The sequence below is a fragment of the Panicum virgatum genome, chromosome 6K (assembly GCF_016808335.1).
Source record: "Panicum virgatum strain AP13 chromosome 6K, P.virgatum_v5, whole genome shotgun sequence".
Lineage (NCBI taxonomy): Eukaryota > Viridiplantae > Streptophyta > Magnoliopsida > Poales > Poaceae > Panicum > Panicum virgatum.
Window position 1 is genome coordinate 41,796,100 of NC_053141.1, and position 68,676 is coordinate 41,864,775.

At 46.7% G+C, this 68,676-nt stretch overlaps 8 protein-coding genes across 14 annotated transcripts in view; 4 read left to right on the top strand and 4 right to left on the bottom strand.

The window, feature by feature from the left end:
- Positions 1 to 3,146: 3,146 nt before the first annotated feature.
- On the bottom strand, positions 3,147 to 5,483 carry LOC120713687. Of its 3 annotated transcripts, XM_039999634.1 has the most exons (4): positions 5,110 to 5,479; positions 4,830 to 4,958; positions 3,864 to 4,787; positions 3,147 to 3,383 (listed from the first exon to the last, which is right to left on the bottom strand). In XM_039999634.1, exons 2-3 carry the CDS (start codon positions 4,908 to 4,910, stop codon positions 3,924 to 3,926), a joined length of 945 nt encoding a protein of 314 aa, XP_039855568.1. In that variant the 5' UTR covers positions 4,911 to 4,958; positions 5,110 to 5,479; the 3' UTR covers positions 3,147 to 3,383; positions 3,864 to 3,923. The 3 variants fall into 3 exon arrangements, with proteins under 3 accessions (XP_039855568.1, XP_039855567.1, XP_039855566.1); XM_039999633.1 differs by having other exon boundaries at positions 3,147 to 3,378; positions 3,859 to 4,958; positions 5,110 to 5,483; XM_039999632.1 differs by having other exon boundaries at positions 3,864 to 4,958; positions 5,110 to 5,481.
- Positions 5,484 to 21,457: 15,974 nt separating this feature from the next.
- LOC120713691 lies at positions 21,458 to 25,833 on the top strand. Its single transcript, XM_039999637.1, has 2 exons — positions 21,458 to 22,266; positions 22,504 to 25,833. Exon 2 carries the CDS (start codon positions 22,572 to 22,574, stop codon positions 25,575 to 25,577), a length of 3,006 nt encoding a protein of 1,001 aa, XP_039855571.1. The 5' UTR covers positions 21,458 to 22,266; positions 22,504 to 22,571; the 3' UTR covers positions 25,578 to 25,833.
- Positions 25,834 to 26,772: 939 nt separating this feature from the next.
- On the top strand, positions 26,773 to 32,551 carry LOC120713693 (chloride channel protein CLC-f-like). The gene is made up of 9 exons (XM_039999639.1): positions 26,773 to 27,258; positions 28,202 to 28,604; positions 28,837 to 29,031; positions 29,853 to 30,307; positions 30,381 to 30,485; positions 30,568 to 30,798; positions 30,910 to 31,128; positions 31,224 to 31,456; positions 32,133 to 32,551. The coding sequence occupies exons 1-9, from the start codon at positions 26,929 to 26,931 to the stop codon at positions 32,203 to 32,205; spliced, it is 2,244 nt and encodes a 747-aa protein (XP_039855573.1). The 5' UTR covers positions 26,773 to 26,928; the 3' UTR covers positions 32,206 to 32,551.
- A 419-nt stretch (positions 32,552 to 32,970) lies between these two features.
- Positions 32,971 to 44,833, bottom strand: LOC120713694. The gene is made up of 3 exons (XM_039999640.1): positions 43,518 to 44,833; positions 33,390 to 33,556; positions 32,971 to 33,266 (listed from the first exon to the last, which is right to left on the bottom strand). Exons 1-2 carry the CDS (start codon positions 44,794 to 44,796, stop codon positions 33,438 to 33,440), a joined length of 1,398 nt encoding a protein of 465 aa, XP_039855574.1. The 5' UTR covers positions 44,797 to 44,833; the 3' UTR covers positions 32,971 to 33,266; positions 33,390 to 33,437.
- A 2,153-nt stretch (positions 44,834 to 46,986) lies between these two features.
- LOC120713695 lies at positions 46,987 to 49,410 on the bottom strand. 2 transcript variants are annotated; one of them, XM_039999642.1, is made up of 3 exons: positions 48,609 to 49,410; positions 47,886 to 47,953; positions 46,987 to 47,260 (listed from the first exon to the last, which is right to left on the bottom strand). In XM_039999642.1, the coding sequence occupies exons 1-3, from the start codon at positions 48,818 to 48,820 to the stop codon at positions 47,208 to 47,210; spliced, it is 333 nt and encodes a 110-aa protein (XP_039855576.1). In that variant the 5' UTR covers positions 48,821 to 49,410; the 3' UTR covers positions 46,987 to 47,207. The 2 variants fall into 2 exon arrangements, with proteins under 2 accessions (XP_039855576.1, XP_039855575.1); XM_039999641.1 differs by having other exon boundaries at positions 47,886 to 47,956; positions 48,609 to 49,404.
- LOC120713504 lies at positions 48,834 to 55,176 on the top strand. The gene is made up of 7 exons (XM_039999453.1): positions 48,834 to 48,906; positions 49,722 to 49,786; positions 51,034 to 51,436; positions 51,695 to 52,261; positions 52,393 to 52,620; positions 52,937 to 53,263; positions 55,058 to 55,176. The coding sequence occupies exons 1-7, from the start codon at positions 48,834 to 48,836 to the stop codon at positions 55,174 to 55,176; spliced, it is 1,782 nt and encodes a 593-aa protein (XP_039855387.1).
- Positions 55,177 to 60,535: 5,359 nt separating this feature from the next.
- On the top strand, positions 60,536 to 64,741 carry LOC120713696. Its single transcript, XM_039999643.1, has 3 exons — positions 60,536 to 61,743; positions 64,138 to 64,297; positions 64,435 to 64,741. The coding sequence occupies exons 1-2, from the start codon at positions 60,681 to 60,683 to the stop codon at positions 64,257 to 64,259; spliced, it is 1,185 nt and encodes a 394-aa protein (XP_039855577.1). The 5' UTR covers positions 60,536 to 60,680; the 3' UTR covers positions 64,260 to 64,297; positions 64,435 to 64,741.
- Positions 64,742 to 65,940: 1,199 nt separating this feature from the next.
- Positions 65,941 to 68,676, bottom strand: part of LOC120713697 (probable WRKY transcription factor 2) — a 4,548-nt gene continuing 1,812 nt past the window's right edge. For 3 of the 4 annotated variants that reach the window (XM_039999645.1, XM_039999644.1, XM_039999646.1), the window contains 5 exons: positions 68,621 to 68,676; positions 68,173 to 68,343; positions 67,282 to 68,021; positions 67,013 to 67,198; positions 65,941 to 66,847 (listed from right to left, as the gene is read on the bottom strand). The exon at positions 68,621 to 68,676 is cut by the window's right edge. In XM_039999645.1, the coding sequence (XP_039855579.1) occupies positions 66,334 to 66,847; positions 67,013 to 67,198; positions 67,282 to 68,021; positions 68,173 to 68,343; positions 68,621 to 68,676 (1,667 nt within the window). In that variant the 3' untranslated portion in view covers positions 65,941 to 66,333. The remainder of the gene's footprint in view (positions 66,848 to 67,012; positions 67,199 to 67,281; positions 68,022 to 68,172; positions 68,344 to 68,620) is intronic. The other variant, XM_039999647.1, reaches the window with a different exon arrangement.

Here is a 68,676-nt window from a genome sequence, read left to right on the forward strand (position 1 = left end):
TCAACACATACATGACACTTAGAATTTTTGACAAAAGTGAACTTTGGAATTAAGCTCAAATTAGCTAAGCGCATCATACAACCAAAATTAACGTGACAAAGCCTCGAATGCCAAACATTTGTTTCATCAACGTTAATAATATTGTATTCAATTTTATTACAAACATCTGACAAAGAAAGACGGAACAAGCCTCCGCTTTCATAACCTTTTCCAACAAAAGTACCAAACTTAGACAAGATACATTTATTGGACTCAAAGACTAATTTGAAACCATCTCTACACAGTAGAGAGCCGCTGACTAAATTCTTCTTGATGGTGGGGACATGCTGCACGTTCTTCAGCTGCACGGTCTTCCCCGAAGTAAACTTCAGATTTACCGTACCAACACCAAGAACACGCACATGTGATCCGTTCCCCATCAGCAAGGAGGAAGTCCCGCCGGTCTGGTAAGAAGAGAACAAAGAAGCATCAGCACAAACATGAATATTAGCACCAGTGTCAACCCACCACTCGGGTGAACCAAAGACTGAAAGAACAGTAGGTAATAAATTACCGTACCCCGAAGTTCCTCCAGGCTCGCTAATAACCATGTTGGCGGAGTCGTTGTCTTTGCGGTTCGGACACTTTGCAGCAAAGTGATCCGTACTAGCGCACACATAGCAAGCTCCCGTCTTCTTCTTCTTCTTAAAAGTGGTTGTCTTCTTAGTCTTTGGTTGGTTCTGCGGTGGCTTTTTCTTATTCTTGTGGGAGTTGTTCTTCTGAACAAGATTGGCACTTGAAGCACCAACAACTCCTTTCCCACGTATGTCCTTTGCTCTCGCCTTCTCCTCAACATCAAGAGTCCCTATGAGTCCATCTATTGTGAACTCCTGTCTCTTGTGTTTTAGAGAAGTAGCAAAGTCCCTCCAAGAAGGTGGCAGCTTAGAGATTATACCTCCGGCCACAAACTTATTGGGTAACACACATGGGGACTCTTTGCTGTAATTTTTGAGATCTTTTGCCAGAGTATGTATTTCATGAGCCTGTTCCACTACAGAACGGTCTTCGACCATCCTGTACTCAAGGAACTGCTCCATGATATACAACTCACTCCCGGCGTCAGATACTCCATATTGAGCCTCAAGAGCATCCCACAATGCTTTGCCAGTTGGCAGCCGGATATAAAAATCCACCAGGTTATCACCGAGAACACTAATGATCAAGCCTCGAAAGAGGATATCAGCCTCATCGAACGCACTCTCTTCCTCTGGAGAGAATTGTTCAGGCTTACCCTCTTTCACATAGATCACTCTCGATAGTGTTAACCACAGTATAAGCCGCTCTTGCCAACGTTTGTAATTTGAACCATCAAAAGGTGGTGGTTTGATTGATGCAGCAAAGCTAGATACCGAAAAGCTATTTACACAATTTAGGTTTTTGGATTGTTAGATATCTAGGCAATTTTCGGTATATTTTAATTCCAAATATTAATATCAATTTTATGATATAGATGAGTGATAATGTGTGTACAAGATATGTGCATGTGTTCATGTTATTCTCACTAATAAGCATGAACAAAGAATTAAACCAGAGTAGGTTTAGTAAGTACCCCAAGGCGGGACTAGTGCCGGAGGCACCGGTTGCGTCGTTACCAGCTGGAATAGACATGCTATTCGACTGGTCTTGCTCGAAGTAGCCGAACTATGTCGATACAGGAAGATGTTCGCAGTGCAGTCCCACGAACGGTTACGCCGGGAAGTAGACGAAGTAGTCGTTCGCACGAGCGGTTACGCCGGGAAGTAGACGAAGGAGTCGTTCAGGGAGCGAGCAGTCGCGTCAAGACGCTCCCCAAAAACCTAATTGCCCGCGTCCCGTGCAGGACCTTCCGCGCGCAGTGCTAGCGGTGGGGAAGGCAGAAAGCAGCTGAGGGAGAAGGGAGAGGTCTTGAGATGAGTTAGGATGAGAGGAGAGGGTGCTGGTTTATATAGGCACCGAAGTAGTCGTTCGCACGAGCGGTTACGCCGGGAAGTAGACGAAGGAGTCGTTCAGGGAGCGAGCAGTCGCGTCAAGACGCTCCCCAAAAACCTAATTGCCCGCGTCCCGTGCAGGACCTTCCGCGCGCAGTGCTAGCGGTGGGGAAGGCAGAAAGCAGCTGAGGGAGAAGGGAGAGGTCTTGAGATGAGTTAGGATGAGAGGAGAGGGTGCTGGTTTATATAGGCACGATATGCCTCAGCTGAGGGAGAAGGTAGAGGTCTTGAGATGAGTTAGGATGAGAGGAGAGAGTGCTGGTTTATATAGGCACGATATGCCTCAGGTTCAACGAATCTGGACGTCATGAATGGCTTTGATGAGCGGCAGTTAATGTGCCTCAGGTTCAACGAACCTGGACGTCGTAAAGAGCCTTCAATGTCCGGTCATTAGTGACGACATTAACCCTCTGTTTTAATACTCTTTACTGCAAAACATCCTTCTCATCTCAGCACATCGCGTCGCACCGCACCGTCCGGCCGCGCCACGGCCCGGCGAGGCGAGCGAGCGCGCGCGCGCGTGGTTCACCGTCCTCCTGTTACCGGCTTCACAAGTGGTGTACACGAAGTCCACCTTTTAAGTCGGTTGAGATCCTCCTCAATTCCCGGTACGGAATTAAGCATTGATTCCCTAGTATTAATAGTGGGCTTTAAATTCTTTTAATGCTTTAGAAGTAATGGGTCAAGCCCATTACTCCAACATATCTTTAGTCCCCTTTCTTCGATCTCTTCCTGCTACACGAGGCTCCTGGTCAAGTGCTGTTGATCTAAAAATCGAATGCATGGTGGTGCCAGTTGCCCGCGGCGGCGGACCCTCCGGCGCCGTGGAAGAGGACAAGGCCTACATCGTCGGCCGCCCTCTGTTCAAGGTTCCGCCGAGCAGCCCTTGCCGTGCCAAGGCCTCGCGCTGCTGAGAAAACTTCTGAGCTCGAGCTGCTGTTACTCGCATCCTTATTCCTTGCTGATGAACGGTTGTGTATTTAACCAATAAACAAATGGAGTTATGGTATGTGTGCAGTGTGTGTGTGCAGATGCTGCCACTTTTATCAGGGAACCTTTTTTTTTTGTGATATACCCAGACCAGTGAGATGAGCAACTTGTCTGAGTAGAGTTTGGGATTTGAGAGTTGAGAGTTGGTAATTGCTCAAAGAACTATTATTATTCTCCATGAAGGCCTGGCAGATTGTTTTTCAACAAATGAAGCATTGCTGATGAACGGTTATGTCATCTTCTGCACACATTTGCTGCTAAGCAAGACTCAAGTTCACTAACTCTAAACAAATCAACAAAGCAAATGCTCACATGTAAACAATTAGGAAAAAAGAACTAGTCAAGCCAGTGCTGTACACCTCGTAATTACAGTTTCACAGTCGCATCATAGTCACAAGATTCGGGGTCGATGCCTCGTCCCTCAACCCGGAAACGTCGTTCCGATTCGAGGGTCGGGGTCGAAGAGAGTCAGTGTCCCATTCAAGGTTGGATCGTGTCCCGGTTTGAAAGAGGTCGCAGCCCCATTGCTAGCAGATTTAATTGGGATAAGGAGGTTAAGGACAGTGGATTGGTGTGTTTTTTGTTAGACAATGAGCTGAGTACGTGTAGCATGGTCTAAATGTACTCTTTTATATGTTCTTTATATGCTTGTGCAGATTAGTTTCTTCATTAGTAGCACATATATATTTTTTGTCTTTATCGACCTGAAGATATCGACCCCGATGAATTAGGGTCGCGTCCCACATAATAATTTATCGTTCCATAGATATATATCTCATTCGTACCACAATTTTATAAAATGACGATCCTCGACCCTCGACCCCGTTCTTCGACCCGGTCGACACAGGAACTTTGTGACTATGCATCCGATTATCCGAAGAACCCAAAAACCTCTGACAACAGCTCACGCGTCACCGGCTAGACCAGCTACGCAGCAACGACGGGCGCCGGCTGATCGTTGTTCACTGACCCGAACGCCGCCGCCGTGCCGTCCTTCTCCCCGGCTTCCAGCTCCAGCGCCCCCAGAATCTCGTCGACGACGCGGCCCTCGTCCTCGAACAGCTGCTCCATGGGGCGCTCGAACTGCGCGACCAGCTCCGGGTCGAACAGCGCGTGTTCCTGATGCTGCTGCAGCTGCGGCGGCGGCGGTGGCGGCTCGTCGCCGGCATTCCCGCCTCCTCCGTGCTCGGCGGGTGCCGCCGGCGCCGCTCCGAACTTGGGCGTGATGTAGGAGCCCAGCGAGAAGGTCTGCCCGCTCTGGCGCAGCCAGTCCCGCAGGCTGCCGGACTTGGAGAAGTCGAACGCCGCCGGCACCTTCAGGTCGCCCAGCTGCCGCGCCCTCGCTCTCCTCCTCGCGCCGGCGGCCTCTGCCTCTTCGCCCGGACCCTCGGGGTCGTCTCGCCGGGACCCGCCGCTGCTGCTCTCCGGGGTCTCGGCCGTCGCTGCCGCCGCGGTTCTCGGCTCCTCTCGCTCGGCCGCCGCGCGCTCCGACTCGCCGCCCTGCTTCACCAGCGCGTCGAAGTCTTCCACCGTCCGGAAGCTCCTCGCCCTCCCGGCGCCGCTGCCATCCGTAACGCACCGAGCCGGTGGCCTGTCGCCGTCCTCACGATCGCCCTGCTCCTCGGCGTTCTCCTCCTCCAGGCCGGCGAGCAGTTCGGACACGTTGATCGTCTCGATCTTGGCAGCCGGCTCGCTGGCCGCCGCCCCCGCCGCCGGGCTCTGCTCCGGCTCATTGGCCTTCCTACCCGTCGAGTTGGACGCGCAGAGGAGAGCCACGAACTGGTCGCCGTTGCTCTTGGAGCTGGACAGGATGATCTCCTCGATCACGTTGCTCCTCTGGAAGCTGTGGCCCAGGCTCCCCTTCTCCTGGAAGCTCGCTGATTTCGCCAGGACCTTGGAAGAGATGCACCCCATCTCTGATCCCCTTCCTGTTAGCTCCCTCGCCCCAATTTCCAAAAGTATCTGAAACAGAGGACAAGCTTGTTAAAAATCAGGCCTCTACATGATCACAAACTCTGCATCTTCTAGCTAAGAAGCAACTGAGATTCTGAAATCATCTGAACTAAACAAAAACAGAAATAGGAGAGAAGGAAGAAAGTAGTCAGAAGCTTGCCTGATGATACGGCTGTCAGAAGTGAGAAGCTCGGTGCCTTCCTCCTCGGTTCTTGAACTGACACCGGGCAGTGTGCAATTCGTACAAGAAGCAGCACCGGGTGGATGGCAATTAGACCATCGATTAGCAGCAAGACTAACACAACAACACATGCAGAGATCCAATCATGGGTGGCCAATGGTTAGAATACTCGAGGTGCCAATGTGGGATGGAGAATTCTAAACGGAAGAGGGTCGTGGGCTCCGAGTCAACAAGTGATTTTTCTATTTGGATAAAAAAGAATGGTGGCCTTCTTACCAGGTGCACCCACCAACCCCGTGTTTGAACGCCTGGAAATTAAATTGTTTAGTGGGCGATGGAGATTAGCCTCGGCGTTTGATGGTTATTGCATCGCTGCCATGGAAATTTGTGGCTCCTGCAGTTTGAGATCGCATTTGCGTCCATTTTTTGAATAATTAAGACGGCACGGTCCATTTGTAGGAAATGGATGCAGTCAATGGTCCTCGTTCTAGATTGTCAGCGTCTTTGATGTATCAGTTATTGGGCCCAAATTGGTTGGAATTCACTGCCAGCAAGCTCAGGGTTCCTTTGGAACAAAGGAATGTTGAAGACAAAAAACAAATAGAGTAATAAAAATCCTATGATTGCCTAAATGGATTCCATATGATAGGATTAGCTCTTACCTAATGTTTGGGTGAGTCACAACATGAGATTTGACATCATGTTTTCAATTTCTTTTCTTGGCAAGCTGTTCCTCTGATCCTCTCCTTTCTCTCCGCCGTTCACGAATATGTGAATGTATAAGACGCTAAAACTCATTTACCTATGAAACTTGCAGACACTTAACCTAAGTAATTCGTGGGTTTGAGAAGTCATGCAACTACATTCCCTTTTTTGTTGATCATGCATTTGGAGAACCCTACGCTTCAAGGAAAATCTAAAATTTGTTCATGGAAGCCCGTATGATTAAAAGCGGCTACTCAAGCGTGATGCGATTGTTTCGTTAGGTGACCTGTCGGTACAAACTCATCCGGTCTCGGGGCGTAGTTCCGGAGAAAAATTTGCTCAGCCGGATCTCTTTCAGGTGCTAAAAGCCTCCACCTTACACATACCTCTCTCTATCTTAACAGTTGACATCACACTTTTCTTGGTAAAAATGTAAATGGGTTTGAAAAGGACAATGTGTCATACTAATTCTTCAGAACATGTTCAGGTAAGGTACCCCAATGGCCAATGCAGTATGCAGTGCGACGAAGCACGGTAATCTCTATTTGACTGGACGGATTACCATGTCAGAAGATCTGTCCGCCGTGTTTGACTGGTAGACATCACTCTCCGCCGCTAGACATCACTCTCCCATCATATTCATATAGGATTTAGAGTTGTTTTGGATAAGATTTGAGTCAAACATTGAAAATATAAATCATGAAAAAATTTTAAATTATTGAGTTTGAAAAAGTAAAAATTATATGAATAGATTTGTCTTAAAAAACACTTTTATAAAAATATACATATATCACTTTTCAACAAATAATTTTATAAAAATAAGCAGTCAAAATTATGCTTTGAAGACCGTGCCGCTGTCCTAAACGTCATCTATTTCCTATATAGAGGGAGTACTCATCCCATCGAATTTTTGAACATATGCATGAAGCATTAAATATAATTAAAAAAATAATTCATTACATAGTTTAACTGTAAACGACGAGACAAATTTTTTAAACCTAATTAGTTCATAATTGAACATTAATTGATAAATAATAACAAAATTTTACATTATCAAATTTTAAAAATTCGCGCGAACTAAACAAACTCTATCAAACTGATCGCCAGTACAAATGAGTGTCATTCTTGGGGTTTCCGCCTGAAACGCGGGTGGTGTGCATCTGTTGCACGTGCCGCCGTGCCGGCAGGTGCGGCCGGCGCCGAGTCACCCCACCCGTGGCCGTGGCCCGTGGGCTCCGCCAGAAGAAAAGCAAGGCGGGCCGCAGGAGCACGGGAAAAGGTCCGCCGCGTGGCGGGAGGCTCCCTTGGCCCCGTTGACGTGGCAGTATCCGCGTCCATCCACCGTCCGTCACCGCTCCAACGGCCAAGGATCTCCCGAGGTTGTTGGAAGTCGCACCCTCCCACGTGGAAAACCTTCGAGACTGCTTTTAGTTTTATTCTATCGCCGACGCAACGAGCCAAAATTTTTGTCGTGCGTAGCATTTTTCAACGCTCCTGCAAAATTCCTTTCGTGAATCCTACGAAATTTGGCGCGGGAGCTTAACAAGAACCTACCAAAAAATCGATCGAGTAAACGGATTTTGTATTCGAAATTGGAGCTGGTAATTCAAAGATTAATTGTTATATTTTTTTTAAAAAACTATTCAAATACGATACAGCACATCGAACCAATCGCGAAAAGGGGATCTGGATTTGCTCGCGCGGAAGCTGACAAATCCCGCGGCCCACGAGACGCAGGCACCAAGAGATTTCGAAAACGCGAGGCGAGCAGGCGACGAGCACGCGAGGATTGGAGAATGTTTTTGAGGAAGAGGATTGGAGAATGTTAGGTTAAGATTATTAATCATTGGCTTTAGGCTAATGAACCATAGGGTAGCCACGTATGGACGAGCAGAAGCAACCTCCCAGACGGAGCCGTAGCGAGCGCAGCAGAGTCCTCGAATGTGGCGACCCCTTTTCGCGCGCATTCCGAGGCGAGGCGCGAGCTTTTGCTGTTCGAGGCGATTCCTAATCCACCTTGGGTTCCCTAATCATGGCTCTCAAAGGTTCCAAATGTTTGTAGCGTAGTGTGCTTTGTTCAAGGAGTTTTTTTCTTTTTTTTTGTGAATATGATTTGTTCAAGGAGTTTCTTTTTTCGAGAATATGGTTTGTTCAAGGAGAATGCGCCATTTTTCTGTTTGGCGGGAGTGGACCGGATGAATTACCCCTGGTCCGGTATGGTAAAGCCAGCCCATCATCTACTCGTTTCCATGGACTTTTGAGCCCATCTGTGATATCCATGGCGGATCAGCGAGCCCGTGAGGCCTAGCCAGGTCCAGCACCCGGCTGCAGTCGTTTGAGGCCCATGGACTGGATGCGCATGGGAAACAGCCACCGCCGCTGCCAACGACGGGCGGCGGCGGGAGGAAGGCAGCCGCGGCGAAACGTTGGGCGGAATTCCGGGTGCTTTCTGCGACTAGACGCGATTCAATCAATCACAGGTATTTTTCTTCTTCCTCTGCCGCCTGTCTCTCTCCCTGCTTCCCCACCTACTTCCACCCCCAGGCGCCTCCGCCGCCACGCTAATCAAACTCGCCGCCGCGCCACCCAGCCGCCACGCGTGGGTTTTTCCTCGCCCCCGCCGCCGCCCACCGCCCACCGGTTCTCCGGCCTCGGCCGGCCGGCGGCGCTCCCGCGCCGCCGCGCCCTCCGCCGGGCCCTCCTCTAGATCCGGTGGCCATGGAGCCCCCCATCCTCAGCAATCCAGAATCATAAGTTCTGCCGCCTCCCGCCACCACCCCGACCGCCGGCGTCCTCGCCGGCGGCCGCCCCGCCCACCTCCCACCACTCGCCGGCCACCCCGTACCCCTCCCCCTTCCCCTAGCTCGCCGGTGGGCGCTCCTCTCTCTCGTGACTGGAGGTAGAAGATGAACAAGAGCTTCTGCGACAGCTCTGCATGCAGTAGCGCGCGATAAATAGACACGGGAATTCCTGCATCCATTGAATCCGCAACAGTGCCGATTGATGACCTGATCCGTAGAAAACCTGACCGCGTAATAAGCCGGAGGAATCCAAACTTCAAACTTTCAAGTTCGCGGCCGCCGGCGCGCTGCGTCAGGCAACGGATCCTTCTCGTACAGCTCGGCTCCTTAACTCGCGGCAACGCACCCTACTGTACCTTTTTTTTTTTTTGAGGAGCAGGTGAAGGCAGTGGGTATCAGAGTGCTCACGCGCCATGAGAAGATGCACGGGAGCTAGGCCTTTGCTGCTGTTGCGAAACTACGGGGATTGCCTGGTGCGATGAGGCACGGAGCGCTGCTGCCCTGGTGCCGCACCTGCAGGCCGCAGCCGCCACAGGCAGCCTGGTAGATAGGGGGGGCGCAGGGCCGCAGGGATGGCACGGGGCACCAGCAAGAGGACACCCCGCCGTCGGCCATCCGGCATGGTCCCCAGACCACAGGCGACCAGGCGGCCAGGCCCCAGCGCTCGGCTGCTCGCCGGATCCTGCCCGCCCCGTCCTCCCTGGCCCCGTGACCCCGTCCGTGCGTTCCCAGCCTGAGCGCAGCGGCGGCGACATTGATGCGCAGAAGGCAGCCGCGGCCGGTTCCTTGTTCTCCGGCGGCGCCGCGCCCGTACAGCCCCGGGCATCGCGAAAAGAGGTCCGTGCGGATGCGGCCGACGGTGTGCCCTGGTCCAGCGAATTAGCGATCTGGTTGGTTGGTTTGGTTGGCACGTCGGCAGCTCGACCGGCAGGCTGCTGCTACTCTAACGGTGCCGCGCTGAATGATCTCTCGTGAACTTGATTGAGATGGTGGCGAAAGCGATCGACCGGGAGTTGAGAACCAAACCCATCCGGCCGCGGCCGGCATCCGCGTGGAGTAGCTGGACGACTTGCAAAGGGGGCGTGTGTCTGACTGTGACTGTGTGTGTAGCTGACAGGCCGTGGCCCTCTCCTCTCATGTGTGCTTTTGGTTGCCTTGTCTAGTCCCAAAACAATTGAAAGCGTTTTTCACCAAAATTAATATGGTTGTATCTCTCACGGCGTCCCCATCTGTCAGGCCTCCAATCTTGAGGACTCATGGTTGACCTATAAAAATTAAAAGATGCAAAATAAATCTGCCCCTAACAAAATTATTTTGTCACCAGGCGCCAGCTTACCCGCCCACCCATACCCACTTTATTCAGGTTTAGGCAGGTTACATTTGTTTCCTTGATTGTAGCGTCAATTCCGTTAGGCAGGGTACTTTTGTTTCCTTGTTTGTATAACGTCAACTCCGTTTGGTCCATCACGCGGCTTTCCCTCTGATCGTGGGCTACGCCAGGCCCCGAACGTGAACTGCGCCTGGTCCATCACGACGACCACGCGGCCGCGCTCGCCCGTCCCGACGCATTCCCTCGCCGTTCGTCGTCCGCTCGGCGTCCTGGCCGCGGCCGCCTGGTCCACCGCGACGACGACGCTGCCGCGCTCGCGTGTCCCGCCGCATTCCCTCGTCGTTCGGCCTCCGCTCAGCGTCCCGGGCGCGGCCGCCTGGTCCATCACGCCGACGACGCTGCCGCGCTCGCGTGTCCCGCCGCATTTCCTCGTCGTTCGGCCTCCGCTCGGCGTCCCGGGCGCGGCCGCCTGGTCCATCACGCCGACGACGCGGCCGCGCTCGCCCACGCGTCCGACGACCACGCGGCCACGCTCGCCTATCCCGCCCCCTTCTCTCTCTGTGGCGGCCTCTGCTCGGCGTCCCGTCCGCGGCGCCGAACGAGCACACGGAACCCCCTTGGCGGCGACAATGCAGGGGACAGCGCGGCCCATCGCCGTTGCGCTGCACCTCCCGGCGCTCCAAAACCCGGACCTCGTCAGCAGATTCGCTCCGGTCTTGCTGCCGCCTGGATCATCATGCAGAACATCGCACAGTCCGCCTGATCCCGGCGAGGTGAAGCAAGGAGGCGGGCGACTGGGGCACGGCGCCAAGCCCTAGCTACACAGAGGAGCTGCCACGGCCTGGAGCCCATTGAGCGGTCGTCGACCGTACTCATCTTCTGGCATCAATGGAGGGAGGGGGCTATCGCGGTGGTAAGCGATCAACTTCTCCAAAAATTCTGTAAATTGTCGTAGAATCATTTTATGGATGTATAAACTTTCCATAAAAAACTTATATAGTTTTGGTAAAGTTGGACCATACATTGTTCACCGAAAAATACATCTCTCACATAGTTTCTTGTAATTCAAGTCCAAACTTTGAGATTTGAATACCTCATAACATGTTCAAACTCGTATGCATGTCAATTTTGGACACCACCTTATGTTGACCATAGCATTGATAAATACCAAGTTACATTAGCAATTGTTATGCAAAAACATGTTTTTCAGTGCTCTATTTTGTTGGAATAAAACATGTCATATGAAAATAATCAAGATGTAGCAATTAACATATAAACAAAAGCTCCAGTACAACCACAAAAAACCACAATTAACGTGGAGATGACGGTGTGGTTGTCCTAGAGCTTTTATAACGTGGAGAATAAACTTTTCCTTTATAACTAGATGTACATGAGGTATGCGATGTAAGCCATAACACGGGTTTATGAGGCCGGAGCTATCCGGACCTCCGGGCCCCCAGTCTTAGGTACTACGGTACTCGCCCTACGGAGGTAGAGCATGCAGGCTTAGGGTACGGAACCAGGCTAAGCGGCTACACGGCTCCGGACCTCCCCGGAGGGTGAGTACGCTTCCCTGAACCTGGTTCGTAGAGGTCCGGACCCCTCCACGGGGGAGGCTCACCGGACTGGTCCACACGGAAGTACTACCTAGTTACAAAAGAAAATGTTTTATTCCCTGCTGGGCCTCTAAGGTTAGGACTTACAGAGATGTAGAGTCGGGGGTGCGACCGGAGTCGGCTTTCTGCCGGAGAGAGCCACCGGAGTCGGCTTTCTGCCGGAGAGAGCCACCAGAGTCGGCTTAGTGCGACCGGAGTGGGCTTTCCGCCGAAGCGGGCTTGGTGCGACCGGAGTCGAATTTCCGCCGGAGCGGGCTTGGTGCGACTGGAGTCGGCTTTCCGCCAGAGTAGGCTTGGTGCGACTGGAGTCGGCTTTCCGCCAGAGTAGGCTTGGTGCGACCGGAGTCGGCTTTCCGCCGGAGTGGGCTTCCTCACATGAGTGAGGTATGCTGCGAGATGGGATTTGTCGCTCCGCCGCTCGCAGCTTGTGAGGGGCCCTTGACGGGCGCCCTGACTCTTGCCGACGTGCAGCGCGCGCCGCTGTCGACGGTGGCTGCTCCACGGGCACGGTTGCCCCTGGCGCAGGAAGGCGAGAGGCGTGTGGCGCGGATGACGCCACACCCTCCGTCATCTCCACGTCGTCGTCGTGGTGGGAGTGCTCAACCACCCGAGCCATGGAGATGGACAAGAGATGAGCTTAAACTAGCTAAAGCGCCCCTACCTGGCGCGCCAAATGTCGTGGTGTGCAAACCCACAGCCGGGTGGCGTAGTGCACCCGCATAAACCCAGAGGGTGAGTACTCGGGGGTTAGCTAGGATTAGCCCAATCTCAGAGGAAGAACACGATGAACACAACTGGTTTAGAGTGGTTCGGGCCGCCGGAGCGTAATACTCTACGTCCACTGTGTGTTATATTGCTTGCGCTCTCCAGCTGAGTCTCGAGAGAGTCTGAGGATCTGTGTGTATATGTGTTCTAGCGGGCGTGCTCTCCCTTTTATATGTCTAAGGGGAGCACGTACACTGAGCGGGCCCCCGACATGTGGACCCGGCGATGTATTATAAACTACACTTTGGCCTTCAATGCCTCAGATCCGGAGATCTTGTCGTCGGCTTTCGTGCATAGCTTCTGACCAGGGATGGTCTTGAGCTGTCCTGTCGGAGTGAGTCTAGCCTCTGGAGCCGCGCGTTGAGGTCATGATGAAGCGCCGAACTACTGACTCAGTCCGCTGTAGCAGCGTGCACTGTTGCTCCAGTTAGTAGCTGGTCATCATGACTCGTTGCCCATCCGCGAGGCGCTGAGTCTTTAATGCTTGCCTTGGTAACTGACGAGCCGCCTCGGTAACTGGCGATCCATAGTGTGGACTGACAAAAGCTGCCCCGTGCCCAGATGCAGCAGAGCCCGCCTCAACCACTCGCACTTAATGCGTGTGGGTGAGGGAGCTTCCAGCGGAAGGCTTGCGCCCGCGCCCGCGTCTGCGTGACACGTCGCGGCTCCGGACCCCTCCCGAGCAGCTAGATGAGCCGAGAGCTCACGGGGGTCCGGATAGGCACGTGGAGGTCCCGGACCCATCTGTGGGAGTTCGAGTCCTTGGTCACAGGTGCTTAGCATTTCCACCTCTGGGACATGTGGTGACACCGGACCCGTCCCCGAGCGGAAAGCGGGTCCGGGACCGTTGGTCCGGTGAGATGGAGTCGGACCCTAGGGGTCCGGCTGCTCAGCTCCTTAGGGCGTAGTTACGGATAACTATGCGAGTCTTGGCATAGTAGGAGTGGGTACCCCAGCTGCAGGGTACCGACAGACATCTACATGTCCTCCTCACCTATTAATTATTGGTTAAATTATTTTATATTTTTCTTTCAGTATATGGTAATGGATATTTATATCTATACTAAACAGATGGTCATATAGTGAGTTCTCAAGCGACAAACAAATCGGGTGTTAAACAAAAGCATGTACAAGCAATCAATAAGATGATACAGTCAGGTTGTAATAAGCCCACAAGACTACACCTTTAGTTGCTTTTCATTGGTTTTAATCATATTTGATGGACTTTAAACATCGACATGACTCTTATTATAAACTCCTAAATTTGCAGGTCATGATCTTTGTGAAGACGAAGGCGACTATGACGACAACATGGATGAAGACGGTGAAGGAGACAAACCATATATTAACATAAATTTTTTGAATTTTTTATTTTGATTAACTATAATGATTAATTATTTATTATTGTTCATGTTCTAAAAAATAGATGGTGGGGGTTCACGTTTGCATGTCAGCGCAGAGAGTATTAATGCTATATTATGCAGATCCGCAATGGTGTTTTTAATATATTGTTTTATGGTGGAAGGCTTTTCCAACAATAGATAGTGGATATGTATTTCAAAATAGAAAGTATGCGACTAGATTGGTACTCCAATTCAGAACACCAGAAGATTATTAGGGCAGACCTTTATCAGGTACATTTAAATATATTAGCATCATTTAACACGTTTTTTGTTTATGTGCTGTTGGATTCAAGTGGGTTTTATTTTCATTGACAGGGTATAATGGACACCCTTGCTGCCGGTGAACACATGGGTTTGAAGGCTGGTAAATTGGTTGTTTTGTCTAAGAATTTTCCCGAAAGTGATAGAGATGTGCAATGCAGGTTCATAGATGCAATGTCATTAGTTGCTAGATATGGAAGGCTGGATTACTTTGTAACTATGACTTGCAACCCTTATTGGCCGGAGATAACTGAACTTTTGTTGCCGGGGCAGACACCTCAAGATAGACCAGATATTGTGGCAAGGGTTTACCATGCCAAACTGATTGATCTTCATGACTTTCTCATTAAGAAGGGTCACTTTGGAAAGGTGGCAGTCTGGGCACACGTTACTGAGTTTCAGAAAAGAGGTTTGCCGCATGAACATTTCTTGCTTGTGATGGAGAGCAGTTCAAAGCTTAATGGGCCTGATGATTTTGATAAATATATTTCAGTAGAACTTCCCGATGAAAAAAATACCCTCTGCTCCATGAACTTGTCTGTAAACACATGATGCATGGTCCTTGTGGAGTTCTTAATAAAAAATTGTGCTTGCATGCAAGATGGTGGATGCCGTTTCAAGTATCCTAAAGACCATAGATCAAGGAAAGGATGCATACTCTATATATAGAAGAAGGAATGATGGTCACAAGGTTTTTGTGCGTAAGAAATGGCTGGATAATAGATGAGTTGTACCATAGAATCCAACACTCCTGATGAGATATAACTGCCACATCAATATTGAAGTTTGCACTAGTATCAAGTGCTGCAAGTATCTCTATAAATATGTATACAAGGGCACTGATTGTGCACCATTTGCAGTTGGGAATCATAATCAGAATGAAGAGATAGAGATCAATGAAATTAAACAGTACAGCAAGGCACGATGTATTACATCTATTGAAGCTGTATATCGACTCTATAGATTCTCATTATATTCCCTGAATCCCCCTGTGCTTCAAATGCAAGTTGATCTTCCTGGGATGCACATGGTTCCATTCAATGATCACGACAACCTTGAGGATGTGCTAGAGCGCGTTAGGAACCAGAGATCAATGCTTACAGAGTTTTTTAGAATGAATATCGAAGATCCAAATGCTAGAGATACTTATACAGGGAATTTTCAGAACATTATACATGGAACAAGTCCAAAAAAATTTGGAAACCTAGAAAGAGAAGGTTCCAGATTGAAAGGTTGGTGTATGCATACCCATCTGAAGGCGAAAGGTTTTATCTTCGTGTGCTTCTAAACCATGTTCGAGGTCCAACATCATTCACATCAATCAGAACAGTCTGTGGTGTGGTCAGTCCTACATTTAGATAATGATGTGATCATGTGAGAAACTTGGACTTGTTGAATCAGATAGCTCACTTGATGCCGCACTTAACGAAGCAGTAACTTTTCAGATGCCATAAGCTCTTAGAAGAATGTTTGCCACTATTATGGTTTTTTGCGAGTACACGAACATCCGTGCCCTTTGTAAAAAGCATTTTGATTTAATGGCTGAGGACTACCGTTATGTCATGGAAATTCTTCAAATGTTCAGCAGTTTATGCTTCGAGACATTGCTGATATTGTTTCATTGATGGGTAAAGACATTAGAAATTATGGTCTGCCAATCCTACATCAATCTGGTAAGATAATTTACATATTTTGTTTCATGCCTTCCATTCTCATTAACATTATTTATACTATTAAATTCATTTTGAACTGAACTTTGACTGATATTTAAAATTTTACTTGAACAGATGATATGAGCAGAGACTATTATAGGAAACTAACTGAGGAGAAGAAAATTGTCGTTTCTAATGAAGACTTAAGATTATCTGAGTCGCTTAATGCTGAGCAAATGGAAGGTTTTGATGAAATTTTGGATCATGTTATCAACAATAAAGGGAAAGTTTTTTTTGTAGATGGTCCTGATGGTACCGGAAAGACATATCTTTATAGGGCCCTTTTGACCAGAATTCGATCCATGGATCGCATCGCAATAGCTACGGCTACATCTGGAATTGCAGCATCCATCATGCCTGGTGGTCGTACAGCTCATTCGAGGTTCAAAATTCCCATAAAAATTGAGGATAATTCTATGTGCAACTTTACCAAACAAAGTGGTACTGCAGCACTCTTGCATGAGGCATATCTGATTATATGGGATGAGGTTGCCATGACACGAAGACAGGCAGTAGAGACACTTGATAAATCTTTACAAGATATTACAGAATGTGATTTATCATTTGGGGGTAAAGTAATAGTGTTTGGTGGGGATTTTAGACAAGTTCTTCCTGTTGTTGCTAGAGGTACTAGAGCACAAATTTGTGACGCCACTTTACTTCGATCATAGATATGAGATGATATCAAGATAATACAGTTGAAGTAGAACATGAGAGCCCAGAATGATGTATGGTTCTCGGAATTTCTATAAAGAATTGGTGAGGGAATAGAAAAGACCTTTCAAAATAATTATGTGCAATTGCCGGATGACATTATGCTTGAGTATACTAATGAGCAATCAATTGACACTCTCATTGATTATGTGTTTCCTGATCTAGCTGCGAACTATATCTCCGTCAGTTACATGCGCGAGCGTGCTATCCTATCAACAAGAAATGAGCATGTTGATAATCTCAACGCTAGGATGATTGGAAAGTTTCCTGGAAATGAAAAGATTTACTACAGTCATAATTCCGTAGATAATGATTCAACTAATAACTATCCTCTTGATTTTTTTAACTCAATTACTCCAAATGGACTTCCTCCGCATGAGCTTAAGATTAAGAAGAACTGTCATGTCATACTCCTTCAAAATTTGGATCCTCATAATGGACTGTGCAATGGAACTCGACTTATAGTGAAGGCTTTTGAGGACAATGCAATTGATTGTGAAATTGTAAATGGACAGTATGCTGGAAATCGAGTTTTTATACCAAGGATTCCAATAAGACTCAGTTTTCCAATGACAATAAAGCTCAGGGTTAAACTATACCGAATGTTGGGATCTATCTTCCAGAGCCTGTTTTCTCTCATGAATAGTTATATGTTGCCTTATCAAGAGGTGTTTCACGTTCAACTACATGGATGTTGGCCAAACCTAACAAAGACGTGGATCCCACCGGTAGAAGTACCAAAAATATTGTTTTCAGAGACATTTTACATACTTGAAAAGTAGAACCACTCATACTTGAATACAGGAATTTTACTTGATATATACTGTTTTCTTTGAAGTATCAATGCTATTGGTTTTTCTTGACATGCTTTCATGGTGCCATGACAGTGGAGATGGACACATCGTACAATCATTATTGGGATCGGAGATAGACGTCAAATCCTGATGACAAGTGGTGAATCTCCTTCATCATTTGAGTTGATTCTCATGTTATTTGGCGGAGCAGTTGAGGCATGCATATTTCGGATATTGTACAGACTTGCTGTACATCCAACTAAGAAGCATGTAAACATTGCATCGACAAGTTGATATAGATAATTTGTCCGTCCTTCAGAATTTCTAAAATCACGATTGTTCATTAGGTTTTCATTTCCATATATTGAAATCACGATTTTTTATTAGGCCCATAATCGAGACCACGTCGCCACGAAAATATATACGTTTTCACCAAAACTGAGTTTTCGTTGCTCGTGGCCCCTAAAATTTAATTTGATCATTTTTTTTGCAACATCACTCTTCGAACATGTGCGTGCCACACGTGCACCCTACTAGTCACTTGTTAGGAGGCATGGATATTGGAGGGGCTGCTTCGTTTTTGGTTTGGCGGCCTAGCTGACTAGTGACTAGTAGCTCCTGCGAGTCGTTTAGCTGGGTGCGTCGCATGATTCTGTGGAGAACGTATCAGGTGCAAAACAACCTCTCCGTGCAAACTATGAAAACTCCAATCTGAATCATTGGATCAACATCCAAGGAGTATGGAAGATTAGATATTTTTTTAGGGGTAGATTGGATAATTTTACAATCTGGACCCGCCCTTCGATTGGGTAATCACACTTTTGCAAATCCCCCCTCCCATCTCTTTGCGCTCCTCCCCTTGGATGTTGATCTGATGGTCCAGATTGAAGTTTTCATAGTTTGTAGGTTTGGTTTGCATCTGATATGTTCCCTTTTCTATGCACTGATTGGACTTCTTATGGAACGAAAGCTGCGAGCTTAACTAGTAATATCAGCAGAGATTTCTAGATTTTTTTTTTGTCATAGACAAAAAGAAAACAAGAAGAAAAACACTAGACACCTTTTTTAAACGAATAGAAGAAAAATATTAGATACTAGTACTTCAGAGCTGAGTAATGCGTACTAGCAGTACAGATCGGTAGTAGAGCACCGGCTAGCTGCTCATCCAGTGCCTACTCTCTTGGACTGGACAAATTATTGGGCTCGTCTGCTAGATTCTCCCATATGCTTCTGCGATCGGATGGCAGCGTGGCCACGCACACATGGTGTGCTCCCACGCCGTTCTGCCTCTATCATCATGTACAGGAGCAAGAAGCAGCCATGTCAACCACAACTCCACAACTCCACAAGGTGCAACAGCCAGTGCCCCGTTTCAGAGATGAAGCATGAACCAGCTTTATGATTGTGGAGCTGCAGGTTCCAATCAGTGACGTTGAAATTAATGTCACCATTAAGAGATGATAGCAGATGTATCGTCAGGCAGTATTTACTTCTCACTAAACACATTGCCTTTTTGCCTTTTTCTTTGAAAACATGTCGGCAAAAGCCTTTTATGGTACTAGCTCGCTGCTGTTTCGATTTACAAGTGCTTGACAGTAATTCAAATTGTTTGATGACTGCTTCTCCGATCAGTCAATAGTATTTTTCTCTCACACCAAATCAGCACCAGCCATCAGTCAACCAATAATAATTTTCTCTCACAATAAACCAGCACCAACCACCAGCCGCAACCAATAAAATATAGAATAGAGTAAATGTAAACATGTCCCACTATCCTTGATTTGTATCCACTCCCTGTCACTGTCACATTTTCTTCAGTGTTCCGACCGGCCTAACCATTTTGTACCGGAAAGCAATTTGTGTGGTAATAAGGTCGGTCTCAATGAGAATGGAGAGTTTTATGACATTAAATACTATTATTTTTGCTGACATGGTAAGGAGATAGAAAGCTAGAGTTTCATGGGATGTGAGAAGAGTTTTATCACAATGAAACTCATCTGGTACAATTATCTAGTTCTCAGTCTAGGTAACTGTGTTCATAAAAGAGACTTGCAAATAATCAAGCCTTATTTTCTTGAGCGGATCGGACAAGACGCAATAGTTGTTTTCACTATTGGTCTGTTGAGTGACTGTATATTTCCATGTGCACTTTGCAGAGTTTTGGCCACCTATTGTATACGCTAAAAATTGTAGAATAGCCCAGCATACTTTAAGGTTGGTCCAATGACCACACCAGATTCTCAAAAAAAAAAAACAATGCATCTGAAAAAAAAATCATAGAGGGCGAACGCAAGAATCAAATGCCACATACGAAGTCCTCTGCAAATAAATGCCATACTCAAGCTTTTGTCTCAAGTTCGAGCTTTGAAGCTCAGTTTAATCCGAGTCCAGCCTGCTAAGGGCGTCCGCAACGGTCCTCGCCAGCGGCTAGCGACGTCGCCGGCTGCATTTACTCTCCGGGCCCGCGCGCGCTCTCCTGTTGCTCAAATCGATCGGCGACGAACTCCTCGCTAGTGGCCACTGTGCGTCAACTGTTTATCGATTAAACAAATCAACTCGCGGCCAAATCGCTCGCCGTTGCGGACGAGCCATGAAATTATCATCTTTGTTTACTCGAGAAAAAGGAAAACCCTAAACTACCCTCTCTCTCATCACTACTTGGTCAACATGTGAATCATCCTCCCAGGAAAGGCCACGAGAGAATCAAATCATCAATGTCCCTGCCACGTCTGCTGTGCAACACGTGCTAGAGAGAGAATACAGTGTTAAGGCGTTGTTCAGTTCTTTACATTACATGTAAACGCAAAGCCGTAAACGCATTAAAGTGAAAAAGAATCTTACTAATTTGAAGTACTAAATGAAGTCTATTTACAAAACTTTTTGCATGGATGGGCTGTAAATCGCGAGACGATTCTAATGAGTCTACTTAATTCATGATTTGCAACAGTGATACTACAGTAACCATCCGCTAATTATTAATTAATCATGGATTAATTAGCATCATTAGATTCGTCTCGCGATTTACAACTCATCTATGCAAAAAGTTTTGCAAATAGACTTCATTTAGTACTTCAAATAACCAAGATTCCTTTGCAAAATTATTTTGCAAAATGAACTAAGGCCATGTTTAGTTCTTTACATGTAAACACAAAAAAACCGTAAACACATTAAAGTGAAAATGAATCTTGCTAATTTGAAGTACTAAATAAAGTCTATTTACAAAACTTTTTGCATGGTTGGGCTGTAAATCGCGAGACGAATCTAATGAGCCTACTTAATCTATGTTTGCAGCAATGATGCTACAGTAACTATCCGCTAATTATTAATTAAACATGGATTAATTAGCATCATTAGATTCGTCTCGCGATTTGCAACCCATCTATGCAAAAAGTTTTGCAAATAGACTTCATTTAATACTTTAAATGACCAAGATTCCTTTGCAAAATGAACTAAACATGCCCTTAGTGTACACCCAGTGTTGTATCACTTGTGTGTGAGGATTCAAGGAGAGTGTATTACGCAGTGCTTGCCGAGAAGGTACACGCCAGGGCAGGCCACCAGGCACCAGCATTGGATTTGAATGCAAGCGCAGGGCCAGTGGCCAGAGAGCAGCATGTAGCGCGCAGGCCGCAGTTGGACGGGTATACCCCAGATGGTCCCGTTTGATTTTCAGTACTAGGGAGTATTAGGAAATTTTGACTGCTAATTACAGTATTAAATAAAATTAATTTACAAAATTAACTCCAGAATTCTGGAGCTAGGAATTTTGAAGAATCTAATGAGGCCTTTGACCGCGTGATTAGAGGATGGTACTGTAGCATCACTGTAGCCAATTATAAATTAATTAATGCCTTTAGATTCGTCGCGAAAAGTTACACTTATTTTTGAAAAAAAATTACAAATAGATTTCATTTAGCACTCATACGAGAGATTATTTTCTTGGATCGTGTGCACTAAGAAGCCCTGGTCATCTCCCCGGGAGCACGGATTTCCAGGCAAAACAAGGCCATGCTCTGGCTCACTGGCTCTGCCCCACTCACCAGCATATTATTACTACTACTGGTAGTAGTATCCCGTGTCCTCTTCTGGTCTACCGCTGCCTGCGACTGCGAGATCTCCTCTCGCGCGTCGCTGCTTGTGTTTGCCCTAGAAAGACCTGCTCGGTGTCCCAATGGTAGTTTAGGGTTTTACTTACCCAACGGCATGGCATTGCAACATTTCATTGCAAGATTTGCATCAGTTGTAGTAGTTTAGTACTGCTCCATTGGCTAAGCTTAGGGCGCCAGGTGGGGAGGCACCACCCCAGAGCACATAAAACAAGAGCCTAAATCGGTCAGATGACGGGCATTATTCAATGGCCCCAACCCCACCTTTCCAAGCACTGTTCCAGATGAGAATCACAGCCCCATCAAGATTCGAAACACACGGACTTGGTCTTGGCAAGGTTTGAGTTGCAAATCGCAAACAGTTTTGATCTTCAGAATTGGACGGACAGGATGGTTCTTCCTGGGGCGTGAAGCCCCAGCTTTGGCCTTGCTGCAAATTTGGGCTCTACTGTTGGTGGGTAGATTTTGGCCTTTCCCTGCTTGCTTTGCCTCCGTCCATTGGGAATGGTGCTGGTCTTCTCGCAGTGGTGTGTGACACTAGCCCTAGCAGCAGGAGTAGTAGTAGCTTCACATTTGCTCTGCACCTTTTGATGCCACATATGGTTTCCAATATTTTTTTCTGATAATATTTTAAGGGCTGGCTGGTGGTCATCTCAAGAGACCTTGAACTAAAGCTGTACTTTGCGTGACATGAATGGGCCTCCACCCTTCATTTGCTCCTAGGACAGGGGAGGGTCACAGTCGCCCGCAGGAGGATAGTTACGCCCATCCCATTCAATGGCTTGAGTGGGAAAGGCAGCGTGCCCGTTTTTAAATCCAAATCCAGCTCCAGCCTCCAAGCTCTCCTGCCATTTTTCTGTTCTTGAAGCATCAGGGAATACACCATCGGCTCTGATGTGGCTGGATTCTTGAAGGCTGCATTTGTCTTGGTAAGTTTCCCCCCTTTGACCTGTTTCTTGAAGGTTCAATTTCTTTGGCGCATTTTTTGATTTCTTAGTCAAGAGCACCAGAGCAGTATCCGCAGATTGCTGCAGATTATTGCTATATTCTTTTGTGGTAGCTTTCTGAATGAGATGCAGTATATTCCTTATTTTTCTTGATTTGATGTTTTTTTGGTTCTAATAAAACTCTGTTATTTTCTTCCCCTTTTGCGCAATCTTTGATAGGGAAATGAGGTGCGCCAGATAGTGCGGCTCTTTCCAGCAAGCTTCCAGAGCTTTGTGATTTGGTTGCCATGGAGGACGAGCAAAAAGCTGCGTGCTTCCTTGATGTGCCCAAGGATATCCCCATTGCCACCAAGTCCCTCACCATCCGGACCAGCGCCGCCGGATGCGGCAGCGGCTCCGACCGGTCCTGCCCCATCTCGCCGGCCATCTCCATCACGCCGCACCTCTACTCGCCGTCACCGCCGTCGTCCGCGTTCGTGTCCGCGCTGCAGTCCCCGTACATCTCGCCTCGAGTTCTCGAGCCGCCGCCGCCGCCGCCGGCGCCTCAGCCGCGCCAAGAAACCAAGGCCGCCGGCGGCAGTGTCGCCACCACCGCGGCGCCGTCACCGGCGTCATGCTCCAACGGGTCCCACTCGGAGGATATCGACGCGCCCAGCGCGCCCAGCGCGCTGCGCACGCCACCGTCCGAGCGCTACGACTCCAGCAGGATCGACGCGGCCAAGATTTCCGACGGCGGCGGCGGGGCCCTTCCCCCACGCGTATCGTTCTCGTTCCCCGTGCCGCGGGTGTCCTTCACCAGGGGCTCCGTGGCATCGCCGTCCTCCAACGCCAAGCTCCGGAGCTGCGACGTGTACATTGGCTACCACGGCAACGGCGGTCTTGGCAGGTTCTGCAAGTGGCTCAAATCAGAGCTTGAGCTGCAGGGCATTGCCTCTTTCGTTGCTGACCGTGCAAAGTACTCGGACTCGCAGAACCATGAGGTTGCAGACCGGATTATTTGCTCGGTTGCATTTGGTGTTGTGGTTGTCACCATGTCAAGTTTCCTCAATCCATTTAGCCTTGAGGAGATCAGATTCTTTGCTCAGAAGAAGAACCTGGTGCCTATATTGTTCGATACTGAACTGTCAGAGATTGCGGGGCTTTTTTATGGTAAATTGGAGGATAAGGAGGGGAAGGAAGCATTTGAAGGTCTGATGCGGTGCCATGAATTCAAACTTGAGGCGAATGAGGGCAATTCAAGAAGCTGCGTGTTGAGGACAGTTACTCTGCTGCGGTCCAAGCTTGGCCGGAAGAATATAGCTGAAAAGGAGAATGAAGCATCTGAAGGCCTGCCTTTTCCACGCAACCGGCATTTTGTTGGAAGGGAGAAGGAGCTGAGTGAAATCGAAGGCATGCTCTTTGGGTCGACTGTGGATATCCAAGAAGATTGCCCAAGGGCTTCCAGTACAAATGAGAGATCAAGTGGTGTATCTGATGGATTTGCTGACGAGGATAGTGATACTGCGAGGAAATCTAATGCCAGGTACATCAGCCTGGAAATGCGCAAGTGCAAGGAACCGACATTGGAGGCTTGGATTGACCCAGTGATTGAGTTGTCATCAGGTAAAAACAGAAGCCTCCAAAAGCAAAGGTCAAAGCACAGGAGGTCAAGGTTTCGGTGCAACAGCAAGGGCTATAACAGTTCCAATGTAATCTGCATCAATGGTTCTTCAGGCATTGGCAAGACTGAACTGGCGTTGGAGTTTGCTTACAGGTACTCACAGCGGTACAAGATGGTATTGTGGATTGGAGGTGAAGCTCGGTATTTGAGGCAGAATATACTCAATTTATCCATGAATTTGGGATTGGATATCAGTGCTGAGGCTGAGAAGGATAGGGGTAGGATCAGGAGCTTTGAGGAGCAAGAATTTGATGCTTTCCAGCGGGTGAAGCGGGAGCTTTTCCGTGATGTGCCCTATTTGCTTGTAATCGACAACCTTGAGAGTGAGAGGGATTGGTGGGAAGGCAAAGATCTACATGATTTCATCCTAAGGAATACTGGAGCAACGCATGTGATTGTGACCACACGTTTGCCACGTGTGATGAACCTTGAGCCAATGCAGCTACCACAGCTATCATACATTGATGCAATGGCCTTGATACAGGGGAAGAGGAAGAAAGACTACCCACCTGAGGAAACTGAAGTTCTCAGGAAGTTTGATGAGCGTTTAGGCAGGCTGAGCTTTGGCTTGTGGGTTGTCGGTTCACTGCTCTCTGAGCTTATGATTGCTCCTTCCACTCTATTTGAGGCTGTTGAGAGAATATCGCTCAGCGAGAATTTGTTCCCCATTGGTGCCAATGACGATGGCTTCTGCCGTAATAATTCTTTCTTGATAAAGGTCTTGGTCTTCTGTTTCGCATTGATGGACCGAGCGAAAGGAGGAAGCCTTACCTCAAGGATGGTAATTGCTGGTTCTTGGTTAGCTCCTGCTCCTGTATCATCCACACTATTAGCTGCAACAGCGAGCAAGCTACCAATGAAAGGCAGTGGTATGCACCTGTTTGGGGAGTCCCTCAAGACTGCATTTCTATGTGGCACACACTGCTTCCTAGCTCCAAATGGACGGAAGGCTGAGGTGGAGTCAGCGCTCTTACTTGTTAATCTTGGGTTGGCAAGAAAGGCAAATCGACATCCTGGTTGCTGGATCCAATTCCATCCAATCACACAACTCTTTGGCAAGATCAGGGGAGGTTTGGTGCCTACAACTGCAGCAGTGAATGGAGTGATGAGAGCTGGAAACCCCTCAGTATACTCTGACCACCTGTGGGCTAGTGCATTCCTTGTGTTTGGTTTCAAGTCTGAGCCACCTGCCGTTCAGCTCAAAGCAGTCGACATGGTCCTCTTCATCAAGAAGACAGCACTGCCCCTGGCAATCGACTCCTTCATGTCATTCTCACGGTGTGGTTCAGCTCTAGAGCTGCTCAAGGTGTGCACCAACGTCCTCGAGGAGGTGGAGAAGTCCTATGCTTCGCGGATGCAGGACTGGAACCGCGGGTCGCTGTGCTGGAGGAAGAAGCTGCAGCCGAACCACCGCGTCGACGAGTTTGTCTGGCAGGAGGTAACGCTGCTCAAGGCGACACTGCTGGAGACGAGGGCAAAGCTGCTTCTCCGAGGCGGGCTGTTCGACACCGGCGAGGAGCTGTGCAGGACCTGCATTAGCATCCGGACTGTCATGCTCGGCCACTGCCATGCCCAGACGCTAGCTGCCCAGGAGACACTGGCGAAGCTGGTCAGATACAGGAGTAAGATATGAGATGATGTCCAAGACACTTGTAAGCTCCTTGTAATGTGACATTCCTCTGTTGTATTATAAAGGGTTCAGAATTTTTCACGTCCCAGTATTTCTGAATCTGTGGCACCAGCTACAATTTTGTTAGCCATCGTCAGTACAATAGCAAAGCTCCATGATGCCATGTGCAACTTATTTTAGCGCAGGTGCCATATGTAAGTGGAGGCGTTATGTACAGTACAGTCCATTTGCTATTTAGTAGGACTTCATTTTCATCTTACCATTGAGCTCCCCAGATGAAACTTTCAGAAATGGAGATGGCCTCTTCTTTCTGTCATCTTGAGTACACTTTTGGTGCACAAAGGGCATCGTCATACCATAAAGTTGCTGGAAAGTGAATACTTTCTCCTAAGAACTAGCATTTATGGGCAAATCTGTATGATAAAACAGCGAAATCTCTTGTCTTTCTGCAAGATTTTCTTTGTAACTGCACTATCAGTGGCCAGTGGGCAACTTAGGCCCTGTTTGGTTCCAAATAAGTAACCTGTTGCCTTGACATTGAACCGTCCTGTTGTCTTGTTGCCTGATGCAAGCTTTTTGGGTGTTAACAAGCTCAGCTTTTGAAGCGAGGTTTGTCGGGGAAAATGGCGACGTCTGATCGCGCAACGGCGAGAAGGCATACCCTTCACCCAACAATTCTTTCGCCGAAAGCAAATACGAAGGCGAAAGAGAAAGGCGACGGTCTTGACTGAGAAAGCAGAAGCTCTTAGCAACAGGCAATCCTCTTTTGTTCGTCGTCCAGAGGATCTTTTCATGCCTGCTGCTCTGCGAGCTCCGACTATAGGGACAAGACGACGTGCCTGCTCTTCACGCACTTTGGCAGTGACCACGACAATGGCTTGTTGCCGTATGCTACGTTGATCTGGCGATCCGCCACTGAGATTCTGACATGTCCTGATCCTGAATTCCATTCTGAATCCCAATCGCGTATGCTGTGTGCTAGTGCGTGTCGCTGTATACTCCCAAATCCCAGTGGGCTGTGGTGGAGACCTGCCCAACTCGGGTTAATGGGCCTGGGCGTCTAGTCGGCCCAACCCAACCGGCGACCAGGGGCATTTATTTTGGGAATACGAACAAACACGGGGGCCAATCTGCAAAACACGCGCGCACCCAGCTTCCTACCGCCCGCCCGCCCACCTCCCCCCCCCCCCCCCGCCCGGCTCCGCGTCCCTCCCGCCCATCGCCAACCGCCGACGAGATCCGGCGCGGGGAAATCCCCCCAGATCCGGCGCGAGATCGCGGGCTCGGGAGGCCCCGAACCCAGTCTGATGCGATCCCGTTAGCCCGGCCTCCTCCTCCACCGGGTCCTGCCGCCATGGCGGGGAGCGACCTAGAGCCGCTGCGCGCCGGCGCGGCCGCGCTGCCGTCCTCGTCGGACCCGGACTCGCCCGCCGCGACCCCGCGGCGGAGCCGCATGCGGGACCTCCTGAGGAACCTGGACCGCCGGCTCTCGAACCGGAGCCGCGGCGGCGAGGGCGCCGCGGCCCCGGGGCACAGCGGCGCGGAGGCGGGGGCTTCGCCGAGGAGGGGCGAGGAGGACAGCGACGAGCTCGGGGACGGCGCGCCGCCCGAGTGGGCGCTGCTGCTCGTCGGGTGCCTCCTCGGGCTCGCCACCGGCATCTGCGTCGCGGCGTTCAATCGCGGGGTGAGTACGAGATCCCCGGAATTGCCTTGTTTTTTTTACGAAATCATCTGGTGCCATACGGGAATTGCCTTTTGTTTTTACGGTTATAGTGTCATGTGGTGCCATTTTTCTGTGAGATATATGTATATCTAAGAAATTCTACCGGTACGATATCAGTTTGCCCTCTGGGTTCGTGAGAATTCATTATTTGTGAGACGTTTATGTGCTGTTTAGGGTGCTTTATTATAAACTTCAGTGTAGTTTTGTGTCTTCTGAATGTGAAATTTGATGCTATGGGATGGTAGCGTGCTTTTTCAAAATTTTGACATCTTGTTGAGTGGTGCATTGCTGCATGACCTCTGATGCTAAGAGTTTACAGGCAGACTTGCATTGTATTTTGGTCTGATGGGTGATTGTTTTGAGCTACTGACTACCTAGTGTATTCTTGCTACTGATTTTGGTGAACGGCTTGTGTTTCCTGTGTACTATCCTTTGCTGTGATGGATCAGATAGATCTTAGTTTTACTGGATTGATTAGGTGAATGCCTGGTTGAAATTAAGCTAACCTTATGGAAAGGTGGCTCGTTATGTTGTTTTATTTACTAGTGAGTGCTACCTCTTAGTCAACATGATTCTCATTCTTGGTGATACCATTCCATTTTGTGTTGCTTTATTATTATACAAAAATCAAGGTCGTTCTACTCAGTTGTTTACTCTCTTACTGGGATCTTTGAGCCACTGACAGTCAGCAATTGATTTTCACATCAGCTGCTCTGTGTGTTTTATTTAACTATATCCAACTCAAAAAGGGAAATACTATATATTGCTTTGCAACAACGCAGTCATTATTGAGAGGAATTAAATCTAGTTTGCCCACACATTTTTTAATTAATCCAAAGTTCTTATTTGAACCGTTCTGAATGTTTGCCACTCTGTCTCAGAAGTGCCTGCTTGACCTTTTCAGGTGCATGTTATACATGAATGGGCATGGGCAGGCACACCAACAGAGGGTGCTGCTTGGCTCCGTCTTCAGAGGCTGGCCGATACTTGGCATAGGATTTTGTTGATTCCAGTAACTGGTGGAGTAGTTGTTGGGATGATGCATGGATTATTGGAGATCTTCGAGCAGATAAAGCAATCATTATCATCTCAAAGGGAAGGTATTGATCCTATGGCCGCGATCTTTCCCACAATTAAGGCCATCCAAGCCGCCATTACTTTAGGAACGGGGTGTTCACTGGGGCCAGAAGGGCCTAGTGTTGATATTGGCAAATCTTGTGCAAATGGATGTGCTGAAATGATGGAGAACAACAGGGAACGGAGGATTGCTCTTGTTGCAGCTGGATCGGCTGCTGGAATCGCATCAGGTATTTTATCTATTCAATTTGCAATACAGACTTGATGAATTGAAAATTGAATGGATGTGTTTTCAGTTTTAGCTTGCAAAGATATTGCCCAAATTATTTGACAAGAAACATGAAATATTCTTTATGCTATTGAATCTTTTCTGTAATGCAGAATAGAACCATAATTTTTGTAACCGTCTGAGTTTCCTGTCTTATATCCTCCCCTGACCTCCGTTACTATGACTTCCTTTAGGTTTTAATGCAGCAGTTGCTGGATGCTTTTTTGCTATCGAAACAGTATTGAGGCCCCTTCGAGCAGAGAACTCACCACCATTTACTACTGCCATGATTATATTGGCATCAGTTATATCATCAACTGTGTCCAATGTTTTGCTAGGGGAAAAGGCAGCGTTTATTGTCCCGACGTATGAACTAAAATCTGCTGCTGGTATTTTACCTTATTCTGATCATTTTTTATGTTAATAAGGTAGTTGCTAACTTGCTATTAGTTACTTTCAAATTTTAGGGAAGCGTGCTTTACATTCTGGTTTCACATGACTTTTTGTTATAATTTCCATCTATATTTTTCGTGATGCCCAGCACATACATCTATGTGTCGCTTTTTTGCTATTTTATGAACTCTAATGTGAGTGAATATCTGCATTCAAATCTTTGTTCCAATTTTAAATCATTATACGACCTTTTATTGTTTGTTACTATGTCATCTTATGTTTCCGTTAGCAGATTTATTATATTCTCGCATGTGTAGTCTGCAACTTCTATATTTTCCTCCAGTAGCCTGTTAGAATTCAATGTTCCCTCTTTTTTAAAACCTGGGAACCCAAATAAAGCTTTTACTTCCTCCTCTAGGCCTTACTGCCCCATCCAGCTTTATCCGACTCTTTAATCCTCCTATAGACTTATGGTTTGAACTGGAACAAGTCTTCCTTTTCTTTTCGGTATTAGTTGCTTTCCCAGAAGAAAGACAGATAGATGTAGTGCCCTTATGTAGTCTTTTAATAATAATAAAATGTGACAGGTTCATTGTCATGTAGGTCATCTCCTTAGTCCTTACCACCAAAATGTAGAGCACATGTGGGTCCTTGTAGAACTATCTACGACTCTATTGTTAGGAGCTGCCATTATTTTTACCTTTTAGCGCTTGGTATTTGCAGTACTTTGTGTACAAACTTAGCAATATGTCCAACATTTTTAACTGTTAATTTTCCTTTGTTTATACATAAAGCTGACTAAGACTATATTCTGCAGAGTTGCCACTCTACCTTATTCTAGGCATGCTTTGTGGAGTTGTGAGTGTGGCATTCAGGCAGTTGGTTGTTTGGTTCACCAAGACTTTTGACTTGATAAGGAAAAAGTTTGGCCTTCCTGCTGTAGTATGTCCCGCTTTAGGTGGTCTTGGAGCAGGTTTAATAGCACTAAGGTACCCTGGCATATTGTATTGGGGTTTCACTAATGTTGATGAGATTTTACATACTGGTAAAAGTGCTTCTGCCCCTGGAATCTGGCTTTTAGCTCAATTAGCTGCTGCAAAAGTTGTAGCAACTGCACTTTGCAAAGGTTCTGGTCTTGTTGGTGGCCTTTATGCTCCAAGTTTGATGATTGGTGCTGCTGTTGGTGCTGTTTTTGGAGGCTCAGCAGCAGAATTAATAAACTCTGCCATTCCGGGTAACACTGCTGTCGCACATCCTCAAGCTTATGCGCTAGTAAGTTTCCTATTTGTCAGACACTTTAAAGTTTGTTAATTCCAAGGTTGTACTAACTTTCAACTTGATTTAGGTGGGAATGGCTGCTACGCTGGCTTCAGTCTGTTCTGTCCCATTGACATCTGTGCTACTGCTCTTTGAATTGACCAAGGATTACAGAATTCTACTTCCTCTGATGGTAGTATCCAATGCATTTTCGTTTTTTTATATTGCATATATTTCAATTAACATGTCAATGTAATTGTTGCATTGATTGACAGGGAGCTGTTGGTTTAGCAATATGGGTTCCCTCTGTTGTAAATCAATCTGGTAGCAAAGATAGTGAGGCAACATCTCCTCGACATGGTTACTCTTCACTATTACCTCCTGCTGATAGGAATGAGACAGATTGGAGGCGACAAGATAGGGATGATGTTGAACTTGCAATTCTTGATGTTGATCCCTACAACTATGGTAGTAACAATGAGGAGATGCTTCTAGATGACTTAAAGGTTGATGATAGTTGAAGTTATTTTTTTTCATGAGAGTTGTTTGTAGAAAGTCAAATGATTAATACATCTGTGATACTCGCAATTTGTTTTTACTGACAAACACTCTTCTAGGTATCGCAAGCAATGTCAAAGCATTATGTGAAGGTCACGCCTGCATTCACCATCAAGGAGACAACAAGGCTTATGCAAGAGAAGCAGCAAAGTTGTGTTCTTGTTGTAGATAATGAAGATTTTCTCGAGGGAATTGTAACATTAGGTGATATTCGTCGTAAAGGATATGAACCAAGTGAAAATTCTCATAGTACAGGGGAAAATTCATCTACCTTGGATGTATGTACTCTGCTCATATCAAGTCTACAGTCTGAGTGCTACCCGCTATTACTCTCTAAGTTGGTAATATATGCATTTACTTGGCTACTTTGCAGGAAAATTCTTCTCCTGTCTCAACATGCCTCACACGAGGTTTTCAGTTCCATGGCAACGAAAGAGGACTAGTAACCTGCTTTCCTGATACAGACCTGAGCACTGCTAAGGTTCTAATGGAAGTGAAAGAAATTAAGCAACTTCCAGTGGTCAAACGGGGTGCTGGTCGAAGAAATGATGGAAGGCGCAAGGTCCTTGGTCTTCTTCATTATGATTCAATAGGATGGTGCTTGAGGTGAGCCTTTTCCCTACTAGTCCTGAGTACCTGAGTTGCTTCTGTGATGACATCTTCCTTTGAGATCTTATAAGATCTGATTCTTTGGAGAGTATAGCTAATATAACTGCTTTAGGACAAAAATTCTCACAAGAGTACTGTGAGTCCTTTTTCATCTAATACCATCCAGGAACCCACTTGTTTGTTGCCAATATGAGTGCAACGATTTACTTCTCGATACCTGTTGCACAACATATCGTTATCCATAGAGATATGATATGGGTCCTCGATACTGTTGCATCATGTTCTTTAGGACATTGTATCTATAACGCTAATGTAACCCCTGGTTCACATCACTTATCACTAGACACACCAAAATTCTTAGAAATTCATGCAGTTTGTATTCTTCAAATATGCGAAACTTGAATTGAAACTTGACATGCAGAAGTTTGAGTTGCTCACGCTCAGTTTTCTAGACCCAAAAGTTACTAGAAGTCGAGTGTTGACAATTTTTTTTCTTGAAAGATTAGTGTTGACAGTTATCTCGAACTCTCAAGAGCGGAAGAGCCTAATTGTAGAAACATTTGACTGTAATTGACGGCTTCTGTCAGAGAGATGGAACTGAATTTACTGGCATTCTTCCTACCACTGAAGAAAACAGTCTGATGCAAATGTTTGGGCTGTTATCCATTTTCAGGGAAGAGCTTGAGCGGTGGAAGGCAATATACCAGAGAGAGAATTTCCAGCAGACAACAGTGAATGGGCACTGAGCACGTGGAACTGAAGTTTTGATTGTACCTAGTAGCGAAGAAAATACGAGATACATAAAGTGACATTCCAACAAAACTAGGGTTTAACTTAGAAACACTTCCATTAAGGAGTCCCCTCGCCAAGTGTAAAACCTCATGGAGTCTGCCAAGGACATGCTTCATGTATCAAACACACATATAAGAGGCTGAAAGGCGACTCGACATATATGTAAGAGGTGATGTGTGCGGTCTGCTGTTTTCAGCTTGCTTTGTGTGGTGCTGAAGTTCTGACATGGTAAATGTACGGGAACCGCTTTTGTTGTGTTTGTTTTGGAAGAGAAGAAATAGCAATTTGTTGTGGTTGCACGCCGTTAGCTCGTGAAATCTAAAGCCGAAACAGCAGGAAAGCGTGCTAAAAAGCTGTGCGTTGTGAGACATGCCGAGGACCCAGACAGCAAAGAACATTGGTATTGCCTGTGCAAGTTAGGAAATTAGTTAGGGTTTAGAAAACAAAAGAAAATTCCGAGCGTAAAACTGGCCGAATCAATGTAACAATCGAGCAGTAACTGATGCCCTTAAACTGTCCATTAACCTGCCACATTTATAGAAAAAATATGCATATTTTAATCTGCCACACTAGCAATTGCACAGCACTGAACTGCGAATGGACCTTCATATCACATTCTAGCTAGTTCTATTCATGTCACGATCAATGGAGAACTTCTCGAGCTAACTCGCATTATAGTCGTATATAAAAGCATGAAACGACCATGGTACAATCGCCCAAAAGCATAGTCATAGCATAGCATTGCGGTTTAAGTCACTGAAATTAAGCATAATCAAAGTCACGCCCTGGTGATCGAGTCCAGTGCTCCACCAAAGAACGGACCGATGGTACCATGGAGCTAGTAAACATAATTTAGGGTTGCAACAGCACGCCATGCGATGAACAGAAACGAGGATGCTAAGTTAATCTGCAACAAGGCACCCAAACACATGTCACCAACACAGAGCATGCCACATCCCAGCCAAAACATGCCATCATATTGTGCATAACTCGAGTCCAGCATTGCTACCTAAACCTGGATCAAACGAGAATTTGGCAGATTATATTAGTACACCTGCATGCATGTTCTGGAAAGGGTACAGGGTAGATAGAGCAACTGGAAATCTGGAATCAAGTATGTGTGGAGAGATGGTTTCACCTTAGGAGATTGAACAGCTGCAAAGGGCAATCCTTTGCCCCTCAGCTCTCATCCTATGAATGTCTGTCTGGTGTTACCAACCAAGTGGTAGTCCCCGGGCATTGGCCGGGATGGTGGTGCTTCAGTTGGTTCAGACAAGCTGATGTCAGTCGACCAATTCCCCGGATCTTAAAGGAAAATCAACCGATAATTCTCAGAACACAGCACAAGCCATTTTGCAGATATGAATTTCTAGTGCGTCAATCATAATGCTCAATCATTTTATGAATAGCCATAATTAACTCCACTATGCAAGATATAACTGCTAGCAACAGAAAACAAGCAAAGTTCAGAGTAAGTGCTACACTATGCACTGGCTGTCTAATAAGTGAGAATTAAACTTTACTATACTTATATACAGAACAAAGAGACATTGAGCATATTCTACATTAACCAAGCCTCAACTTGTATGTGACCATGAAATTAGTCTAGATCAAACATGTGTAGGAACAAGCCAAACAAGCATTGGCCGTCCAGCTCTATCAGATAATACATACCACTAAGATATAAAGATTTGCTTCACATAGAAAACACAGTGTGAAAGTATGCATATCCAACAAACAACTAATCTCAGCTTGCCGTAATATCAACAGTTATATGCTACTCTAATAGCACACCTACCTCCAGTGGAGAAAATATACTACACAACATCATCAACAACAACAACAACAACAACAACAACAACAATATAGCTTTTTTTCCCAAGTAAGTTGGGGTAGACTAGAGATGAAACCCGAAAGAAATAAGTTCAAGGTTCAGGCACATTGATAGCTAGTTTCCAAGCGCTCCTATCCAAAGCTATCTCTTTAGAGATATTCCAATCCTTAAGGTCTCTCTTAACCGACTTATCCCACGTCAGTTTAGGTCTACCTCTACCCCTCTTTACATTATCGACCCGCTCAAGAACCCCATTACGCACCGGTGCCTCAGGAGGCCTTCGTTGGACATGTCCAAACCATCTCAGCCGATGCTGGGTAAGTTTCTCAATTGGTGCCACCCCGACCCTATCCCGAATAACTTCGTTCTGGACTCTATCCCTCCTTGTGTGCCCGGACTACACAACATCAAAATTTTCAAAAAGAATATGCCAGCACGGATTATACACACAAACCATACAAGACATACAAATACAATTCCACATATAATTCGTGTCAACGATGATCATGTGCGTCACTTGGACACCCTTTTGCCAAAGTATCAGGGCAGATCAAGAACTTAAGCACATGAATGAGTATTTTGGAGACATTTAAGTATGTAACATGTACAACTGGCGGGGCATCAAGCTCTGCAGTAGAAGAGGCTGTATGCATGTCAGGTTATAAGTGAATGCAGTAGCACACCTTGAGACCCCTGGCCATAATATTAGTGTACATAATGAATGAGACACACATTACACATGAATAGAAAGAGAATTCCTCAGACATGTAGTAAATTGTAACCAAGGAGCACCAACAACAGATGAGATCAAGCTATGAACTTGCTCTAGTGAATGTGGAGGACAGGGCACTAGGGCAGAGGCGATTGGCCAATGAAATGAAAAACATTTCTGCACGCCATCCCATAACAATTCTGAAGCAGGAGAGCTGGAGATGAGATGAGGCATGGTACTGGTACGTACCAGAGAGGAGAGCAAATGTGTGTAGGAAGATGCATTGGCAGTCTAATTAACTAGAATGTTAACTCATAAAAGTAGGTGTCAAACATTATTATATTTACATGCATAGCACAGTGATAGACTATAGTACACGTATTCTACACTAACCTGTTAGATAACTAGGCAATTTTCGGTATATTTTAATTCTAAATATTACCAGCAATTTCATGGCATAAATGAGTGATAATGTGTGAATAAGATATGTGCATGTGTTCATATTATTCTTACTAATAAGTATGAACAAAAAGTTAAATCAGAATAGGTTTAGAGTATACCCCCAAGGCGGGACCAGTGCCGGAGGCACCGGTTGCGCCGTTACCGGCTGGAATAGACATGCTATTCGACTGGCCTTGCCTGAAGTAGCCGAACGATGTCGATGCAGGAAGAGGTTCGCAGTGCAGTCCCACGAACGGTCACCAGGAAGCAGACGAAGTAGTCGTTCGTTCACGCCGGGAAGTAGACGAAGTAGTCGATCAGGGAGCGAGCAGTCGCGTCAAGACGCTCCCCAAAAACCTCATTGCCCGCGTCCCGTGCAGGACCTTCAGCGAGTAGAGGTTCCGGAGGCCTGCTCTCGCTAGAACTATGCGCGCAGCACTAGCGATGGGAAAGGCAGAAAGCAGCAAAGGGAGAAGGGAGAGGTCTCCTAAGCAGGAGTTCCTAGATCAAGTGCTGAAGTGTGTGTAGATGAGAGGAGGAAGGGGTGGTTTATATAGGCGTGGAGATGTCTCAGGTTCAACGAACCTAGACGTCGTAAAGAGCTTTGTGATTCTCCGGTCATTACTGTCAACGTTTATTCTCTGTTTTAATATTCTTAACAGCAAAATGTTCTTCTCATCTCAGCACATCACGTCGCACAGCACCGCACCTGCACGTCACGTCCGCACGCGCACGCGAACGCGCATCGCACCGCCCGTCGGGCCGCGCCGCGCCGCGCCGCGCCTCGCCCACGCCCACGCCCACGGCCCCGCCCGGCGAGGCGAGCGAGCACGCGTGGTTCACCGATCTCCTCTTACCGGCTTCACAAGTGGTGTACACGAAGTCCACCCTTTAAGTCGGTTGAGATCCTCCTCAAATCCCGGTACAGAATTAAACAATTGATTCCCTAGCATTTAATAATAGGCTTTAAATTCTTTTATTGTATTGATTAGAATAAATGGGCCAAGCCCATAATTCCAACAATCCCCACCAAGAAATTCAAGCCACACTAGAAATGCCATCATTCCCTCATTGATATACCAGTATTTGACAGATACTGTTAAGTTGAACTTCCATCTAGGACAAAAGCTACACTTATTCACAACTGTACAATGGACTATGCCTTGAATTGCCAGTCTTGTGCAAACAAGTTTGACCAGAGCCCTACACTGGTACTAGGCTGCAAAAGCATCCCCGCGGTTTGGAGCTTAGAAGTCATACTCCAGGCCCTTCATGAGTTTCTAGAGAATACCCAGTTCTCATAGACCATGACCAGTAGTCAGACTCATATAGGTGTGTTCCTTTCAGATGTTCTGTAGGACAACATCTTTGTTTCAAGAAAACAACTCATTTGTTTTAAAGAAACCACCTGGAACACATTAAGGTATAGACCAACCTGTCATATAGATTAGAAGAGAAATGCACCTTATACACGGAATGAGCCTTTTTCACAAAGGTTCTCTTCTCTCAGTCAGACTTTAGTTTGTTTCACCATCCTAATTCACGGGATCTCCGATCACATAGGACAAGTTTCCACTATAGAATGACTCACGTGGGTCTCAAGCCCAATTCCATAGATGCATTGTCTATCACATTTCGTGAAAGACCCTTTGTAAACTGATCTGCCAGATTTTTAGCCGTCTGAACATAATCCAGGGCTATAACTCCGGAGTTTCTCAATTTTCTGACAGATTTCAACCGCCTTTTCACATGTCTAGATGACTTCATGTTATCCTTTGAACTGTTCACCTTGACAATCACCGTTTGATTGTCACAGTTCATTAGAATTGTCGGTACCGGTTTTTCAACTATCGGCAAGTCCATAAGGAGCTCACGAAGCCACACAGCCTCAACAGTGGCGGTATCTAATGCTGTGAGTTCTGCTTCCATAGTTGACCTCGTTAAGATGGTCTGCTTGCGAGACTTCCAGGAAACAGCTCCACCACCAAGTGTAAACACATATCCATTTGTGGCCTTTATCTCATCAGCATCAGAAATCCAGTTTGAATCACTATACCCTTCTAGTACCCTTGGGTACCTGGTGTAGTGAATTCCATAGTTCATTATCCCCTTTAGATAGCGTATTACTCTTTCAAGAGCCTTCCAATGATCATCTCCCGGGTTTGAAACAAACCGGCTTAGTTTGCTTACAGCAAACGAGATGTCAGGTCTTGTAGCACTAGCTAAATATATCAATGAACCAATGATCTGAGAATATCTCAGCTGATCTCGCATTATCCTTTTCTTCTTCCTAAGAATTAAACTGGCATCATATGGTGTTGAGACAGGTTTATAGTCGCTATAACCAAAACGACTTAACACATTCTCCACATAGTGAGACTGTGTAAGAATCACCCCACCATTGCTCTCTTTTACCAGCTTTATATTAAGGATAACATCAGCTTCTCCCAGATCCTTCATCTCAAAACTTTGAGATAAAAACTCTTTGACTTCCTTAATCACATTAAGGCTAGTGCCAAAGATCAGTATGTCATCCACATACAAGCACAAAATCACTCCTTCAGCCCCCACCATAGCGATAGTACACACATTTGTCAGCTTCTTTCACAACAAAGCCAGCAGACGTCAAAGTTCTGTCGAACTTTTCATGCCACTGCTTAGGTGCTTGATTGAGACCATATAAAAATTTCAACAACTTACAAATCATTCCTTCTTGACCCTTTGATACAAACCCATCCGGCTGATCCATATAAATCTCCTCTTCTAACTCTCCATTGAGGAAAGCCGTCTTAACGTCCATCTGATGAACAAGAAGGCCATAAGAGGCTGCCAGGGAAAGTAACACTCAAATTGTGGTCAATCGGGCAACTGGTGACTAAGTGTCAAAGAAATCTTCTCCTTCTTTTTGGGTATAACCCTTGGTCACAAGCCTAGCCTTGTACTTTTCAATAATACCATCTGGCCTAAACTTTTTCTTGAACACCCACTTGCATCCAACCGGTTTACATCCATAAGGATGTTCAACGACCTCCCAGGTTCCATTAGACATAATAAAATCCATCTCACTCCTCACTGCTTCCTTCCAATAGTCAGCATTAGGAGATGAATATTCCTCTTCAATGGTTCTGGGTGTATCATCTATGAGGTATACAATGAAATCATCACCAAAAGACTTTACAGTTCTTTGTCTCTTGCTCTTTCTCGGAGCATCATTGTTATCCTCCTCAGGATTTTCCACAAGTGTATGTTCATTGTGTTCTATCGGCTCAGCAGAGCTATCATCCTCGATGAACTCTTGCCTAGATGAACTTGTTTCATCTCTCATGGGAAAAATGTTTTCACAAAATGTAGCATCTCTGGACTCCATTATAGTACCAACATGCATGTCAGGTACTCCAGATTTCACTATTAAAAATCCATACCCAACGCTGTGAATAGCATAATCTAGAAAGATACAATCCACAGTTTTAGGTCCAAACTGACGTTTCTTAGTTATTGGCACACTTATTTTTGCCAAACAACCCCATGTACGTAAATATGAAAGTGTTGGCATTTTCTTCTCTCATTCCTCGAATGGTGTTATCTCTTTATTCTTTGTAGGAACACGGTTTAGGACATGACATGCAGTCAATATAGCCTCACCCCACCATTCCTTGGAAAGTCCTGCTGTATCTAACATGGCGTTAACCAAATCCGTTAGATTGCGGTTCTTTCTTTCGGCAACCCCATTTGACTGAGGTGAATAGGGAGGCGTCCTCTCATGAATAATATTATGTTCCTCGCAGAATAAAGTAAATAAATTTGAGAAGTACTCGCCACCACGATCTGACCTAACTCTTTTGATTTTTCTCTCAAGTTGGTTTTCTACTTCAGCTTTATTGATTTTAAAGTAGTGTAAAGCTTCATCTTTTGACTTCAACAAATAGATGTAACAAAATCTAGTACTGTCATCAATCAAAGTCATGAAATATCTTTTACCACCTTCTGTCAACACTCCATTCATTTCGCACAAATCGGAATGAATTAATTCTAAGGGTGCCAAGCTCCTCGCCTCCGCGGCCTTGTGAGGCTTGCGAGTTTGTTTTGATTCAACACATACATGACACTTAGAATTTTTGACAAAAGTAAAATTTGGAATTAAACTCAAATTAGCTAAGCGCATCATACAACTAAAATTAACTTGACAAAGTCTCGAATGCCAAACATTTGTTTCATCAACGTTAATAATATTGTATGCAACTTTATTACAAACATCTGACAAAGAAAGACGGAACAAGCCTCCGCTTTCATAATCTTTTCCAACAAAAATACCAAACTTAGACAAGATACATTTATTGGACTCAAAGACTAATTTAAAACCAGCTCTACACAATAGAGAGCCGCTGATTCTTCTTGATGGTGGGGGCATGCTGCATGTTCTTCAGCTGCACGGTCTTCCCCGAAGTAAATTTCAGATTTACCGTACCAACACCAAGAACACGCGCATGCGATCCGTTCCCCATCAGCAAGGAGGAAGTCTCGCCGTCCTGGTAAGAAGAAAACAAAGAAGCATCAACACAAACATGAATATTAGCACCAGTGTCAACCCACCATTCGGGTGAACAAAAAACTAAAAGAATTGTAGGTAATAAATTACCGTACCCCGATGTTCCTCCAGGCTCGCCAATGATCATGTTGGCGGAGTCGTTGACTTTGCGGTTCGGACACTTTGCAGCAAAGTGTTCCGTACTAGCGCACACATAGCAATCTCCCTTCTTCTTCTTCTTCTTGAAGGTGGTTGTCTGCTTAGTCTTTGGTTGGTTCTACGGTGGTTTTTTCTTGTTCTTGTGGGAGTTGTTCTTCTGAATAAGGTTGGCGCTAGAAGCACCAAGAACTCCTTTCCTACGTATGTCCTTTGCTCTCGCCTTCTCCTCAACATCAAGAGTCCCTATGAGTCCATCTATGGTGAACTCCTGTCTCTTGTGTTTTAGAGAAGTAGCAAAGTCCCTCCAAGAAGATGGAAGCTTAGAGATAATCTATGTTTTTAAAGCGGTAAGGCGAGGCGAGGCGATCCACCACCGCCTTATCGCCTAGGCGACGCCTAGGCGGGCTAAGGCGAGACCTCAAGCAAGGCGAGCCGCCACCGCCTTGTCGCCTAGGCGACGCCTTGAAAACAGAGGAGATAATACCTCCGGCCACAAACTTATTGGGTAACACACATGGGGACTCTTTGCTACAATTTTTGAGATCTTTTGGCAGAGTATGTATTTCATGAGCCTGTTCCATCACAGAACGGTCTTTGACCATCCTATATTCAAGGAACTGCTCCATCGTATACAACTCACTGTCAGCGTCAGACACTCCATATTGAGCCTCAAGAGCATCCCACAACGCTTTGCCAGTTGGCAGCCGGACATAGGAATCCACCAGATTTTCAACGAGAACACTAATGACCAAGCCTCGAAAGAGGGTATCAGCCTCATCGAACGCACTCCCTTCATCTGGAGTGAACTGTTCAGGCTTACCCTCTTTTACATGGATCACTCTCGATATTGTTAACCATAATATAAGCCGCTATTGCCAACGTTTGTAATTTGAACCATCAAAAGGTGGTGGTTTGATTGATGCAGCAAATCTAGATACCGAAAGCCTATTAACAAAATCAGATTTTTGGATTGTTAAATAACTAGGCAATTTTCGGTATATTTTAATTCCAAATATTACTAGCAATTTCATGGCATAAATGAGTGATAATGTGTGAATAAGATATGTGCATGTGGTCATATTATTCTTACTAATAAGCATGAATTAAAAATTAAACCAGAATAGGTTTAGAGTGTACCCCAAGGCGGGACCAGTGCCGGAGGCACTGGTTGCGCCGTTAACAGCTGGAATAGACATGTTATTCGACTGGCCTTGCCTAAAGTAGCCGAACGATGTCGATGCAGGAAGAGGTTCGCAGTGCAGTCCCACGACCGGTCACCAGGAAGCAGACGAAGTGGTCGTTCGTTCACGCCGGGAAGTAGACGAAGTAGTCGATCAGGGAGCGAGCAGTCGCGTCAAGATGCTCCCCAAAAACCTGATTGCCCGCGTCCCGTGCAGTACCTTCAGCGAGCAGAGGTTCCGAAGGCCTGCTCTAGCTAGAGCTGTGCGCGCAGCACTAGCGATGGGAACGGCAGAAAGCAGCAGAGGGAGAAGGGAGATGTCTCCTAAGCAGGAGTACTTGGATCAAGTGTTGAAGTGTGTGTAGATGAGAGGAGGAAGGGGTGGTTTATATAGGCGTGGAGGTGCCTCAGGTTCAACGAACCTGGACGTCGTAAAGAGCTTTGATGAGCAGGAGTACTTGGATCAAGTGCTGAAGTGTGTGTAGATGAGAGGAGGAAGGGGTGGTTTATATAGGCGTGGAGGCGCCTCAGGTTGAACGAACCTGGACGTCGTAAAGAGCTTTGATGAGCGGCAGTTACTAGTGTGATTCTCCAGTCATTACTGTCAACGTTTATTCTTTATTTTAATGTTCTTAACAGCAAAACGTTCTTCTCATCTCAGCACATCACGTCCGCACGCGCACGCGCATGCGCACGTCACGTCCGCACGCGCACCGCACCGCCCGTCCGGCCGCGCCGCGTCTCGCCCACGCCCACGCCCACAGCCTCCGGCCCGGCCCGGCCCGGCTAGGCGAGCGAGCGCGTGTGGTTCACCGATCTCCTCTTACCGGCTTCACAAGTGGTGTACACGAAGTCCACCCTTTAAGTCGGTTGAGATCCTACTCAAATCCCGGTACGGAATTAAACAATTGATTCCCTAGCATTTAATAGTGGGCTTTAAATTCTTTTATTGTATTGATTAGAATAAATGGGCCAAGCCCATAATTCCAACATAACCAAGTCTCAACTTGTGACCAAGAAATTAGTCAAGATCAAATATGTGTAGGAAAAAGCATTGACCGTCCAACTCTCATCAGACAATATAAACCACTAAGATGTAAACATTTTCTTCACATGCAAAGCAGACAGTTAAAGTATGTATGCATATCCTACAAACAACTAGTCTCAACTTGGGGATGGTAAACATGGATCAACAATAATATATTAATATGCTACTACTCTAATAGCACACTGCACACCCCAGTGCAGAAAATATACTGAGCATCAAATTTCGAAAGAAAATATGCCAGCACAGTCTATACACAAAACGATACAGGGCAGCACAACAAATCGAGTAATCGACATCTGCCCCAGCTCTTCAAGGAAAATTAACCAATGATTGTCAGAACACAATACAAGCCTCATTTTGCAGATCTAGGTTCCTGGTGCGTCAATCATAATGATTAATCATTATATGGATAGCCATGATTGACTACTCTATGTGCAAGATATATAACTGCTAACAACAAAAAACAAGTTCAGACTTCAGAGCAAATGTGCGTAGGAAGATGCATTTGCTGTCTGATTAACTATGATGTCAGCTCCTAAATTTAGGAATTAAACATTAGTACATTTACATAGAAAGCAGAAAGCACAGTGAGTACACATATTCCAGATTAAACAAGACTCATCTTGCGACCAAGAAATAGTCTAGATCAAATATGTGTAGGGGCAAGCATTGGCCATCCAATTTGATCAGACGATATATTATTTATACCACTAAGATGTAAACATTTTTATTCACATACAAAGCACACAGCTAAGTATGCATACCCTACATACAACCAGTCTCAATTTGTGCAAACATCAACAGTAATACATTAGTACTTTAATAGCACACCCGAGTGGAGAACGTATACTACTCAGCTTCAAATTTCGGCCAGCACAGTTTATACAGAAAAATCATACAAGGCAGTGCAGCAAATCGACATGTTCTACCTACGTCCTCGGATATATGGCGTTTATCACAAGCTAATTAATAGCTAAGGAATGAACATCATATTTTAGCGCCATATTTAAGAACGAAGAGAGTAATCGGTATCAATGATATTCATGTGCATCACTTTGAGGCTCCTGTCAATATATTAGGAAACATCTAAGAACTTAAGCAGATGATTTTGAAGACAAGTATGAAACATCTACAATGAAACTGGCGAGGGCATCAATCAAGAATCAAGCCATGCAGCAGAAGAATATATCAGAGGTGTGAATGCAGTAGCAGTGAGAGGCTAGCGGTCGATCAAGCGCACACCTAACTTCCACACTCATGAATAGAAAAAAAAGATTTTTTTTGACAACTAAATTGTAACCATGAAGCTTCAACAACTGACGACTGCATCGATCAAGCTATGAACTTGGCACGGTACTGATACGTACCAGAGGAGACCGATGGCGGCAGCTCCCAAGCGAGGATGAAACGATTGGCGATGGGGTAGCTGCAAGGAGGCGCCACCAGGTGGTAGCGGTCGCACTCGACAACCTTGCGGGCGGGCACGTCGACGGCGAAGAGGTGGCCCTCGAGGAAGAAGTAGACGACGGCGGGGTTGTGGGGGTGGATGAGCGCGAGCACGGGGGCCTTCTTGGGGAGGCTGGTGGCCTTGTAGGAGTCGTCGGCCCAGATGTCGGCGAAGGTGGCCTCGTGCTCCAGTGTCCACTCGGTGGCGTACGGGTGGGGCAAGGTCCAGACGGTGACCTTGGTGGGGTCGCCGTCGCCGCCGCAGGGGTAGGTGTCGACGAAGCACAGGTTGCCGGCGCTGACCCCGACATAGCGGAACTGGTCGAGCAGGCCCCAGGCCTCCCTGCTCTGGAGCACGCAGCCCCAGGGGAACGGGACGAAGCCGAGCACGGGGTGGTCGGCGAAGGGGTTAGCGGTGATGATGCCCCACGAGTAGTCGGCCCACCAGAGCCTGCCGAGGTGTGCGAGCGTGCGGAGCGGCGGCAGCGGGCGCGGCGGGAGCGGGTAGCGCACGCGCTTGTTGACCCAGGCGCCGGCGTCGGAGTAGTAGCAGCGGAGGTCGGCGCGGTCGGTGCCGATGAGGGGCAGGAGCTCGGAGACGACGTAGCGGCGGCCGCCGCCGGGGCAGAGGAGGAGGCCTAGGAGCGCCTGGTGCTCGACCGGCTCCCCGGGGCCCAGGTCCGGGAGGCGGAGCGCGGAGCCCGTGGCGGCGTCCAGGACGAAGTAGCGCGGGTCCGATTCCACCCAGCGGAGCGACCGGCGGTCGGGGCTCTCGACGCGGGTGAGCGGGGCGTCGAGGATGGCGGAGAGGAGGAGCAGCCCCGAGGCGTCCGCGGCGAGCACGAAGGGGAAGTTCTGCGGCGTGGGGCGGTGCGGGAACACCCGCGCGGAGACGGCCAGGCGCGAGGCGCGCGGGGGCGCGGCGAGCGCCAGGGACACGTCGGCCTCGCCGCCGCCCTGCGCGACGCGCGGGATGCTGCCGAGGATGACCCACGGCGACGTCGGCGGCGGGGTGGTGCCGGCGGCGGCGTCTGCGGTGGTGCTGTGGCGCCGCGTTGGGAGGAAGAGGGCTTTGGTCGGGCTAGCGGCGAGTGGCGGCGAAGCGGTGAGCGCACCTTCAGCGACGGCGGCGGCGGCGGCGGCGAGGGTTTTGCTGGTGCCTCCGCTGGAGGCAGCGGCAAGCCAGCTCCGGCAAGCCATGGGGAGCTCCTCGGCACGGCTGTTTTGGGGTTCGGGCCTGTTTTAGTTCCCACCCCACCGTAAACGTAAAAAAAACACACATCTGGAATACATGGAGTATTAAATAAAATTTATTTATAATTTTTTTATATAAATGGACTGTAAATCGCGAGACGAATCTAATGAGCCTACTTAATTCATAATTTGCAACAGTGATGCTACAGTAACCATACGCTAATTATTAATTATAGTATCATTAGATTCGTCTCGCGATTTACAACCCATCTGTATAAAAAATTTTATATATAAATTTCATTTAGTACTTTAAATTAGTAAGATTCTATCATAAATTTTTTTACAAAACATTTAAACACGGTCTCGGTTCCGCGGCCCGTTGGGCCAGTGAATGCATAGGACCAGAGAGGACACTCCGGAACTGGGAGGTGTCTGCTGGCAGGGGCGTGTCCGTACAGGTTTGAATTCTTTCCTCCTCCCGGGCTTTGTTCGGGGCTGTTTGGTTTATAACCACGCCTCGCCACTGCTACAGCACCGCATCATGCTACAGTTCCACTACGAAACAGTCAATAGCAGCGGCAGCTGATTGTGTGGCGCTGAAATTGTCCGCCACAGCCTGTGGCTCGCCACACCGTGGCGTGACGTGGTTTGGCTATAATCCAAACAACCCCTTCCTCCGCACCAGCTACCGTTTGAGTCAGCTTTGGAAGTGCGGTGCAATGTTGTGTTGTGTTGGTGATCACTCACCTCACCCGCGGATCGACTTCTCATGTTCTCCAAAGTTTAACTAGCCCGTGCTCGACTTCTCGGCGTACTAATCTCACGATGTACCAGCGGATCGATTAGCAAAAGGTCTGTTATAAGAGTCTCAGTATCACTTGAAGTTTTAAGTTCGACTCCCCGTATAAACAAATATTTTGAAATTTAATAATATTGTGCATTCAATGATAGATCAGATTGCAGATTTTACTGGGATGACCCAGTACCCATAAAGATTTGGTGTCCATTGGTGCCAACCAGTCTGCGTTTTAAGGTAACCCAAATCTCATCCTCCCCTGCTCCGCTTGGATTGATGCTAGTGGGTCTATTTGGATCTCACAGTGAAGCGATTGCAGGATTGGATTGGCCGTGAAGGAGAAAGATTGGAAGGAGCTGGTGCTGTCTCGATAAGGAGCAGGAATGGCATGGATGGAGGGATGAGTGCCTCTGCTTGGATTTGTTGGAGGCATGGATGCTACTTGCTGCTGCAAACAAGAACAGAGGCTAGGGTAAGCTCGTGTGTTGCTGCTTGAAAGATGAAGAACAGAGGAGGTAACCCTCGAGTAGCGGGCAAGGTGAGTGCCAAGAGGGTGATGTGGCTGCAGACTGGACTCAAGTTTTGTAGTTTTTGGGTAATCCAATGGGTTTTTGGGTAATACAGTATTTCTTTCTGAGTCAATCTATTTTCTAAATTTTAGTTACTGGGTTGGGTGGGTAGTAAACCAGTGTCACCAAATGTGACCCACTTGCATCGTGAGTGGTAGGCGATGTTTCCGTCAACAACAAGGCGCTTGTGGTGACTTAATCTTCGAAGATGCTCATAGGGGTGTGAGTGTGCGTGCGTTATATCTGAGTTGTATCGTGTAATCTTAAAAAAAATTGTACCAGCGGATCATTAGTTCAGTACGCGTTACTACGTTGTCTAGCGTGGAGATTCACATATAAGAATACCAAGTGATCTATACACACGCACAAAGATGTTAAGACGAGACTCACATGTAACAAGAGAGGAAGAGCTCTATGTTGTGTCTAGTGTTGAGATTCTAAAATGGTAGCCTACCATAATCAATTTAGTCCTCCACGTTCGGCGCAAGCGATTGCTATTCAAATTCCGGCAATGCTGCTAGAGACGAAAATTTTGGTAACATACATGATATTTTGAATTGTCACACAATTGTCTTAATAAAAAAAATTAAGATCCTAGAAAGTCTGCCCTTCCAACAATTCGAGCGTAAAGTTATTTGGAGGCGGCTAATTTACGGCCGGCCCACACTATTTTTAGAAAAAAAAAACAAAACTACATGCATCCTCTTTTACCGTTTCTGGTCTTTGTTTTTGGCGTCAACCAGCTTTGGTTGCACGGATCCCTAAAGCAGAAAAACCTTTAGGCGCCTGTTTTCTCATCCCTTTGTGTGCTCTAAATTGCCCACAAGTATCGACACATTATAAACATCAATCAATTCACTATCTAGCAAATTTGATATTTTTTTTCACCCAAGCAATTCAGAATCAACATAGAAGTAGTAATCGGGCGTCACCCAAGCAATTCAGCTGCGAAGTTGTCTATTTATGTGCCTACAATTTTTCATTGCAGAACTATCTAAATCAATACTGCAATGTATTCAAATATACTCCCCAACTGCTAAATATATTTGCTTCTAATTACTCAAAGTGCCTTCAAATATACATTCATGTTCAATAATCTGGTAACCTGCAATGTAATGACAAAAAAATTAGAGAACATTTAACTATGTAAGTAATGGAGGTCCAAAAAATCCTAATTAGTGGGCTGAAGTGTTTGCTTAACATTGCTGGTAGTTTTATGTCAACTATTTAATGAAGGAAACCAATAAGAAAATGAATTATGAGGTTTTCAAACAAAATTGCTTGATGAAGTGTACTGTTATGCCTAGATAGAACAATATTATTGCTTATTGGGAACTATTATTATTGCCTCTATAGAATAATTTTATTGGAACCAATAGTACTGCCTATATAAAACAATATGGTTGCCTATTTCCACCTATATTAGTTCCTAATTTAGAGCCAAGTTGTTGTCCAAAGAAAAATGGAATAGAAAGATATTCGTTGTCGTTCAACTACTCTAAACAAAGTCAAAATGCAACTCCCTGCATCAACAGAAAAATACCAGTAAAAAGCTAATTAACAGGTCAAATGAGATGAATAAAAGCACATGAGCTAAAATTCAATCTACTAGATAAACTAAACAACAAGGCCAAAAGCAAGCAGCCATATTTAAACAATATAACTAGCAGTTGCATCACTATATCATGAAAATGACATCCAAAACCTTGCTGGATTGTTGAGCAGCTTACCTACCCATTCTGATGACAAACGCTGCTGCTGTTGGTGCAGTGGCAAAACAACTGCTACCGCCACGCCACTGCTGTACCGACCCAATAAAAGAAGATGTGGTGAGCTCATATTATCTCTATTATCATAAAGTAGAGAAAGAGAAATAACGGTACATATGCAAAAAAAAGAATAGAAAAAAGGAATTTCCAGAAAGTTTTACTGGAAGCAATTGTCTTGGGTTCATGGTTCCAGCGAGAAAAGATCTGAGCAAAATTTTGGGGTAGATCCACCATCTCACTTTTGCTGTATGTACAAAAATTGCTTGGGCACGAGCTAATTTGCTTGATGCTAATCTGCTACTCCTTGTCTATGTGGTGTGTTTTTGCTGCTGGCGGTACATTTTCAGCAAAAGGAAAAATGTTTCCTAGTTTTTGATATAATTGCATACTGGAATGTTCTGAAAATGCTTCTGATATTTAATGTATTTGCCAATTGGAAAGTACTAAAATGCTTCTAGTAATTGATATAATTGTTTAGAGAAAAGTACTAAAAATGCTTCTACTATTTGACAAAAATACCTATTGCAAAGTACAAAAATGCTAAACTGAATTGAATAATTTGCTTGTTAATTTAGTATTAGTTGCCTACGAATAAGAGTGGAGACACCATAAAAACCATAGTAGTACTAGGAGGGCTACAACAGGGGAGCGGAGATGGAGTAGGAGGAGCATAGGAGGCCTCACCTTGCCGGCGCAGTGGTTGTGGATTTGGAGTACTTGAGAGCGAGCTTGGAGACGGCAGGGGAGCGCGTGAGGAGGTGGGGCAGCACTTCATCGTCAAGGGAGCGCCGCCCCCAGCGTCGAGCGTGAGGCGGAGTGCGGTGGCACCCCGCCGCCGGCCACCATCCGCCATTCGCCTTCAGGCACCACTCCCCGTACTCCGCCACGATGTACATCTGTCCGCCGGCGATGGCGCACGAGTCCGTCCACACCCTCGTGTGCACCCCGCGCCATCTTGCGCCACGAGTCAGCCGCCCCTTCGGTGATGTACAACTTCCAACCAGGAGCCACCGCCCAACATCCGGGTCGAACACCTCCGCCTCACAGTCCTCCCTGGCCACCACCACGCGCCTGCCCACTTTCCCGGGCCCGCGCGCATCCGCATCGACACCGCCGCTTCCCACCCGTCCCCCGTGGCTCTGTGCACCGCCACGCTCCGCACGGCCTTGTCTCCGCCCTCCTCCACAACCCGAATCACGTAGATCTCGCCACGCCGTGGGAGCCCGACCATCGCGAACGAGCCGGGCGTAGCGCCGCCGGGCACCGGCGGCAGCAGAAGCCACCTCCGGGTGAATGGGTCGAGCACCTGGCAATCTGACACTGGACGCGCCGCGATGCGGAGGGGCACTGGTCAGGGCGGTGGCGGCGGATCTGCCGAGTCTGGGGAGGGGAACAGGGGAGTGTGTGTGGGTGGGCACGATTAATGTGTGTGTGGAGGGGAATGGGGGAGCGTGTTCTTTTATGCAGCGATTAATTGTTTGTTGGGTAGTAGTAAATGCTTTGAGGGGATGATGGATGGGGCGGTGGTTGCACGCGGCCATTCCGAGCAACAAGAATACGGCCTAGTGTAGAGAAGTCATTACCAAGTTATTTACTTATTTTCTTGATCAACGGATACAATTAGGTCTGGTGGTACACTTTTGTTTTACCACTAGTTAGTACATGAGTTTAGGAACGGAAAGGACAATCTTTGTTTTTTGAGAGGCCGAAAGGACAATATGTTTTTTTGGGTGGCGGAAAATCACATGCACATCAACGTTGATATTTTTCATTAATACTCGTATTTTCGTTGTAAAGGGAAACTACGAGATCCTGCAGCTGCGCAGGCCACGGAGACTAGTGCCCTGATCAGGGTCAGGGAGGTCAGCCCCAGGCTCCCAGCAACACGCCACTGCACGGCGAGGAGGCGTGGCCATTGGCCCTGTTTGATTTTTTTTGGTTGTCTCCAACCCTTCCCCATCTAATTCTCCCAAACGTACTTTTTACTCTATTTTACTACTTCCCTCCGAAAAATTCCTCCTCCTATAACGCTTTCTCTCCAACCATTCCCCACATATCTATTCCCTCTATATACTATCACTCAGGCTCGCTTGCTCCAACGGAGCCCTGTAAACCGCCCCCCACCCTATGTAGGGGGAGCTTTGGGGGGAAATTCCCTCCAACGGTTTCCCCCCAAAGCTCCCCTTATATATGGGGGGAGTTGAAACTCCCCCCATATATATGGTGAGTTTCAACTCCCCCTATATTCTAATCACATCGTTTCTTCATGATATTAATCTCGTTTGAGTCCCATAACATGATGATAATGCGTATTATGACAGTACAAATACTGTATGATTTTTTTAAATTCAAAAACGAGAAATAAATAGTTAGTTAATGAGTGATAGTATATAGAGGGAATAGATATGGGGGAATGGTTGGAGAGAATGAGTTATAGGAGGAGGAATCTTTTGGAGTGAGATAGTAAAATATAGTAAATAGTACGTTTGGGGGGAGTTGGATGGGGGGAATGGTTGGAGATAGCCTCATTAACTAACTATTTATTTATCGTTTTTGAATTTAAAAAAATCATACAGTATTTGTACTGTCATAATACGCATTATCATCATGTTACGGGACTCAAACAGGATTAATATCGCGAAGAAATGGTGTGATTAGAGATATAGGGGGAGTTGGAACTCACCCTATACATAGGGGGAGTTTCAACCCCCCATATACAGGGGAGCTTTGGGGGGGAACCGTTGGATCGGATTTCCCCCCAAAGCTCCCCCACGTGGGGTGGGGGCGCTTTACAGGGCTCCGTTGGAGCAAGCCTTAGCGAGTACTAGGAAACTTTGACTATTAATTACAGTGTTAAACAAAATTAATTTATAAAACCAACTCCAGAACGCTTGCAATAAAACCTTGAAGAATCTAATAAGATCTTTGATCGCGTGATTAGAGAATGGTTATTGTAGCATCACTATAGCCAATTATCGATTAATTACCGTCATTAGATTCGTCGTGAAAAATTATACCCATTCCTAGAAAAATTTTGCAAATAAATTTTATTTAATACTCTATGTATACGAAATTCCTTTCTCAATTTATGTGCACTTGAGATTTCTAGTGTGAATCAAACAAGGGCATTGGCCAATGGGATCCCCCGGATCATTTGCCCGGCCGCGCCGCAACGTCCGGCACCCCACCCCCGTACCCGAGGAAGAGTTCACGGAGACGGAGGACACTCCCCGGCTCCCCCTTTGCTCTGGCGCAGCTGCAGCCTGCAGGGGGGAGGCCTTTTCCCAGCTGCAGCAGCTCTGCGACCGACGCGTGCCCACCCGTGGGTGCACGAGCAGACCGCCGGTCCCCGGTGGATGCTGCCGCGCACCGGCAGAAACGGTTCGGGGACTGGCACCTGGCGGCTGGTGCGGAGCAGCCCGCCGGTCAGTCGGCGACAAGGCCCGAGGAATTCAAACCTGCACTGCACGGGCAGCAGACAGCGTCCGCGGCTGCCTCCCGGACCCTGGCAGGCAAGCCCCTCTCGCCTTTTCTCCATCGCCGTCGCCGCCCACCGCTTTCTCCTCTCGAGTCACCCAGATCCCACAACCACCGACCGACGCGAGCGAAGCCCGAGGGATCCGATGAGATTCCCCGCCCGCTGCGCATGGTTCGCCGCCGCCGCCGCTGCCGGAGGCACGGCCGCACGGCGCTCTACTCCTCGTCGTCGTCGCCGCACCCCGCTACCCCGCCCAAAACCCTCTTCCGCGCCACCGCCGCCGACGGCCCCGTGCCCGCCCCGCCGGCGTCGCCGGGGGTCATCCTCGGGAGCATCCCACGCGTCGCGCAGGACGGCGGCGGCGCCGGCGAGGCCGACGTGTCCCTGGCGCTCGCCGCGCCACCGCGCGTGTCGCGCCTGACCGTCTCCGGGCGCGTCTTCCCGGGCCGCCCCACGCTGCAGAGCTTCCCGTTCGTGCTCGCCGCGGACCGCTCGGGCCTGCTCCTCCTCTCGGCCATCCTCACCACCCCGCTGCGGCGGGTCGTCGTCGATCGCCCGGGCATGCACTCGGTCCACTGGGAGGACACCGACCTGCGCTACTACGTCCTCGACGCCGCCACGGGCGCCGCGTCCCTCCTCCCCAACCCCGCCCCGCAGGAGCCCATCGAGCAACAGGCGCTCGTTGGCGTGCTCCCCAGCCCCGGCGGCGGCGGCGGCGGCGGCTTCATGGTCGCCGAGCTCCTGCCGCTCATCGGCAGCGACACGGCCAACCTCCGCTGCTACTCCTCCGACGTCGGCGAGTGGGTCGACAAGTGCGTGCGCTACCCGCTCCCGCCGCGGCCACTGGAGCATTTTGGCTCCGCGGCGTTCTTCGCCATTGCTATTGTTCATCTTCCTCCTCGGGTTCTCTGTGTGTGCGAGCTCTAGAGAGAGCGAGGCAAGGTGCTAGCAGGTGGAACGTGCGTTCCTGGGCGCAGCCAACAATCTGCACCGTCTCCCACCAGGGCAGGCTCTGGTGGGTCGACTACCCCTGGGGCATCATCACCGCCGACCCCTTCGCCGATCACCCCGTGCTCCGGTTCGTCCCGCTCCCCCGGGCCTGCGTGCTCAAGAGCAGGGAGGCCTGGGGCCTGCTCGACCAGTTCCGCTACGTCGGGGTCAGCGCCGGCAAGCTGCGCTTCGTCGACACCTACCGCCGCGGACACGCCCCGGACAAGGGCCTTTTTGGCAGCGCGCTAGGATCCTAGCGCTAGAGGAGAATCTCTCCCGCGTGAAAGGTTGAATGAAGTCTATTTGCAAAACTTTTTTAGGGATGGGTGTAATTTTTCGCGACGAATCTAATGACAGTAATTAACCGATGATTAGCTACAGTGATGCTACAGTAACCATCCTCTAATCGCGCGGTCAAAGACCTCATTAGATTCTTCAAGGTCACTAGCGCGGAGGTTCTGAAGTTGGTTTTATAAACTGACTTTGTTTGACACCGTAATTAACGGTCAAAATTGTTACTATTCACTAGCGCTACAAAACCAAGGCCAGGCCAAGGTCACCGTCTGGACCCTCCCCGACCGCGACGCCACGGAGTGGAAGCTGGAGCACGAGGCCAACTTCGCCGACATCTGGGCCGACGACTCCTACGAGGCCACTGGCCTCCCCAAGAAGCCCCCCGTGCTAGCGCTCATCCACCCCCATAACCCCGCCGTCGTCTACTTCTTCCTCGAGGGCCACCTCTTCGCCGTCGACGTGCCCGCCCGCAAGGTTGTCGAGTGCGACCGCTACCACCTGGTGGCGCCTCCCAGCAGCTACCCCATCGCCAATCGTTTCATCCGCGCTTGGGAGCTGCCGCCATCGGTCTCCTCTGGTATGTACCACCGTGCCTCATCTCGTCTGCAGGCTGCAGCCTTCCTGCTTCACTATTATTATGGGATTTCCTGCTTCACTTTGTTGGTCGATCGCATTTCCCCAGTCTGCCCTCTGCCGCATTCACTAGAGCAAGTTCATCATAGCTTGATCTCGTCTGTTGTTTATGCTTCATGCATGGTTGCAATTTAGGCTATGTTTAGTTGAAACGCAAATTTTTTTTACGAAAGAATCTTGCTAATTTGAAGTTCTAAATGAAGTTTATTTATAAAACTTTTTGCACAGATGGATTGTAAATCGCGAGACGAATCTAATGATACTAATTAATCCATAATTAGCGGATGGTACTGTAGCATCACTGTTGCAAATCATAGATTAAGCAGGCTCATTAGATTCGTCTCGCGATTTACAGCCCATCTATGCAAAAAATTTTGTAAATAGACTTCATTTAGCACTCCATGTATATATCGAAACATTCGATGTGACGTTTTTTTCGTTTACGGTTTTATGGAGTGGAAACTAAACAGGGCCTTGCATGTCTGCAAAATTCTGTTTTTATTCATGTGCGTGCCATGGGTCTCAAGGTGTGCACTTGATTGAGGGCCCGTTTAGTTCCCAAAAATTTTCACCTCCCCTTTAAACACATGTATGAAGCACTAAATGTAATTAAATAACAAAACTAATTACACAGTTTAGATGTACACGACGAGACGAATCTTTTGAGCCTAATTAGGGCATCATTAGACATAAGTGCTACAGTGACCCACATGTACTAATGATGCGGTCAAAGGCCTCAAAAGATTCGTCTTGCGGTTTCCAAGTGAGTTCTGAAATTAGTTTTTTAATTAGTGTTCGAAAAGCTCTCCCGACATCTGGTCAAACGCTGATGTGACATCCAAAAACTTTTGTTTTTGGGAACTAAACGCCCCCTGACTGCTCGCCTCTCCCTGCTACTGCATTTATAACCTGACATATATCCTCTTCTACTGCATGGCTTGATTGATGCATCGCCAGATGTAGATGTTTCATACTTACGTGGATTCAAAATACTCATTCATGCGCACACCTTGATTCAAAATACTTCATCCTAATTCTTGATCTGCCCTGTGCTTTGGCGAGTGTGTCAAAGTGATGCACATGATCATCATTGACACGAATTATATGTGAGAGTTTTTTTTTGCATTGTACGTATGTCCTATATGGTTTGTGTGTATAATCTGTGCTGGCATATTCTTTTTGAAACTTTTGATGTTCTGTAGTACATTTTCTCCACTAGGTTGTGAAATTAGAGTAGCATATAATATAACTGTTGATTTTGCTGCAACATGAGATTAGTTTTTTTGTAGGATATGCATACTTTCGCACTGTGCTTTCTATTTGAATAAAATCTTTACATCTTAGGTATGTATTATCTGATAGAGCTGGACGGCCAATGCTTGTTCGTGTTGTTCCTACACATGTTTGATCATATCTAGACTAATTTCAAGGTCACATACAAGTTGAGACTTGGCTAGTCTAGGATATGCGCAATGTTACTGTGTTTTGTATGTAAGTGTAGTAGTAAAGTTTAATTCTCACTTATATGAGTTAACATTCTAGCTAATTAGACAGCCAATGCATAGTGTAGAATTTGCTCTGAACTTGTTTGTTTTCTGTTGTTACCAGTTACATATATCTTGCATAGTGGCTATTCATATAATTAATGATTGAGCATTATGATTGACGCACAAGAAATCCATATCTGCAAAATGGCTTGTGCTGCGTTCTGACAATTATTAGTTGATTTTCCTTGAAGATCCGGGGAATTGGTCGGCTGACATTAGCTCGTCTGAACCAAGTCAAGCACCACCATCCCGGCCAAGGCCCGGGGATTACCACTTGGTTGGTAACACCCGACAAACATTCATAGGATGAGAGCTGAAAGTTTGCGCTTTGCATCTGTTTAATCCCCTAGGTGAAACCATCTCTCCGCACATACTTGATTCCAGATTTCCATCAGTTGCTCTATCTACCATGTACCCTTTCCAGAACATGCATGCAGGTGTACTAATATAATCTGCCAAATTCCCGTTTGATCCAGGTTTTGGTAGCAATGCTGGACCCAAGTTATGCTATATATGATGGCATGTTTTGGCTGGGATGTGGCATGCTCTGTGCTGGTGACATGTGTTCGGGTGCCTTGTTGCAGATTAACTTAGCATCCTCGTTACTGTTCATCGCATGGCGTGCTGTTGCAACTCTAAATTATGTTTACTAGCTGTATGGTACAATCAGTCCGTATTTTGGTGGAGCACTGGACTCGATCATCAGGGCGTGACTTTGATCATGCTTAATTTTAGTGACTTAAACTGCAATGCTATGCTATGACTATGCTCTTGGGCGATTGCATCTTGGCTCTGTTCGCTGTGCTGCGGCCGGTGGCTGGTGCTGATTTGTTGTGAGAGAAAAGTACTGCTGGTTGGTAGATGGCTGCTGGCTGGTGCTGGTTTGGTGGGAGAGAAAAATACTGTTGGCTGAATGCAGCGAACAGAGTGTTTGTTATTTCATGCTTTTATATGTTTTTGCGCATGCGAATATAATGTGAGTTAACTCGAGAAGTTGTTCATCGATCATGACACGAATAGAACTAGCTAGAATGTGATATATGCGGGTCCATCCGTAGTTCAGTGCTGAGCAGTTGCTAGTGTGCGATGATCCATGTGGGAAATGGTGCTTTGTTTTGGAATCTGAAGATTCAGTTGGGCCACTTCCTACGGCTGACCGGTTGTCTTGCTGGAACCTAACTTCGTGCTATTTTTTTTTCACTTGGGCGGTAGTGATGTGGTTGTGGGGGTCCATCGTCGAATCAAAATTCCTTTTCAATGAATTATGTGGAATTCAAATAATTAATTTATAAAAAAGAAATGAAAAAAGAAAGAAGTGGAGAAGTCCAGGCGAGGACAGCCCGGGCCCAAGAAGATGCTACAGTAGTTTTGTTGGCACGCACGAGCAGGGTCGGATCAGTTCAAAGGCCGCGTTTAGTTCGCGAAAAGTTGGGTGAAAAGTCACTGTAGTATGTTTCGTTGTTACTTGATAAATAATGTCCAATCATAAACTAATTAGGTTTAAAAGATTCATCTCATGCTAATCAGTTAGACTGTGTAATTAGTTATTTTTTTTAACTACATTTAACACTTCATGCATGTGTCGAAATATTTGATGTAACGGGTACTGTAGGAAAAATTTTGGGAACTAAACGGGGCCTTTGCTTTCTGCACATGGTTTTCAGAGGCTGCCCTTGGCCGCTGCAGGCGTGGCCCTGCCAACCGGACAGAGTATGGCAGACGTATGGGCAACAGGCCGATTGACCGAACAGCCGGCGCCGCCGCGCTCGGCCGCTCGCCGCCGAACAGCCCAGGCGTGGTGTTTGCCATGGTTTGCGCTACGCCCCGGCAGACACAAGAACAATGCCGTGGATGAGATGGCATTGCACAAGCCACTTCAGATTCCTGCTAGCTTTCATCTCGGGTACAATCAGTTGGTCTAGATTTGTGATAATTAGTTTTTCATTACCTTTGGTCATCGATATATCTAGAATTTATACAGGGCGATAATATAAAATTGGGAACATATTAGGTACAAACCAACCTCTTTGTGCAAACTATGGAAACTTCAGGTCATCGGATCAACATCCAAGGGGCATGCAAGATTGAGTAATTTTACAATCTGGACCCACTCTTGAATTTGAGTAATCACACTTTTGCAAATCCCCCTCCCACCCTCCCCTTGGATGTTGATCCAAGATACACCCCTTCCCTTGGATGTTGATCCGATGGTCTAGATTGAAGTTTCCATAGTTTGCACATAGAGGTTGGTTTGCACCTGATATATTCCCTACAAAATTAGACTCATCATAAAAAGTATTTTTAAAAGGAAAAGAGTTCAAATTACTTCACTTAAGTATGGCTAAAGTTCAGATATAATTATTTTTTTCATTCAATTTACTTCCTAAACTATGTCATTTGGCTCAATCTACCCCCCTAATACAGTTTTTTATATCTCCACACACAAGAGGAATATGAATTTAAGATTTTCTAGGATTGTAATGGGCATCAAATGTATGTCAAAAAAAAAGAATTTTCATCCTTATTTTTCCTATATTTTATATCCGGACTTGACAATACTTGAGGGCACTAATCTGAACTTTTGCTTTTTTAAAACATAAAACCCTTAACATACTTTAATTTTTTATATATGGAGAGAAAAAGTGGTGTAATGAAGGCCATGTTGATATCCTAGTATTATGTTTGTGACCTAATAAGTGTACAACCTCAAAACATACTGTATTGCTTGTTGAATAGTTTAAGAAAAAAATGTTGAGCTAAAATTTTGTACAGAAGCTAACCAAACAAATTAGGTTATTCCATGCAGTAAAAAAACCCAGCTTTTCACAAGACTCCAAACCGTGGAGGGGCGGGCCCAGGATTTGGGGTTTGGGTATTAAACATTTTTAAAGGTTCAAATTTTTTTTTGCCGCCGCTATGCAGTGAGGGCCACTCGCGTCTCTTTGCGAGCAGCCGTCGCCCGCCGAGCTGCTATGGTTCGCTGCCGCCGGCCGGAAGTAGAAAAGAAGCGGCCACACAGGAGGGGAAAGTGAAATCGGGATAGTTGGGGCTAGGGACATGGGGTCGGTGATGGTTGGGGTTGCGACTGGGCCGTCGCGGCTGTGCCTAGAGGAGGCGAAGTGGACTATTTGAGCACAACAGATAATGTTAGATTGTGAAGTAGATCATCTCCAGACTCCAAGAGACACCCTAGAAACTATTCTAATTACAAATTTGGAATTTTTAGTCAAAAACCTCCCTCCAGCAGTACTTAAAAACAATTCCTCAAGGTAGCAACATCATAAATTATCTCTCTCCCTTTTTCACATCCGAGAACAAAAATCCACATTTGATGCCAAACACTTGCTATTTTAGAACCAGATCTTAGACATTCATCCTTCAAATTTGTAGATCGTGTTTCCTAATATGTCAATGTTCGAATAATAGGATATCTGGTATAAGGGAACTGCCGTGGGAACATGAAAATATAAGGAGAATTAATATTTAGGATGACCCTCTACACAAGGATATAAAGAGTTAGAGACTACTCCCTCTATCCAAAAAAAAAAATCATCCTATAAATTCTTGTAGAGATGCTTTAATTTTATTTGCTATTCTATGATATATATACATGTTATATATTATGTATATAAATTTTTTCCCCAAAAATTTTAGGTATTCACTTGAATACCCATGCATACATGGTAGGCCCGCCCCCTTAGGGATTCAAACTTTGTACGGACAGGGTCAATAGTTGCTAGGCCACCACTTCACTGCACGCTCGCTTTCTTGTGTGCGTCTTCCGGCACGAGATATGGGTTCGGCTCAAAGGCTGCCACGCCATGGCCGGAGTTCGGCTTTGGGTTTGTTTAGATTCAAAGTTCAAAATTCTAAAAGATTTTTGCGGCATCTGCATAGTATATTAAATATAGTTAAAAAAACAAATCGCATTACACAAATAGATTATAAATCGCAAGACGAATCAAATAAACTTAATTAGGTCATGATTAGACACTAAATTGCTAATGACAAATTAATTAGGCTCATTAGATTCGTCTCACGATTTACAACTCATCTGTGCAAAAATTTTGTAAATAGACTCATTTAGTATTCCTAAATAGTAAAATTCCCTTTCAAAATTTTTAAGGGTAGAGATCTAAACACTGCCTTTGTTTAGATGCACCGTGTAATTTTTTTAAAAGAGAATCTTTGCACATTTGAAATATTAATATAAGACTAATTATAAAATTAATTATAAAACTCGTATGTAAACTACGAGACAAATCTATTAATACTAATTAATATGTCATTAATACATATTTGCTGTAGCAATTTATTGTTTAATCATGATCTAATTAGATTCATTAGATTCGTCTCGTAATTTATAAATAAACTATGTAATTAAATTTTATTTTATTTAAATTTAATATTCTATACATGTGCGCGAAATATTTAATGTTACATTTAAACAAGGCCTTCTTTTGCTTTTGCACGGTGGTTTCGAACGGGCGTCCTGGCCTGGAGCAGCTGAGCTGCAGCCTGCGCGCCTGCGGACCGACCAGAGAGAGGCAGGCGTCACGGCGGCAGGCTGATTGACCAGTTGATTTGAGAGTTTGCCCTCTCCGCCTCGCCTCGGCCGCTCGCCGAGCAGCAGGTAGAGAGCGCGCGGTGGCCATCGGCGAGAGCCGTGGTGTCTGCCATCGCTTGCGTTGCGCTTCGTCCCCCTCAACCTCTTGTCTGACGGGTGGTGTGGGTGTGGCACGGTGTCGCGTTGTATCGCGTATTCGCGTGCCACAGGGAGAGCGCAACGGAAGACGCTTGAGATTCCTGCTCCTTTGGCTAGAAATATATGTTCATGTAGATCAGTGGTAACTCAAAATTTTTTATCTTCTTTTTGAAGATTTCTTTTTTATCTTTGATCACCAATATCTGAACCTTCACGCAAATTGATAACACAGCATTAATAAACACATTGTGAAAGGTTGTTTTTGTAAAACCTCATAGCATATTGCTTGTTTAAGAAATTACAAAAAGCAAATACTCCTCGTAACATTTTTGTAACTCATCGATCACTTAAAATAGTTTAAGCAGGAAATCATGGCAAAAATTTATTCAAAAGACAGAACAAACAAATTGGGTTATTCCATGCTGTAAATACTAGTATCTTTTTTTTTTGAACGAAAGAAACTAGTATCCTTTTCGCAAGACTCGTGGAAGACGAACGAATTCAAACTTGTACGGACAGGGTCGATGTCTCCAAGAGCACTAGCGGCCAGGCCAGGTACCTCGCTTTAGGGGGTGTTTAGAAATAGGGACTTCAAAAAAATCCTAAAGACTTTTTAGTATTTAGAAGTATTAAATAAATATTAATTATAAAACTAACTGCAGAACTCTGGGGCTAAACTGCGAGACGAATCTAATGAGGTATCTTAATCTATGATTAGCGAATGGTTACTGTAGCATCACTGTAGCATCACTGTAGCAAATTATGAATTAATTAGGCTCATTAGATTCGTCTCGCGAAAAAACACTCAGCTGTCAAAAAACATTTATAAACAGATTTTATTTAATATTATAAAATAGTAAAATTTCTTTTGATGTGATAGGGACTTCTGAAAAAAAGTCCTCCAGCCAAACAAGGCCTTATTGCGTCCCCTGCTGCTGCCGTCTCGAGCAGAGGCAACAGCAAAACCCTCGCCGCCGCGCCGCCGCCGCCGCGGCGCCCAATTCTCCACCATTCGCACGAACCGCATCCCCAACAAAAACCCTCTTCCTCCTCGAGTCCTCGCGTGAGGCCACCACGGCAGCACCACCACCACCGCAGGTCATCCTCAGATGGCGTCGCCGCCGAGCTCCTCCACCTCCTCCGACCCCGCCGCTCCAGAGCCGAGGTCCTCGTGGGTCATCCTCGGCAGCATCCCGCGCGTCGACCAGGGCGTCTTCCCGGACCGCCCCACGCCGCGCAACTTCCCGTTCCTCCTCGCCGCGGACAGCTCCGGCCTGCTCCTCCTCTCCGCCATCCTCGCCGCCCCGCGCACCCGCGTCGACGTCGACCGCCCTGGCAACCAGTCCTTCTACTGGCGGGACTACGACCCGCGCTACTTCGTCCTCGACGCCGCCACGGGCTCCGCGTTCCGCCTCCCGGACCCCAGTCCGGAGGAGTCCATCATGCACCAGGCGCTCGTCGGCGTCGTCGCCTCTCCCAGCGGCGGCGGACGCTACATGGTCGCCGAGCTCGTGCCCTTCTTCGGCAGCGAGACGGCCGAGCTCCGCTGCTTCTCCTCCGACGTCGGCGAGTGGGTCAGCAAGCGCGTGCACTACCCGCTGCCACCACGGATCCTGTCGCCGCTCTGCACGGTCGCCCACCACGGCAGGCTCTGGTGGGCCGACTACTCATGGGGCATCATCACCGCCGATCCCTTCGCCGACGACCCCGTGCTCGGTTTCGTCCCGCTGCCCCGGCCTTGCGTGCTTGAGTGGAGGGAGGCCCACGGGGTGCTCGACAAGTTCCGCTATGTCGGGGTCAGCGCCGGCAGCCTGCGCTTCGTCGACACCTACCGCCGCGGAGGCGCCCCCACCAAGGTGACCGTCTGGACCCTGCCCAACCCCGACGCCACGGAGTGGACGCTGGAGCACGAGGCCACCTTCGCCGACATCTGGGCCGACGACACCTACATGGCCACTGGCCTCGCCAAGAAGGTCCCCGTGCTCGCGCTCATCCACCTCCACAACCCCGCCGTAGTCTACTTCTTCCTGGAGGGCCACCTCTTCGGCGTCGACGTGCGTGCCCGCAAGGTTGTCGAGTGCGACCGCTACCATCTGGTGGCGCCTCCCCGCGGCTACCCCATCGCCAATCGATTCGTCCGCGCTTGGGAGCTGCCGCGTGCTGTCTCCTCAGGTGCGTGTCACAGTACCATGCCTCAATGCCTCTTCTTATCTCTGGCTCTGCTGCTTCAGAATTATAACAGGATATCCTTGCCCTGCTTAAATGTGTTGGCTTGATTGATATTATCAATCAATAATCTTCAAGTTCATGCATGGCTTGATCCTTGCTCTAAGCTAGTTGTTGATGCCATCGTTACAACTTACATGTCTGGAAAATTCTCTTTTGCTATGCAGCACGAATACGGATACGCGTATCGGTATCTGAAAGATACGGATACGCGGATACGGCAATTTTCTAAAAAACCCGATACGCGGATATATTTTACTATTTTTTTAAAATAAATAAATAATGGCACATATTAATTTTGTAAAATCAGTAAATTACCTACTATCCTAGCGCTAGCGACCCACTAGCCCATCTAAAGACCCAATGCTGATTTTTATCCTACCGGTCGAAGTCTCTCCGTGTTCCCAGACCCAGCACATGGTGGGTCCTACCAACCTTATCGCCTCCGCAGCAGTCATCTCCTCTCTCTGTTCATTTTTCTTCCACCATTCTATCGCCTTCTCTTTCTCATTTCCTCTCCTCTCTCGATCTAGATTCCGAGTCTGCGCAAGAGACATGACGGGGAGGCACGAAGCAGCGGCGGAGCTCCCTCTCCGTGCGCGGAGGGTGCAAGGCGACAGCGGGGCTTGCGAGCTCCCCCTCCCTAGCTGCCTACCCTTCTCCTCTCCGCTCGGCGCGGACGGCCGCGGGCGGAGCGGCACGGGTGGCACGCGGCCATGGGAGGAGCGGAGCAGCACGCGGCCGTGGGCGAGCGGAGCAGCGCGTGCGGACCGAGCGGCGCGCGTGGCCGGCTCGTCGCCGTTGGATATGTATCCGTTCGTGAGTTTCCAGCGTCACTGTTGCATGGATACGCGGACACACCGTGGATACGTATCCCGGCCATATCCCAGGCGTATCCGTGTCGGATACGCAGGGGCGAAGCTGGATAAAACTGGAGGGGGTGCAGCTACTTTGTAGATATATAAATTTGAGCTATTTATATAATAAAAATTTGTATCTAATCACTGATTTTAAAAGTTTTGGGGGTGCAGATGCACCCCCTAACTTGAATATAGCTTCGCCACTGCAGATACGTATCCGACACGGGATAAGCACCCTCCCTGCCGTATCCGTGTTTCTGAGCTCTTTTGTGCACCTATTACATGTCAATTATTGTATTGTATGCTTCATACAGTACAAGAATTGGTGCTGACACATTTTCTATCAAGAATTGGTGCTGAGATACTGGTATTCCTCTTAATGGTGTACTATTAGACTAGTTTATCTTGCAGATATTTATTTACTAGTTTATCTTGCAGATATTTATTTACACATGTTGAGACTTGCTACTTGTAGGATAAGAGTTTTTTGCTTTGGTCTTCATACAACATACGTGACTAAAATGTTTACTCCAATGTAGTCACATATGGTTCGGTCAAGTTAAGCAGCCAATGCCTTTTCTTGTCCTGCACATATCTGGGGTTCGCTATAGTTATTTGTACAATATTTTTCATCTCACTGTAATGTAATGGTAACTTCTTTATCTTATATCACTTAAGTATGTTGAGTTTTGATTGAACCTCTGCCTGCCGCCTTAACTGAGCTGTAGATGCTTCATAATTATAACTCATATTTGTGAAATTCTCTTTCATGTGCTCGTGTTCAGGATCTGTGCTAATGTCTTGACAGGGTTTCGAAAGATCGAAAGTGTTGCACTTGATGATTGACAATACTCATTATATGTTAGTTTGTTGTGCTTTACGACCTCTATGGTCCGAGTGTATATACTGTGGTGACCATTTTTTCAAATATTGATGCTGAGATACTAGTACTCTCCAGTTGGGTGTGCTTTTAGACTAGTGTCTTAGTGTTGATGTCTACACAAGCTGAGACAAGTTTTGTAGGACGTGGACTTCTGCTTTGTGCTTCTCCTATATATGACTAAAATGTTTAATGTTTATACCACAGTCGTATATATGGTCATGGTGAATGGTGTATGCCTTTCCCTAAATATCTTATCTAAACTAATTTCAGGATCACAAGTTGAGATCACTAGTTATTTGTAGAATATATCACTGTGCTTAGTTGGAATGTGATTATTGTAGTGTTCAATTCTTACTTAGCACTGAGCATCTTAATTAGTGAGGCTGCCATTACATCTTGTTAGAAAAAAGGCTGCCATTACATCTTCCTGCAGACATTTGCTTTGAACTTGTTTCCTGTCTCCAGCACATATATACCTTCCACAAATAATAGTTAATTAGGGCTATCCAAATAATGATTTATGATTGACACACCAGAATCCAGATTTGCATAATGCAGTGTTGTGTTCTGACAAGTAATGATTGATTTTCCTTGAAGGGCTGGGGAATTGGTCGAGTGGCATCAGCTCTCCCGAACCGACTGCAGCACCACCTTACAGACCAATGCCTGGAGATTACCACTTGTTTGGCATTTCCAGTATGGCAGCACCCAAAGAATGAGCCGAGGAGCAACCGTATGCAGCTGTTTAATTTCCTAGGTAAACTCATCTCCCCATACTTAAGTGATCTCAGTTGCTCTTTGTACCCTCCCACTTCATGGATGAAGGAGTGCTACTGTACCAACTGATGTCAACTCTCCTGAACCAACTAATACAGTTTCGTCCTTTTGATCCAGGTTTAGCTAGCAGTGCTGAACTCAAGTCATGGAATGATGACGTGTTTTGGGGTGGGATATAACATGCTTTTGAAGCACTAGATGCGGTATGATGGATCGCTGCTATGGACTATATGTTACTTAGCTGTATGCAGTATGATGGATCGCTGCTATTAGGGATGGACCTATGGTGGAGCGCTGTACTCGATCATCAGGGTGCATGTGAGCTGGGTCATGCTTGATTTTCAGTGACTTGAACCGTAATGCTACGCTGTATGCCACACTATTACTGTTTCATGCTATTATATTGATCTTGTGGTGTGAGCTAGCTCGAAAAAGTTCATTGTTGATCGTGGCCAGTGGGCCTGAGTGGAACTAGTAATCTGGGGGGATGAAGTCCATTCATTTGGGTGTTCAGCGCCGAGCAAACTGTCAGTCTGCAATGATCCATGTGGGGAGTGGTTCTTGGTTTCTAAACGGTTATTCTTGCTGACAAGATTGATGCTTGCCGGCTGTGGAGTCGGGGATTCACCGGTTGTGGTTGGCCACTCGCTGCTGCAGAATGAGAACTGGTTGTCGTTGCTGGAGCCTAGCCGTCCGCCTCTTCCAAATATTTACACAAAACACCCTAAATTAGATCGTGATTACTAATCGCGATCCGATTATTTACATTATACCCCCTCAAATTAATCGGTTACTTGCATAAAACCCCTCTCGTACCTGTCCTCCTCGTCCCCTCGCACATGACATGGCCCGGGACGCCCCTTCCCGTCAGGCGACGATGACAGCGAGACCTGCCTCTTCCTCGCGCATGGATTGCAGGTCTTCCTCCGCCTTGCCTTGTGATTTTCGCCACGATCCTCCCTTCCGTTCCGCCTCCAACTCAAACAGGATAGCGAGGCCAGTGGGAGGAGGATGACTGGATGAGCAGGAAAGGGATGCGAATTGCGAACGGAACTTCGGCGGCGGGCGGGACGGTGCCGCCGGATACACGGCATTACCGTCGCCTCCTGTCAGTCAGGAGACACTGGATTTCGCGGACTCCTCCACGGTCACGGCGGCGGTTGAACTGCGGATTGCGCATCCAATGAATTTTTCCGCAAACCTTTAGCTGCTTATGCTTAATTTGATCTTCTTTTGCAGATATTGTTCGCCGTCAGCTTTGATGGAAGCGGCGGGATCGATGCTGAAGCGGCTTTTGGCTTTGTTGCTTGCTTGCGAGTAGAAACTCCAATTAGCAGCTCAAGGTAATTTCGTTCTTCTGTTGATGATTAACAGTGTCTTGACGAAGGTGAATTATGATAGTTTACTTTTGACTGTTTACTTGTTGCTTGATGAATTAGCTGCTCAAGGTAATTTCGTTCTTCTGTTTGCTGGGAAATGGAAATAACGAAATGCGGCATATGTAATAGTAGAATTAAGATGGCATGCTATGTATTCTGAGGTGCCCATGTACCCAGATCTGAGCTCTGAAGTCTGAACTCTGAACTGACAAACAAATTCAGGATTCAGAAAAGAAAGGGAAAATCACATGACAGAAATTTTCTTCAAAACTAAAAAGAATAACCAGTCAGAAAAACTCTGGCCAGAGTCTGGGGTGACCTCAAATCTTTGGACAGTTACAACTTACAACACTACCAGAAAACAAATATTGTGGACCTTCTGAATAATTCGATTAATATAACAGCAAAACCAAGGTTTGCTCACCAAATTCAGATGTTGCCTCCTTCCCCCCTTTTCCTCTTTCTGCTTAATACTACAATCATCTGCACTAAAGGCTGAAAGCAAATATTCAACAAAACAAGGCCGAAAGCAAACGAAGGAACTACAATAGAAGGAACCACAGAACATTCAAATCGTCTATGTACACAAGAAGAAACACACCTATCTCACCACCTTTGTTATTTACATCTGAGGGCCCTAAGGCAATCTGCCCATGAACTGCTGGTAAGCTGCCATAGCATTCCCGTTTCCCACCTGCAATTGGGACTGCTCATCTGGGTTCACCTTCACCTCACCTCTTGGCAGGACAAGCCCTGCACAACCCTGCATTTTTGGAGGATGGCCAGGTACTGATGCTGGCATGAAAGTTCTCAGAGATGGTACTGGTACTGCCATGCCAGGAGGGAGCATTCCGAAGGAGAAACCGCCTGAAGTTGCGCTGAGTTGCGGTGGGAGACAAAGTGAGCCGTAGGCACCAGCAGCGCTCAACTGTGGGATGCTGGGTTGTGCCTGTTCTGGCCTCCGGTGAAGGTTGCTACCCTGTGGCGCAGCACCGGAACTGGAGTTCGGTTGCCCACTGCTGTTTCTGGCAGCTGGAACTTCATGGTTGTGCTTGCCCTCATAGGTGGTGATCACAGACTTGAGATCATTTGAGGCTCTCTCCACATGCTTGCGCACTGAGCAGCCTGCGTAAGTGCATTTATAGTAGCTCCTGCAGACACATAGATGGATATTTCTTTGTCAATGGTGAACTATTGAAAAGCTAAGATCTCTATATTTTTTTACATATTTTTTTCCTGTCAAAGGTTAAGGTTTCCAATCCATTTGGTTTCCTAATAAACTAAGGAAGAGATGGAAATGACACTACAAAGCTGACCTCGGGTTTGGATTTCCTTTGACAACTTTCTGCCCATACTTGCGCCAGCGGTAACCATCATCAAGGATGTCAACCTCACTTGTGGTCTGCACAACAATCCGAGGTTCCCGGACAGCTCTTGATGCCATAGCTGCCATGTCAAAGGCATTGGTGGTAGTGTTAGTAGTGGCAGAAACCTCCATCTTCCTGAAAGAAGTTCAAAGGAACACATGAGCATTGGTTTAACGGGATTGCATGCTCGTATTATATAGTTGGTAACAAAACCCAACCTTCTTTTAGATTCAGTCTCATCTTCATCCCCACCATAGGTTAAGGGAATGGTGCCATGGGTTGCCCTGTCATCTTTCTCAATGGATGAGACTGTTGATGAGACATCTACAGCTTCTTGGGACTCCATAACACATGTATCAGCAATCTCTGTTGTGGTAAGAGAACCAGACAGATTTCTTTCAAGACCTCCACTGTGCACATCTAAGTGGTCATTTAGAGCCATTCCCCGTGACGTTTCTGTGTTATGACCAGGTTTGGAACGAAAGTTCTCAGAGCCATCAGCTTGCAAATCATTGACGTGTGATGACTGGACACTTGGCCGGCGGTTGGGAGGCGGCAAAGGGTGACTGTGGGAACCTTTGTAGACTATCTCCGTTATATGACCCTCTTGAGAACGCTCCACCTTTTTCTTGACAGGGCAATTTGGGTGAGTGCATTTGTAGTAGCTCCTTGGGTGCTCACTATTCTTCACTTGCTTTTGTCCATATTTTCTCCAGTTATATCCATCCTCAGCAGGTGTGATAACTGATACGGAAGAATCTTCTCCATTTTGGTTTTGCTCACTCTCTACCTGTTCATCGGCAGGGGATGGATGATCGTTGTCTAACATGGAATCACATGTGCTAGGTTTAACAAGATTTTCCTCATTTTCATCCTTGGTTGCAGTTGTGCTAGCCTGGAGACTTAATTCCTGCTGACTATCATTTAGGGACTGGTTTTGGTGAAATGCACTTAAACCCTGGAAAGTGCAAACTTTGTCAGGCCAGTGCCTTACAAACAAGGAGATGTGTTTGTACATGTCAAATTTACAAGACAAAGAAAATGCAGTAGTAAGGAAGGGAAGTAGCAGGGTGGAGGTGATGGGGGCAATAACATTTCAGCAAACATACCTTGTCCACAGTTGAAAAACTTGGGGGCTTAGACCTCAAAATAGTCTGGAAGGAAAATGCACAATCATCTTGCGATTGATCTTCAGCCTTCTTCGGTACCGAGGATATCATTGATTTAAAGTTATTAGGCATCAGAAAAGGCAATTTGCCGGTCGTAGGAGAAGGTTGTGCCTACAGAGATCATAAACAATTACAGGTTCACATCACAAAAAGTATAAGGAAACTAGGAAAGAGGGAACCATCTTCTCTATTTTATCCATGTCTTTAAAATTTTACTTGTGCATTAATAATTTCAGAAGTCGTAAAAGAAATAAATGTCCTGGTGGTTAGAAGATAGTCAAAAGATGCTTTGATCTAAACAAAAGGGAAATAGTCCAAGAAGTTGCACTTTGTATCTGACTTCATCAAGAGCGTCAATCATCTCGATACGTATTACATAGATACTTACAATGGCATTGGGTAGAAAAACTGGTGACTCCAGAAGCTCCCTTGGACTCACACCTG

Excerpts from the sequence above, each read along its gene's own strand:
- LOC120713687 (XM_039999633.1), bottom strand. The coding sequence starts at position 4,910 with ATGGGGTGCATCTCTTCCAAGGTCCTGGCGAAATCAGCGAGCTTCCAG.
- LOC120713691 (XM_039999637.1), top strand. The coding sequence starts at position 22,572 with ATGGAGGACGAGCAAAAAGCTGCGTGCTTCCTTGATGTGCCCAAGGAT.
- LOC120713693 (XM_039999639.1), top strand. The coding sequence starts at position 26,929 with ATGGCGGGGAGCGACCTAGAGCCGCTGCGCGCCGGCGCGGCCGCGCTG. Across the intron at positions 30,486-30,567 it reads GAATTCTACTTCCTCTGATG|GGAGCTGTTGGTTTAGCAAT; the intron begins GTAGTATCCAAT and ends ATTGATTGACAG. Across the intron at positions 31,129-31,223 it reads AAAATTCATCTACCTTGGAT|GAAAATTCTTCTCCTGTCTC; the intron begins GTATGTACTCTG and ends GCTACTTTGCAG.
- LOC120713694 (XM_039999640.1), bottom strand. The coding sequence starts at position 44,796 with ATGGCTTGCCGGAGCTGGCTTGCCGCTGCCTCCAGCGGAGGCACCAGC. Across the intron at positions 33,557-43,517 it reads GCCGCCATCGGTCTCCTCTG|ATCCGGGGAATTGGTCGACT; the intron begins GTACGTATCAGT and ends TTTTCCTTTAAG.
- LOC120713695 (XM_039999641.1), bottom strand. The coding sequence starts at position 48,820 with ATGTACATCGTGGCGGAGTACGGGGAGTGGTGCCTGAAGGCGAATGGC. Across the intron at positions 47,957-48,608 it reads ACAACCACTGCGCCGGCAAG|CAGTGGCGTGGCGGTAGCAG; the intron begins GTGAGGCCTCCT and ends GGGTCGGTACAG. Across the intron at positions 47,261-47,885 it reads TTTGTCATCAGAATGGGTAG|GTTACCAGATTATTGAACAT; the intron begins GTAAGCTGCTCA and ends ATTACATTGCAG.
- LOC120713504 (XM_039999453.1), top strand. The coding sequence starts at position 48,834 with ATGGCGCACGAGTCCGTCCACACCCTCGTGTGCACCCCGCGCCATCTT. Across the intron at positions 52,262-52,392 it reads GCCACTGGAGCATTTTGGCT|CCGTCTCCCACCAGGGCAGG; the intron begins CCGCGGCGTTCT and ends CAACAATCTGCA. Across the intron at positions 53,264-55,057 it reads GCCGCCATCGGTCTCCTCTG|ATCCGGGGAATTGGTCGGCT; the intron begins GTATGTACCACC and ends TTTTCCTTGAAG.
- LOC120713696 (XM_039999643.1), top strand. The coding sequence starts at position 60,681 with ATGGCGTCGCCGCCGAGCTCCTCCACCTCCTCCGACCCCGCCGCTCCA. Across the intron at positions 61,744-64,137 it reads GCCGCGTGCTGTCTCCTCAG|GGCTGGGGAATTGGTCGAGT; the intron begins GTGCGTGTCACA and ends TTTTCCTTGAAG.